The sequence below is a fragment of the Quercus lobata genome, chromosome 3, assembly GCF_001633185.2.
Source record: "Quercus lobata isolate SW786 chromosome 3, ValleyOak3.0 Primary Assembly, whole genome shotgun sequence".
Taxonomy (NCBI): Eukaryota; Viridiplantae; Streptophyta; class Magnoliopsida; order Fagales; family Fagaceae; genus Quercus; species Quercus lobata.
The window spans coordinates 40,693,937-40,766,025 of record NC_044906.1 but is presented as its reverse complement, the minus strand read 5'-3'; the positions used below and the strand labels follow the sequence as shown (position 1 = coordinate 40,766,025).

Below are 72,089 nucleotides of genomic sequence, written 5' to 3'. Positions count from 1 at the left end.
GATTTGATACACCAACATATATAAGATGTTCCTTGCGCAACCTTTCCATGAATGTTTTCATTAAAGATGAGAAAACCTTAAGAAGCCTTCTTGTGTTTGTACTTTCTGGCAAAAACAACATAAACCAACAGATTTAATAAGCTGAGACCAGCCAAAAGCCAGAAGAAATAATCAAGATGGCCCTCATTCAAGTTATCTGGAATCCATCCGACACTCCCACCTTCTGTTGTGATGTAAGTTACAATGGTCAGAATCAAAGAGCTCAAGTAATTCCCCAGTGAATTTGTGAGAAGTGATAATGCACTGCATAAACTACGCATGGCATCTGGTGCTTGCTCATAGAAGAACTCATGCTGTCCAATGAATGTAAATACCTCTGCAGCACCCAGCAAAAAGTATTGAGGAACTTGCCAGAATATGCATAGTGGTACAGCAACATCTTCATCGACTAAACCCATCTCTTTTGCAATCTGCAATCGCTCAATCTCTACCACAGCAGCCGCTGACATGCAAAGGACTGATATAAAGAGGCCGATTCCCATCCTTTGCAACTCTGAGAAGCCCCTCTCATTGCCTGTAAATTTCCTTGCAATTGGAACAATTATCCTGTCATAGATAGGGACCCAAATAATAACACTGATGAGGTCAAAACTTGAGAGAGAGGCTGCAGGAACAGTGAAAGAACCTACAGTTCTGTCCATCATTTTCCCTTGTTCCACAAACAATGATGACATTTGAGCATACACAGCAGAAAATACAATTCCAGATGCCCAGATTGGAAACATGCGGACCAAAATCTTCAATTCCTCCACCTGTGTCACAGTGCAAAGCCTCCATGAATTGGAGAAGTTTTCACTTTTGTTCTCAGCATCTGAGACCACAGCAGCTTTATCAAGGCACCTGCAAGAAAAGATATAGTGAAAACTTTTACAAAGCAGATTTTGTTGTTTTGTTTCAGAATTGCATAAAAACACAATATATTAAACTTCCATGAAAGTGCTCAAAATATTGGTTCACACATCAATAATCTAAACTTGGAAGATATGATATATAAAATGGCTATAGATCCCTGGAGGACCAATAGATCGTATGGAAAACTATACAGGACAAATAAAAATGTAATCCTATTATCATCTTTTTTTCTGAAAATTCAATCCATCATCTTTTTTTCCCCTGAAAAAATTGAAAATGAGCTAGCATCTTTACATGGTAGTCAAATGCCTAGTGGCTATTCATTTAAATTCTGTCTAGAATTTAATTGTCATTCTTAACAATACTTCAAATAAGGTTACAATACTTCAAATAAGGTTATCTTAAAACCATTTTTTATTTTTCCTTTGAAATCTTATTTAGCTAAAACTCAAAACTTAACTGGCTTCTTCAATCTTAATCTATCCTTATGCCACCTCAGGCAGCGCAGGGGCTGTCATCTTATTAATCATCATTTAAGTCTAAACTACCAACTACTGTTTTTAAAGGCAAAACAAAATGGACTTATCTCACTTTCATGGAATTTCACTGAAAGTCCCTTACATATGTGCCGTGCAAAATCTATTTTTTGTCCAAGTAAACAAGTTTTATGATTATAAAAGAACCAATAAGAATATTGGCTAAGCTCACAATAATGAAGAAGAAGATTACTTCAGCTCATTGCTGTGCTCCAGTTTCCGACTTCCTTTAATGGTGGAGCTTATATCTTTTGTTTCATAAAGGAGACTACTATCCTCTGGGATCTCCAAATTCCGCTTATGAAATGATGCAACAAAAACCTGGCAAATTCTTCTAAGAGGGCTTCCCCCTGGTCTCTGTAATCTATAGAAGGGAGTGCCTAAAAAGAAGATTACAATACCAATGGCCATAACCAATGTAGGAATGCCATATCCAATACCCCACCCAATATCTTCTTGAACCAACACCACTAAACTAATTGATAGAAAAGCACCAATGTTGTTCGAAAAGTAAAACCAGTTGAAGAAGGATCCTTTCTTTCCTTTTTCCCTAGGATCAGTATCATCAAACTGATCTGCACCAAAGGGCCAAATGCACGGTTTGATCCCACCAGTTCCTAGTGCAACCAAATAGAGTCCAATGAAGAATACAGCATACTGAGCTGCAGTAGCTGAAGGGCATACTGAATCCACACATGCAGCAGGCTGTAATGCAGGAATTGATGCGCATAGAGTCAAAGTACACAGCCCCTGTAAAAAATAACAATCAACCAAGATGTCTAGAGTATAGATTAGAAAAACTGGTAAACAGAAGCAATCGATGAAAGATAACAAGAAAAAATTGCAATACAGACAGACGCCATTGTGCTCAATAGAGCTTTCCCATAGTTTCTTCATCACTGAAATTTCCCAAACCTTGCCAACCTGCACTGACCTAATCTTCATCATCCTGTCATGCCAACCATCAAGGTGGATAAAGCAGACCTCACTCAAAACTCTATTATGGATGCATTTTTGTAATGCGTATGACACAACAAGAAACATAAAACTTAACCTCCTTAACAATAAATATAGGATTCTTGCATACATTTCTGCTGACCTTTGTGCCTAATAACTGAAATGAAACATATCAGAGTCAAGTGTTGAAATTATATTATTACAGGATGCCATCAAAACATTCTTTATTTCTGAATTATTTGGTTTCACATTCATCAATTAACTACATGATAAGGAATTGATGGCATAAGGTTCAAGCTCTGCTGACTCAAGAGACTTGAGGACGTGTGAGAGGCAATGTGCTCCAGCGTTTTAAATGAAATAATTCTCTGCTAACAGAACAATACAAAATGAAAAATTTCAGCTTATGCTTACAATAAGGTAAACTGCAAAGAAAACTGCCATTGTCCGATATCTTCCCCAGTAAGCATCGGCCAAGACACCTCCAATTAGGGGTATAAAATAACAAGTGCCTTGCCATGTGGTAACATTTCTTGCAGCAGAGACATTTCCTTCACGTAGTTTGCCTTCAAGATAAGTAACAAGATTAGAGGAAATCCCATAGAAGGACAAACGTTCACAACCTCCACCACCTGCATTATATGTTACAACTGTTAAACATCACAAAACAAAATAAATAAAGTTATATATTTTGCTACATTTGAGCAATATAAGGAAAAACAATTACCGAGAATGAAGGGGCATGCTTTCCACTTTCCAGTACTATTCTTCAAAACAGGATTCCCTTTAATGTTAACTGAGCCATCTCCAGTGTACGGTCCACTACTGTCATTCTGAAGAGGCAGAATAATACGCATTTAAATGGAGAAGAGAGTGTTTTTTTTTTTTTTTTTTTTTTTTTAAATAACAAACACATTAGATGTCATTTTCATAGGCAGTAGCGTAACTGGTATAATCTTGTTCAAAGAGGAGCATGGTTCTTAGGCCCAAAACATACAAAAACCCACATTACCTATTTGATGATTAAAGATGAATTTACTGCAACCACAAATTAATACCAAACACTCAGGTAGTAGTTTTAGTAGTGTTTAAGGTTGTGATATCTAATGATGAAGGTCGATTTTGTACAGCATCTAACCAAAAGATAGACGTTTAATTAAATTCTAGAACTGCTAAGGTATAATTAATTTTGGTTCTAGTAGTTAAACAGAGAATTAGCTTTGAGAGATCGAAGCTATCAGTTGCAAATCTTGAAACATGTTTGAAATTTAAAAAGTCACTGTAAAGTCTGTAGTTTGTGCTGCCGGACATCTAATTGAATCAATTTTCTGCATACGTCTTCATCCTCAAGCCCCTCCACTTCAATGAACCTTTGTTAAGTCCTTTCCCTCTCGATTAATAACTTCTTAACTTTACATATTAAAGATTCCAGGCTTTTGGAGTTAATTATATTCAAATATGGCATTTCTTTATAGTTATACCATTGTTATGACTTCCCAGTGTTCAATCTTATACAACTATGAACATGTACTAGAGTGCTGGTGTTTGATTTAAAAACAGATTTAATGGAATCATGAAAAGCAATAAAAAAAATCCATGAGCTTTGAAATTAACTGGTAGACTGCTGATTCGCAATTGGATGGAAATACAGGACAAGGTGCCATCCATTTGTCTTGATTTCTTAATACCCTTTCCACCTGTGTTGTCACACTTTTAGTTGCACATCTTATCCAAGATGACTCACTTGTAGCTACCAATTTATTAAAGAAAAAGCGTGCACCATTTGAGTTACCAACGGGTAAGGTAAGGAGGTGTGTGTATATATATATATACATATATATATATATATATATATTAGTTAGGAGCAAAGTAGCAAAATAATTGGTGAAAATCAACATCCTACCTACTTAAAGACACATCTTGCAATTATCTACATCATGCCAATAAAGCTAAATACCATTTGACACGAGAAAGCAAGTAAAAAAGGAGTATTTCTCTTGTAGAAATTCTGCTTTTAGGGCCAAGTTTTCTGAGATGGCTGCTGTGTGTGTGCGAGCGTGCATGTTTGTGTGTCCCCCCAACCCAAGCCATAGACAGAAAACAATACGAGCAAAAGGGATAAAAACTAAAATCCTAAAGAAGAAAGAAGCAATATGTAAAAAGGACACGAGTAGATATAACAAGCTACCAGTCAACCCAACATGTCCTTCATAACTGTCTTGTGCTACATGACCAGTACAAGTTAAGAGTTAGACCCCCTGCAAAACCATTAAAAAAAAAAAGTTTTCTACACCAATAGGAAAATGGAAAATCCATCATAGAAAACAAACCCCTTAAGGAAAATTAACTTGGTTCATTCTTTGGAAGATCTTAAGCCACAAAATGAAAATTATATGGTCAAGCATAATCCTATTCTCACAGTAAACTAAAGAATAAAGAAGCTAAAAAGATAGGGAGAAAGGACTATAGAGTCCATTGACTTCCAAATAATAGACTGCAAATAATCCACCTTGTAAATATGAAAAAGACAAAAAAAAAAAAAAAAAAAAAAAAAAAAAAAAAAAAAAAAAAAGGAAAAAGGAAAATAGAAAACCAATAAAGATAAAACAGCTCTGATTTCAGAAGGTACACTTCTGAGTTCTGATATACTCAAAACAGATTAAGAGGAGAGTTTAGAACTTAGAACCTGTAGAAGAGCATCATCTTCCAACACAGAACTCTCTTCGTCCACAGAAGCCATGTCTCTCTCACTCTCACTCTCACAGACAATCTCTCTTTCTCTCTCTCTCTTTGAAAATCAAAGACTTATAATAATAATAATCTAAAGAGGTGGAGATACTTTACTAATGAAGTGTGTAGGCCAAGAATCTACGTGAAATGCATTAAGGGCGTATCAATATTCCCTGTTAATCCTAATTTTTCTTGCGTGGTTGGTCAAAACTCTGGAAGAATGGTAGCTATGCTTATTTAGGCCTAATCAAATGTTCACGAGAGATGAAGAGACGTTAGATAATATTATTCCTCATCAGCAGTGATTTTGAAAGGACAATTGACTCAAATTCAAAACATAACAATCAAACAGGAATTAGACAGCCTAGCTCTGATAGTGATGCCCAAATCTCTGGCTCTCTTGTTCATTATTGAATAGCTAGGGAGAAACCAGAAAAACCCAGATGCAGAAAGGTTCGCAGTTGAGCTTGATGTTCAGATTCAGTAAAAAGTCAGTGTTACTGAGAGTAGGGAAACAGAAGAGACGGGTCAGAGTATGACCGTGAATACCTAGTACAAGCTGTGCCTACAGAGAGTCATGCTATTAGGGAGCTCTGACGCATGCTTATGAAAATGATGCAACTTTTTTGTGCAATATGCTATATGTGCCAGCGTTTATATCAACCAAAAAGTCCATGAGAAACTGCAATAATCCCATGACTCGGACAAAAACTCTTTATTTAGTCAAGATGTTCTATTTTTGGCCAATCTGTCCTCTTAAAGGGTATGTCAAGAGTAATGCTAGAACATAACATTTTTAACTAACTATTGACGTACTTCGTTGTGAATGAACCAAAAACGCTTTCATCTGTTTCTACCACAAATATCACTTGTATCATGCACGGATCACTGTGACCCATATAAAGAGTTGTGAAAAACAGTCCCCCCTAGACTTATCGTTGTGGGAATCTAAACCAGAACCCTGACTCTCTAGGAGATATTTTTTATGTCAATCACCACGTACCTACATACTATGAAAGGCTGAGAGTTAAGACCACGAATCTACTCCTACAATCTGATGAGCAGAAATATCTGAAGAATTCACCACATAAGGACTTAAGTAGAATGAGAGAATCACGTTGGATGAATACAGTCAATATCTGCCAGAAACAAATTTAACGCAATGTAAAACAATCAATATCCTTGAAACCTGGAAAGAGATATATGAATGCAGATAGCGTAAAGTTATATACAGACCATTTTTTACAGAGCCCTTTCAAGAAATGACTATCACGCCATCTTCTACAGACACTTTGTGTAAATAATGTTTAGAACTGAGACCTTCTCAGAGAATCCTTAAGAAGCCTTCTTCTTCTTGTACCTCTTAGCACAGACAACATATACCAACATATTTAAGAAGCTAAGTCCGGCCAAAAGCCAGAAAAAGTAATCAAGATGACCCTCGTTCAAATTATCCGGGATCCATCCAGTGCTCCCACCCTGTGTTGTGAGGTAAGTTACTACTGTCAAAATCAAAGTGCTGAGGTAGTTCCCCAATGAATTTGTCAAAAGTGACAACGCACTGCACAAACTCCGCATGGCGTCTGGAGATTGGTCATAGAAGAACTCAAGCTGCCCTATAAATGTAAATACCTCTGCAGCACCCAGCAAGGCATACTGTGGTATTTGCCAGAAGATACTGAGTGGTACAGCAACGTCTTCATCGACCAACCCAAGCTCTCTTGCAAGCTGCAACCGCTTAATCTCTACCAAAGCGGCAGCCGACATGCAGAGGACAGAAATAAAGAGGCCAACTCCCATTCGCTGCAGCTCTGAGAAGCCTCGCTCCTTGCCAGTAAATTTCCTTGCAATTGGGACAATTACCCTATCATACATGGGGACCCAAAAAATAACACTGATGACATCAAAGGATGAGAGAGAGGCTGCGGGAATGGTGAAAGAACCAATGCTTGTGTCCATCACCATTCCTTGCTCCACAAACATTGTAGACATCTGGGCATAAACAGCAGAAAAGACAATTCCAGTAGCCCAGATTGGAAACATGCGGATCAAAATCTTCAATTCTTCCACCTGTGTTACGGTGCAAAGCCTCCATGGATTGGAGAATTCCTCACTTTTGCTCTGAGCATCTGACACTACAGCGGCTTTATCAAGGCACCTGTGCAGCAAAAATAAATTAACAGTGAATTATTTTCCTGGGGCAGAATTTGTTATGCAGTTGACGAAGTTGGGAAAAATGTCAAACTTCCATGCAGGTACATACAGTGAAATGATCTCATGTCATCAGTACAATTCTACACGAGATTAATATTAGACTAGGGAAATATAAATCTAAAGGAAGTGAAAATTTTAAGATATGAAAAGGCAGCAAGCTTTCTACCCATTACATTTTTTTTTTTTTTTTTTGCAAAACAGATTTAATTATACATTCCATATTATTGCAGATTCTCTTGACCACGCATAAGTTTCCCAGTCTTCCCACTAAAACTGTATGGTACAAAAGTAACAGGATATTATCCCAAGCTCTACATAAATCATAAATCTAAGAGAAAATATCATTTTCATTTTTTTTGTTTGTTTAATTTCTAGCTGAAGATGCCAGGGATCAATATATCTGCCACAGGGGTGGAGGTGCCAATTGGCCTAAGGACCATTGGCAAAGAAGAATTAAATTAACAATACATCTACTTACATCTTATTAAAATATAATTATACTTTTCCTCCCTAACAGGAGAATATATATAGGTCTTCCACTTGAAAATACGCATGCTATAGATGAGGACATGTTTTCCTGCAGTTTACTCTTTGATTAAATGAGATAAAATCTTTAATGAAATTTTTTTATTTGATTCAAAGAACAAAATACAATCAGGGTTGGTAATTAGCAGTATAAAAAATTCTAACAAGAAGAATGGATTGAGCCAAACATAGCAGCACTTTAAAAAAAAAAAGTGTGCTTCCACATCATTTGACTACTCAACTATGAGTGAAAAAGTATAACAAACAGGGCACTTAATCTCCCACGAAATGAATAACATTCTGTTGTGCTTCTTAGTATGCCTTAAAAGAATCCACATTTTTCAATAATCTGAGAGCAAAACCATACAAAGATAAGTAATTTGTGTTGAACAAAGCATTAATTATAAAGAACAAGTTCTTTCAAATAATATGCTTACTCCATCATAAAAGAATTAGTAAAGATAAAGAAGGCACATAACCTCCCATGAATGAATAATATTCCGTTGTATTTTGCAATGCATCTAAATAAGCACATCATATTTTCATAGAACTCAATCAAGTACCACCATTTTAGAATGAAGTAGATAATGTCATTTGTTTTCTTATTTCCCCCCTTCTTTCTTTTTCCCAATAAAGTAAGGTTCTAACCTAATAAATAACCAGCAAACCAAACCCCACCCACCCCCTTTACCACTTGAGCAAAGGCCCATGGGCCTTTGTCCCTATTTAATATTTTCATTTCAGTTATACCAATTTTTCATAACTAACTTCTGTGTTTAAATGGAAAACAAAGAGGAAAGGTCTCAATTGATCCACTAAGTATGTGTGCTGTGTATATCTACTTATAGTTTAGTGAAATAGCTCCCTCAATGACAAAAGAAAACTAATAATGGCTAGGAATACATGTTGCAGAACTGAAAACTACTTATGTCAGGACAATGTGAAAAAGAGAAATTACTTCAATTCATCAGTGTGCTCCAGTTTCCGACTTCCTTCAATGGCAGAATTTTTGTCTTGTGTTTCATACAAAAGAGCATAGTCTTCAGGGACCACCACATCCCTTTTATGGAATGATGCAACCAAAACCTGGCACATTCGTGTAAGAGGACTTCCACCTGGTCTCTGAAATCTATAAAGGGAAGTGCCAGAAAAGAAACTTGCAATGGCAATTCCCATAAACACAGCAGGAATGCCAAATCCTAGACCCCACCCAGCATTGTCTTGAATCCAAACCAGAAAACTACTAGATATAAGAGCACCAATGTTGATGGAAAAATAAAACCAGTTGAAGAAGGATCCCTTCTTTACCCTTTCCTTAGGATCAGTATCATCAAACTGATCTGCACCAAATGATGAAACACAAGGTTTGATCCCACCAGTCCCCAAAGCAATCAGATAGAGCCCTAAGAAGAAGACTACGTACTGAGCTGGAGTAGCTGACGGGCATACAGAACCCACACATTCAGAAGGTCTCAATCCAGGAACAGTCGCTGATAGTGTCAATGTACACATTCCCTGTGCAAAAATTAACGATTTTAGTTGTTATACCCTTTCAAGTTCTTAGAATAAATGACATGGGGATAGAACCAATTAATGCACATAACAAGAAGGAATAAAAATTGTACAGTAGACTGGCATCCTCATTAAAACCTCATTACCAAGCATTGACATGCATCGGAAAGGCATGGTTTCTGATGACATTGTGGTTTAATGATGTTGCTAAAAAATGTGGCCTGTTAGCACAGAGCAATTTTTCCGTTCTGGATACAACTTATGCTCTTGCCTCTTGCAGTCAAAGAAGTGTAATGGAGGGAGGGATTCAGGTTGGTGAGCACCAAAGTGGTGTTCCACTCTTTTATGCCCTTCACCATCTTCAAAAAAAGGTCATGCCTAGTGCACAAGGGTCCGAATTTTGTGGAGTGTTAGAGAAGCGGTTGGTAGGTAGCCTTACCTCCAATTTTGAAGAGGCTGATTTCTAGATTTAAACCTGCAACACATCACTTGGGTGGAGGGCACTTGCCATCACACCAAGGTCCAACACCTTCTTTCAATTACTAATATTCATTAAATAAGGCCACTTCTATCATATAGTGTTAAGTGGCACATCTCATAATACTTATCAGAAAAAAAAAGAGGCACTCAAAATCTAAATTATTATTTATTCAACCCTAATACCAGTCTGATGACTCTGATCATTTATTCAAGTGAGAAAGAGCCAGATCAAACTTTCTTTTAACATTTCACAATACCCAGGGACCATACTTACAAAGTCATTTAAGTTACAACTTATGTGCTAGGATCATGATTATCTTCAAAAATATTGTTAGATCACTCACTGTGAATGGATTAGGTCTTTTTTTTTTTGATAAGTAATATATTTTATTAAGAGAGTAGATTACTTCATGGTCATGATGATCAATGCACGGTAACCTAAAAGATTTACAAAAGTTCATTTTCAAAACTTTAGTGAATCCGTGAACTCTACAATGGAACTAATGTGTGAAAGACCCCATGCACGAGACCAATCAAACAGAGCTCAAATCAACAATGATTCCAATTGAGCATTTGATCTCTTAATATCTTTTAAAGTGCAACTCTTTCATTCCCTCACAATATCCACATCAGACATAACAAAACAAGGTTCCAAATAGCCTATGAGTGCTTCCCAAACCAATTCTTCCACCCAAAAAAGAGATTAGTTACTCTCCTATAACATTGAACAAAATACATTCATCAGTATGGCAAAGGTGATACTTTGTGACATATTGTTGTTTATAAAATTGCAAAAACCCAGTGAATAGGAAGCCTAAGTTTATGCCATGTAGCTTGCTCTTTGACAAATGACAAGAATTGGAAAGCTCTTTCCTAGGATTTCTTACATCAACTTTCCATAATTTATTTTCTCTTTTGGTGCACTTAATACTTGAAGTTTGAATGCATTAATTATATTTGCACTATATTCAGTGCATCTGAGAGGAGGAAAGGGAAAAGAAAATGTCTTTATCCATAGTGTGCTTGGATGTAAGGAGGAAAAAGAAATAAATAAATAAAAATAGAAGAATATATGTTTCCTTAGTTTGGTTTGCAAAGAGAAAGAAGGGGAAAATATGTGCTTATACCTTTATATATATATATATATATATATTTGACATATGCCTAAACTTTTTAGTTTGGTTGGTTTACAAAAAAGAAAAAAAAAAAGGGAAATATGTATTTTTGTATTCATTAGACCTTGATTCCTTATATAATAAATATGGATAAATTTGACAGTTTAGCTAACAAACGTTACTCCTTTATAATAAACATGAAATATTATATACAAATGGAACCTAACATCTTCATAGATCCTTTATCAATGGTGAATTTAGAAGACTAATATATTCTTCTTTCTCATTTCTCCTTGTTTGCCAAGAACTACAAAGAATTTATAGGAAAATATATTTAAATCAGACTACACTATCCAACTATCCCATTGATGGCAAAGAAAAGATTTAATTGCAATATAACAAACAGAATCAGAATTGGTTCCACTATACGTCTAAGTACAGCACAAGATCCTTTGATAATCACATGTCGTCAACGGGTGTGGTCTAGCCTTATGGTTTAAGAGCATTTCTCATACCTCCATTTCATCAATCTCAGCTCCATAAATTAGGGCTCGTACTATATAAGGAGATTGATTGGTCAAGTCATGGGTTCTAGATTATGCCACTAGATACTGCAAGCCCAAATTGGATGGATAGAGAATTTGTGGAACTCATGACCTCACCCTCCACCATTCTTTTGGGAGGGCTTATGAGCAACTTTTAATTGCTAAGTTTTTTTTGATAATTTGATAGTTTTTTTTTTTTTTTTTTTTTTTTGGATTTTTGGGGGGGGGTTCAACCCTGGACATTTCCATCGGAAACGCTATGAAGTGCTACTTGAGTTACAAGGTTATTGGCTTTAATTGGCAAGTTACGCATACTCAACATAGGTTTTGAACTAACGACCTCACCTCCACCATTCTTATGGGAGTGCCAGTTGATCTGAAGCTCATTGGTTGCGTTATATTTTATAAAAAAACATATAGAAAACTTCTGAACATTGTTTCAAAATGAAACTATATCCATCTGTAACTGCTGAATTCTTATTATTTTTTCTGAACTACCTTATATTTTTCTAATCTCTACAAATTGGAATTGTGAGATCATTCTCAAACAACCAAACTCTGTTCTGCAAAACCAGAAGATGAGAGCTGTACGTCCATTCTAAACAGGATTAAAGCAAGTATGATAGACCTGAGTTGATCATGTAAAATGATTGATGAAACAACAAAATGAAAAAGAAATGAAAATCAAAGGTAGAGCTTTGTTGGTTTGTGGGACATGAAGATGTGTGTGAGCACATGTGATCAATTATTTGTAATGAAGTAATTAAAAGAGGAATGTACATAGGGTATACTTACAATGAAGTAAATTGTGGAGAAAGCAGCAATTGTCCAATATCTTCCCCAATAAGCATCTGCTAAGACAGCCCCAATGAGGGGTGTAAGATAGCAAGTGCCTTGCCATGTAGTAACACTTGTTGCAGCGGAAACATTTCCTTCATGTAGTTTGTTGGTAAGATAAGTAACAAGATTAGTGGCAATCCCATAGTAGGCAAGACGTTCGCAACCCTCAGTACCTATTTATCATATAACACACAAAAATTTAGACATAAAATGAATTCATTGAAATATTAGATTGGAGTAATGTCAAGAACAATGGGTTACCTAAAATGAAGGGGCATGCTCTCCAATTTCCAGTATTCTGCTTCAAAACAGGCTTTCCGTGAAAGTCAACTGAGCCATCTCCTGTGTACTCCTTGCCACTTTCATTCTGAAGATGTAGAATAAAAAACATCAAATGCGGATAGAGCAATATAAGATCCAAATCTTTTAATAGAAGATTAAAAAAAAAAAACTTTGTAAGAGGAAGTGTCAATAAAAGAGACCAGGCATATTATAATGAAAACTAAATTTGACCATTTGATCAAGAGGAAAGCTCCTATAAGTTATCAACTTGGCACTTAAGTGTTGGTCCGTTGCTTTTTAGCAATTCACTACAAGTATTAATTGATCAATCGATAAAAAGTCACCTCTTATCTCATATATACAGATATATGTCTGAAAATTTGGTCAGAACCAAAAGTAGCATGGCTCCAATTTAAATCCTCAATGAGACAGAAAAGTCTTCTTTGAAAAAGAAAGTGAGAAGAAACAATATGTATTAAAGAAACAAACAGAAAGCACATTTGGGAGTGATGGGTAAATATTTTAAAAGATAAGCAAAGGACAATGAAAATTAACTTGGACCTTGCCTGAGGTAAGTAACTAAATAAGTTTGAGTAAAGTTGTACAATTCAGTTAGCATGCAAGGGCATACACATAAATTTCAAATTTAAAAAAAAAAAAAAAAAGAACATGAAAAAAGTTTGAATACATGCTTGCAGCGATTAAAGTTTCAATTAAGTGGTCACTAACATTGGCATCAAAGATAATAACTCTTTTTTTAGTTAGGTAATAGAAGTTTTATTGATTAGAAAAGTACAATTTGTTTACGATAATAACTCTTGGGGGCACATATTTGAAAAAGTACCATCCCACTATTACAATTTGTCAACTACATAAGCCAAATACATGAGTTGCCAACATATTAGGTTGCTTTAACAAGACTATAGGTTGCTTATGCAATAAATGAGTTACCAACATTTTAGGAATATAAGTCAGCAAGAAATTGATGCAAATAATAAAGAGTTGAGGAAAACAAGATTAAATGCCAAAAAATTCAAGATTTGTGATCAAGTTTTGATGTCAGGCTTCTTGGCACCTTTCCTAGGTAACTTTAGTTGTTATTCAGTCTTAGTATCAAGTTCTTAAGGTTAGATAGTTTCTGGTTCAATTTTAATTTACTAGAAAAGACCAATTGGATAAATTCCAGATTTTCTGGAATGGGCTGTTCTTGGCTGTACCAAAGGCCCATGGGTCTTATTTTGTGTTTTGAGTCCTTTTCCTATTTGGTTTAGAGGTTCCTAAGTACTTTTTTCTTTCGTAATTAGTAGCCCTAGTCTTTCTAGGAATAGGTCATTTAGAATCTTAGTCCAGTCACTAACACTCACAGTGAGATTGAATTTAACACAATTCTAGCAGCTTAGTTTAGGCTTTGAGAGTGTGATTGCCTAGTGTTTATCTTTCTTTATTTCTCGTTTTATTTAATTATTATAATACCAACCAGCCATCAGACATATTCAAAATCCCATCTGTTTGTTTCTCACATTTCTACCTATTAATCCCAAAAAGAAGCTAAATAGACTTATAACACAAATAAATATGCCACTCTTCCTCTCAGAAAGAAGAGTTCAAAGAACAAGAAAATAATGAAGATTAATGGGATAACCTACCACCTGTCTTATATTCCAGAACCCCAGTAGTCATCAATCAGCTAAACAATTTGAAAGAGGTTAATGTTTGTATTTCAAACATTAATTTCATTGCACAGCAAACCAAAAAACCAGGAAAACCCCACACACACACACACCCACAACCACAAATACACAATATTCTGCCTATGCTACAGTTAGTCTTAAGTCAACCTACTTTTTCTCTTTAGCATCAGGCTGATGCTTGAGGCAATTTAGATAAGCTTATATATTAACCAAAATTAGTGGGTGCTCAACGAATAATAATAAATTCCATTAGCTTCAACTTTTCCATCCCAAAACTAATGGGTCATGGCTCAACTGAATCCTATAAACCCATATATTTCTAACATAAAAAAGAATAGTGGGTCTACCCAATTAACCACTTAGGATGCAGCAAAAGCAACAAAATCAACCAATACCCAGTTCCAAAAACATGAAACCAAACTACTTTAACAACAAAAGAGATCTACAAAAAAGAAAAAGAAAAAAGAAAAGATATATAGATTCTTCTACAACATGAGGTCCAATATTCCTCCCTGTTCACTCAAAAAAGACCCAGAAATTGTTTCTCTCAAGAAAATAAAAAAGACCCAGAATTGTTATTGGATAGTCAATGAATAATATACATAAACTCGTCTAAGTTCATCAACTTTTGATACAAAGTAGAAGCAATCAGAGAGAGAGAGAGAGAGAGATTAGACCTGCAAAAGACCATCTTCTATGAGCGATCTATCATCCTCGACCGAACCCATCTCTGGTTTCTGTGTGTCTGTATGTGATTGCAAATTTCGATAATATATAAATAGGAAGCAAAAGCAGTTTTATTTGATTCAAGTTTGGAGATTCTTTAGCACACGATACTTTTCAAACAAGGAAGGAATGGGGTTTGGGCTTGGATAACGTATCTCACAACTCAACTCATTGTCATAGTAAGCGTAAATTTAATTTAATATTGCTTATCTTTTAGTTTTACACGTAATAGTGGAAAATAAGGCTGCACATGGTTGGCAGTCAATAACAACTACCAAGAATGGTAGGTTGGGATATTTTTGGGACAAGCAGTTGCATTTGCATTTTTAGTTTTACTTTGCATAATTTCATTTACTTTCTTTTTCTTGGCTTTGCACGGCATACCTACTTAATGAAAATTGTGTGGATTTGTCATTTATTTATCTTCTCATTATCAAAAAAAATGTGTGGATTTAAGATTCTCTTACTATTTATAAACAATCTTTGTTGAGAGTAATCACCTTGACTGAGTCTTCTGAATTTTATTATGTAAAAATGGATTCGGTTAATGGTTACTTTTAAAGTATTTTCACAATAAAAATATTACACTTGTAAGAACATTCGCATTAGGAAATGCCAACTATTTTACCATCCCAAAAAATTACTTTATCAATTATATAATACCATTTTACAATACACCAGTATCTCAACTTTCATTTTCCTATTCTACTCAATAAAATAATATATCCACTAAAATACAAAACCAATCACAACCTAACCTACCACCACCACCTCGACCAACAAAACCTACTACAACCACTACCCACCCCACTACAAAAACCTCATCCAACCCACTACCCACACCACCACCAAATTACCCACCACCCACACCACCACCACCAACCCACCACGGCACCAAGGAAGAAAACCCAACCCCGGCACCAAACAAACCCAGCCACGACACCAAGGAAAAAAACCCAACCACCACCAAGCAAACCCGCCACAACACTGGCTAGCAACCACCACCATAATCATAGTAGCCACCACCAAAACCCACTATCAACAACAACCACAAAAGTTTCTCAAAAAAAAAAAAAAAAAAACCCCACAAAAAGGCAACCACCGCAAGAACCACCAAGAGAAACCCACGCCAACAACCACGAGAGAAACCCACGCCAACAACCACCAAGAAAAACCCACAAAAAAACCACCACCAATCTTGTTGTTGTTGATCTAGAAATCCATCAACCATGGCAGCAAAGCCACCATGCCAATAGACAGAGAAGAGGGAGATGGAGAGAAAATAGAGAAGAGAGAGGATGAGTAAAAAGAGTGAGAGAAGTGAGTTAGACTGAATAAAATATTGTTTTTGGTTTTAGAATTGTGCTACAGTGCAATTTTAAAGGTAGAATTACACTGTAGCAGCACCGCAAATTTTTTTGCAATATTTGCTTTTTAGCAGTACTCTAGATGTGGGGGGTTTTTTGGACCTTTATGCCAAATTTTGCCTACATATGGCATATGGCATTCCCAATATGAATGCTCTAAGAGCACCAAAACATGAAAAGAGACCTTGGGAACATATATGCAATTCCATAATAGTTATTGATCCATGTAATAATGCATATAATGAAGACAAGTGAAGTCGAAACAATTGTAGAAAGTTACAAGCAACATTTAATACTACGACATGTGTTAGCACTACAAAAAACGTGGCTGGGAGCTGTGTTTTGGAGCTACGTTTGAAAAAAACGCAGCTTCAAAGTGATGTTTGAGCTGCGTTTTAATAAAATGCAACTCCACCAGCGCTGTAGCCGCATTTTATGGGGTTAAAATTGCGTTTGTGTATGGCAGGGCTTAAGCCGCATTTTTAAAAAACGCGGCTATAGACCCACTCGGTATATATATATTTTTTTCAATATATCCCAAAGCTACGTTTATTAAAAGCGGCTTAAACGGCTGAACTGAGCTACGTTTTTTGAAACGCAGCTTAAACATAAATTGGAGCTACGTTTATTAAACACAGCTTCAACTTTTACAGAGCTGTGTTTTATTAAACGCGGCTTCAATTCATATAGGGTTCGTTTGGATACAGCTGAAAACTGAAAACTGAAACTGAAAACTGAAAAACACTGTAGCAAAATAATTTTTAAATGTGTAAATAGTACCGTAGGATCCATTTTTAATATTTTTTTCTGAATAAAGTGATTGTGGGTCCCATGAACAGTGCGTGAACAGTGTATGAACAGTAAAATTTGTCTCCCGCACAGTACATGAACAGTACTTTTACTGTTCATTCGCTGGAAAAAAAAAAAAAAAATTCCAGAAACGCAAATGCGTTTTGCGCTTCCCAAACGCACTCTATGGAGCTGCGTTTTATAAAACGCAGCTCTAGGTTTGTTATAAAAAATTAAAAAAAAAAAAAAAACCCTCAATAGGACACAACAACAAAAAAAAACCTTAAATTGAAAAAACTCTCAGCTCATTCTCGCCCTCCCTCGCTCTCTATCACTCTCAACACCACGCTGCCACCGCCGCCTCTCATAGACACCACCGCCACTCCGAGAACCAATTGCCACCACCGCCGTCTTGAACCTCTCTGTCAGCCATCATAGGTCAAAACCTCATTTTCTCTCTCTCTCTCTCACTCTCTTTTCCTCTTGCGATCTCTCTCTCGGTTGTGTCATGTGTGTGCATTTAGCCGTGGGTTTGGGTATTGCTATTGTTGTGGGTATGTGGCCATGTATGTATGCAAATGTGAATGAGTGAAATGTCTGCTCTGTTTGTATGTTTTTGATTTGGGATTTTGGGTTTATTGTTTCGTATTGTGGAGGCTGTGAAAATGGGTTTGCAAGAAATAAGACTTGCCATAGTTACAGTGTTTTTTTTTTTTAGTGTTCTATCTCTTTTCGTCTCATAAATCTCGGTTTTGTGGACTTATTTGTGCTATTTGATTTTTGTACTTTTGGATTGTGGTTTATGTTTTGGGTTTTGATTTCTCTATGTTAATGATTTGTAACTATGAAGCTCTTTGCTTTTCCTCTTCCTCGGCAGATAGAACAACTTTAAAAAGCTTCTGATAAATCATGTAAAAATATTATTAGATCAATTTTCGTTATAAACTATACACGCACACAAAAGTTACAAGTAAAACTCTTTCAAAATTTCAGAATATAATATAGTACTACCTATTATTGACTAGTATTATCTATTATATACAAGCCTTGAAAAATGTCATAGTTAGTTTGTTTTAGGTTAAACCCACTTCTGCACATGCTATGGTCTCATGGTAGTGCAGTACTACCTGTCTTTCTTGATTTGGTTCTTGACCAATCAATAGCATTGACCTACCAACCGAGCTGATACAAATCCGGAATCCCTGAAATATTAAGTGGGTTTTTTAGATTAAGCTTTAATTGCCTTTTAAGTACATTGCTAAAGAAACCCTCCATTATAACAACCAGCATGATTAGATATGTGGAGAGTAGAGGGGCAATGTGGAGAGTCGGAGATGGGAGTTCCATTGCTATTTGGGGTTAAAGATGGCTGCCTGACCAGCCTAATGGTAGAGTTATTTCACCAAAACTTGCTTCCACTGTGACTTGTGTTAAGGATTTATTTTACCCAGGTACAAGGATTTGGGATCCGGGGCTGTTGGAGAGGACCTTTGTGCCTTGGGAAGCTGAATTGATTAAAAATATCCCAGCTAGTGAGGGGGGGACAGAAGACTTGCTACTCTGGCCATTATCTCCAGATGGACACTATAGTGTCCGTAGTGCTTATCATTTGCTGTCTGAGGATGAAAGCAGGCAAGAACCAGGTTCATCCTCCTCTGAAAATTCACAACAGGTCTGGAAGAGCATCTGGAAGATTAGAACTCCGAATAGAATACGTCATTTTATATGGCGTGCTGCAAGGGATTCACTGCCCACTAAACAAAATTTAAGAGCTCGGCATTTACCTGTGGAAGAGACGTGTGAACTGTGTGGTGATCATCAAGAGTCACTCATGCATTGTCTCTGGCTATGCGAGCACGCTCAATCGGTATGGAAGTCTGAACTCTGCTTCGCCCAGTATTACAGAAAAGGTCCTAGAACGTTTTTTGACTTACTAGAGGAGGTGCTGCGGAAAGGGTCAGGATTTCATGTGGCTTGGTTTTCTACAATTGCGTGGAGCTTGTGGCAGAGGCGAAACCGTTTGCGAGAGAATCAATCCGTTTGGCCACTTCATGAGATTGGAGCACGAGCAAAAGAATTGGTGACTGAATTTTTGGATGCCACAAAACAGGATGTCAGGCCGAGGATTAGAGGCACATCTGTTCGCTGGATTCCTCCTCAGGATACGTTCTATAAAGTGAACTTTGATGCGGCTATATTTGAAGATATGGGTTGTGCAGGTCTGGGAGTGGTGATCAGAGATTGTCATGGTCAAGTTATAGCTGCTTTAAGCCAGAAAGTCCGGAAGCCTAACTCTGTTGAAGCTGCTGAAGCGTTAGCTGCCTGCCGAGCTGTTGTGTTTGCAAAAGAATTATGTATTTTTAAGGTGATTGTGGAAGGGGATTGTTTGAGGGTGGTGCAAGCCTTGAAAGCAAAGGAGAGGTGTAACACTCTGTATGGGAATATAATTGAAGATGCGCGTAATCAGAGTTTATCTCTACAATCTTGTCAATTTCAGCATGTTCGCCGGGATGGTAATAAGTTGGCACATGGTCTAGCTAGGAGAGCGGTTTCATCCGCAGACTTTGATGTATGGGTAGAAGATCTACCTAGTGAGTTGGAGGTTGTATTCCAATCTGATTTACCTTAATAATATTGACTTACCGTTTTCTCAAAAAAAAAAAAAAAAAAAGATATGTGGGCCTTAAGTATAAAGATTAGACTACTGAATTTAGAATATGTCCCATACATTTTTGCCAAAACATTTAAGACGATTATGAGCCAAACTTACTAAGATCAGCGAACATATAATTCATGAATTCACGCTTTATAGCAAATACAATTATGAGGCTACTGTATAAAATAAGAAAGGTTTAAAAAAAAAAAAAAAATTAATGGGTCCATTTCTGTTAGTGAAAACGATAAAGAGCAGAGCGAGAGAGAAAGCAGCGATAAAGGAGGGGTAAGCACGACTATAACTGAAAAAACAGCTTTGAGAGGCAATTGCAGGCTTTCATCTGTGTGTTGAACCCATGTGTCAGAATTATTTTAAGAAAAAGTCGCATGGAAGGAACAACTATCAGTAACGGTCGAATGTCTCAAACATAAATAAGATGGTACTCATTCTTTTGTGAGATACCACTCTCCACTTATAAACTTTTTTACACAAATCATTCTCTTGTAATTGTAATCACATCAAACATGCAAAATTCAATTCATATCAAACAAAAAATTTAGCCATGCTCACTCATCACTTCAAAACCACTCTTTTGGTGTGTGGCAGAATACATGGTGACTTTTTAGGGGGAAAAACACCATCTTATCCATTTCATATCCAAAGACTTGTAGGCTCTTCATAACTTTTCAATGTGCATAAAGGGGATGATGAAGAGTTCAACATTTCCATCCGTAATTCAATTCACGTGGCAGAACATGATAGTGAAGTAGGAAGTAGTAATGAGCAAAACACGAGATATTTACAGTGATAATATTGCTAAATCCATTTATAGGTTGTAACTTGTAACTATTATTACTTGTCATTTTTTTTTCTTTTCTTTTAATGTCATTTAGTATAATTTAAATTTGGATTATTGGTATGTCTTTGAATTTTTTTTTTTTTAATATAATCATTTTGGGCTTAATGATTATGCTAATTAAAAGAATAATTACTAATGCTAATCAAAAAGAATAATTACTATTGACAAGATTACATTAATAATAATAAATAATAAGTATTATTATAACATTACATGTGTGTTTGGTATTATTTTTTTTTTTTTCTTCAATTTTTAACTTTTATATACAGTTATTTAAAATCTCAATTATCACACTACTACACTCAGATTAAAATAACAGTATATTTTAACAGATTTTACCAAAAAATTCCAGCCTTTTCAAAAAAAAAAAAATTATAAAAAAATTCCAGCCTTTTTAAACAGACGACTTTTTTATTCTGAAAATTATAAAGACAACCACGTTTTTGTTATTCATAGACGGGCCATTGACCTATCTCCCATCCAACCAAATACAGTAGCAACCGGATATGGATTTCGGCCTTCCGTGATTTCCGCCTTTTACCGATTTGCAGCTTTCTAAATTCTAATGCCGCGCTCCATGCCAATGACAAGAAAGAGAGTGAAGTACTAATGCCACACCACAAACTCCACACAATATTTTTATTGCCTCACTTTGTAACACAGTTTAGATTGACTTTCATTTGCCAAATATCTCATATCTTCTGTACAAATGACCACTTGAAAGATTTATATTTTATAATATATATATATATATATATATATATTTTTTTTTTTTAATGAACATTTTATATATAGATAATATTGTTCTTCAATACAAGATATTATTTGGAACTATCCCAATGGACTAACGTATTATACATGGTACAGATCTAACTGTAACATCCTATATTATAAAATAAAAATTGGGTCTACAGTTATCTTCTCTTTGCAAAAAATGGTTAAATTCTCATTAATTGTGATAGTTCACTTTTAGGTAAAATAGAAACTCTATTAACTAAGTTTTAAGAAATTTAAAATTTTATTTCAAAAAATTTCTAGAACATTAGATTTTATTTTAATTATTTTAATAATTTTATATATATTGTAAAAGAATAAATTGTATACATTACATACAATCATTATTTCAGTTACTTTCTAAATGATGGAAGATATGAGAATGCAATTTGTAGATCTACTATCAAGAAGACATAGATCAGATTGGTGGTGGATAGTGGATTTAATTGTTGTTGAATATTGTGTGAAGTCATCACCATAGAATAGCTCATGCCGGAACATGTTATGTAGAACCAATGATATGAAAGAAAACTAATTTTTTTAAACCATTATATTGAACAAAAAATTATTGTTGAATATTGTGTGAAGTCATCACCATAGAATAGCTCATGCCGGAACATGTTATGTAGAACCAATGATATGAAAGAAAACTAATTTTTTTAAACCATTATATTGAACAAAAAATTATTTATTTTCACTCATTTTCAAGTTATACTTTTTTTTTTTTTAAAGTCATGTCATATACCTTTAAGCAAAATAAATATTTTTAATTTTTATTTAATATCACACGGATTAACAACTAATTTATATCTACCCTTGGACGCCGACCTAAAGCCGGAAACCCATGGCCTAATTGTCCTATAACAATTCGTTTATGTATTTCCGTAAAACACTAGAGAACCCAAGTTGACAAGTAAGAAATTAGGCCTCAAGCCCATATGCAGTTCTTTAAGTCCACGTTAGATTGGCTCTTAGCTCTTACCCATCTTTAATTTTCTTTGTTTTCTTTTTTCCTTTCTTTGCACTTCACGTCTTCAGGTCTAATTTTCTTGTTCTTTCACTCTTTATTCTTTTCTTTTTCCTTTTACTTCATGCCTTCCGGGTATCTTCAAGTTGGCTTAGCAAGTGACATAGCCCCACTTTGCATGTAAAGCCATTATTAGCTATAACACAATTATTAGCTATAACACAAAGATAACATATAATCAATCACAAAATAGCATAAAAGTGAAGCTAAATATGTAGATATGAGAATACTTTATTGTATATACTTCATGCATATCAGTATTGTTAACAATAATAGTAATGATTAAAAAATATGTAAGAAGTGACTTTTGCCTTTGGAAAATTGTTGAATACCTCCTTATACACTATGTTTTTAGTATATCCTTGTTCTTTATTAAAATCTTTAGACAAAACAACCTACAATTGGCCACTTTTAGGAGATAGAACTATTCAAGGAATAGGAACCTTTGTCCTAATTTTAGAACCTATCATAATTTTTGCCATGCAACACATGATTTTATACATAAACTTTTATAATACATAATTTATTTGAGAAACAAAAAATAAATGAATAGTGTTTTCATTTGAATCGTAAGAGAAACATTTCGTGTAAATGAAAAAAATTTGTAAAGTTCTACTTATAGATTACAAACCTTTCTTCAGATGCTTGAAATCCTTTTTGATAAACTTGAAAAAAAAATAATCGAGAAGAAAATTAAATTGAGTTAAAAAAAAGAAAAAGAAAAAGAAGATAGAGCCATATAGATTGCAAAATTGTATGTAAACTTTAGGTTTGTTTGGTAGGAAATTTCAAACAACAGTTTTCAATGTTTAAACATTGAAAATTGTAACACTGAAAATTGTGGGCCCCAAATTTTTTTTAATGTTTGGTAAGAGTGTTTAGTTAAAGGTGTTTGAGTCACAATTTTCAATTTATGTTGTTTAAATACTATATTTTGAAAAAACCTCATAGCAGTTTTCGGTTTTTAAAAATGACGATGCTGAATGACATTGTTGTAAATATATTAAAATTTGTGAGACTCACTAATGGCTGATGTGAATAGCACACAAACAATACTTGAACATTGCTACCAAACAGACTTTTAATAATCTATGATTGGAATTTCCTACGACAAACATTTCTTAGATATGAGTCTATGACAACTTATTACCAAACTTTAAAACAAATAAATAAATAAATAAATTTTAAAAAGCTATCATTTCAACTTTGATTTTACTATTTTAGTCAAATAAGTTCCATAAATATTGCAAGGAAAAAAAAAAAAAAAACCTATTTTATAGTGATGGCTAAAGAGTAAAATTAATCAATGCATAAAAAAATTGGAAGAATGATGGCTTTTTAAAGATTCATAAAATTTGGTAATTAAATTTCTAAAATTTGGCAATTTAAAACCAAAAAATAAAAGATTAGTGAAATTACCAACCCTGACCTTCAAAACTTACTAGTGCCATAGGTCATCTTTTATCTCTTGCAGCATTTCTGTCACTTGCTTAAGGCAAGTTGGAGAAATCATTTTTTCGTTAATCATCTCTATTTGAATTAATGAGAATGTATAAGACATGTTATAAGAATTAAACAAAAAACTGTTAGTAAAAAGTTGATCAGAAGAATTCAATAAAGAAATTGATAAGACTATGTGAGGATAGGAAGTTTGAGCAAGTATGTTGGGTTATGGGCTGTGCCCGAGGACGAACAAAAGCCTGAGGATGGTTAAAGGGATTGTTGAGCCTAAGTCAAGGGGCCAAGGATAAAGGAAGAGAATAACGAGTCAGTTATGATCCCTGAGGAGTTAAGCCACCTCGGGAGGGCTTTAGGGAGGTAACCATTCTGGAAAGTTAAGCTTCAGGGAAGTTAGCAGAGCTCAATCAACAATAATAGAAGAAATATCTGGAAAGAAGGCTGTCACCACCATATTAAATGCATTGAACCAAATAAACTGACCGCATTTATGGAGAAATGACACCTAAATAGTGTCATCTTAGCTCACAGCTACTCACAAAGTTTTAGGAGGTCTTGATGGGACAAGCATCCAAGAGATTTTCTACGAAATCAACAGGTGGAAGGCTGGGATGAAGGGGTGAAGGACTATATAAGGAAATGGCCACAATAAAAAATGAGACATGTAATCTAAGAAGGAAGAAAAAAAGAAGAACACATTGTATTCAGATAAACTTGAGTTAATATAAGAACATCTCATCCTCGGACTTGACCGAGGAGCGTTATTTCCATCAATTTGTGTTTTTAATCTCATTGACATCTATTCCATCAGCTATGGTCCATATTTAATTTGTTGAGGCGTTTTCTTGTTAAACCCATTCTCTAACAAATATATTGTTTTGGGTTTGTTGGGTTATCATCCACTGTTCTTGGTGGGCTGAGGTTCAAACTCTAGTCCTTACAGACTAAATGATCTCATGGGCAAGTAAAAGCAAAACATGTTTATAAGAACAGTTCAATAATAAGAACAAAAGATGTATTTGATTAAACAAAATCCATGAATTGAGTTTAATGTTCTTTTATAATTTAATACAGGTGTGCAGCACAATAATCAGAAAGGATAAATATAAATTAGGTGTACAACACCAATTGGAAATGATGAACATTCAATAGTGAAAGTTCAATTAGTGTGTAAAACACTAATGAATGTTTAGACCCCCAATTTTAACAATATCAACACAAGCTTACACACAAACAATATATGTGCGGAATGATGAATATAAGTTATAACCAAGTAGGTAAAACACTCTAAACCATAATTAATCACAAAACACTGTTGCAATTAAAAGTTAAAGAGTAAGGGAAGAAAGATGCAAATACAAAGATAACACTAGCATGTGTTATCGAAGAAGAAACCAAAGAACTCGGCCAAAAACCTCTCCATCGCTCTCCAAGCGGTCAAATGATCCACTAAAGAATATAGTTGGGATACATGAATAGCAGAAGACCTTCCAAGCCTAATCTACCCAATGTACCTAAGCCCTCCAAGCTTCTTGCTCGAATAGAGTTACACCTAACCTTGTCTTCTTTAACTTCCCGAATCATGCAATAAGTCCATTGCATCAACCAAGTAAATTGGTCAACTCTGAATTGCTTCCCAAGCACCAAAATACCTTATCACTGATATAGATATGGTGAGATAAGGATTTGGCAAAATGTACCTCTCAAAGATATGTTAATGGAGAGGGTGAGAATAGAGGAATTTGGAGAATCAAATGATGAAGATTGTGGATGAGTTAATCTTGTTTTTCTCTAGGGTTTCTCTTTCAAAATTCTCTCTGGAAACTCTCTACATTTCGTGGGTGTAAAGGTATTTATAGTAGTGTATGTGAGGAATGTGAAAAGTTAGGTTTCATCCAAATAGGGCATTCTGGCGACTCAGACTCGCGACTGAAATGAGTCACAAGTTTGAGTCGCTAGCTAACTGCCTGGCCAGACTGTATATTTTTATCTTGTAGTGCTCCAGCTATCGTGACCCTTCAGTTCCCTGCATGCTTCACATGTGTGCCACTTTGGTGACTTGCTAGTCGCAAGATCCAGTCACGAGACTCCTTTAATTTGCACACATCTTGAGTTTACTTCACACTCTCTCACACAAAACTCTTACATGATTACCACCTAAATACAGGATATCTAATTGCTAAACCATAAGCAAATTTGGTACAGAATAAAGCCAATACATGATTGAATAAATTCAACCTTACAAATAGCTAAGGAGTTTGATGTGAAACTCTTACCCTTGTGCCCCAATTTGTTTTGACGAAGATTGAACACATTTAGGATATAATTATATATTGGATAACAAAATAATTAAATTGGATCAAACCATAAACATATAAATAAGATCAAACTTAAGGAAATTAGCTTAAACAACCAAAGGCAACAAATACATAAAACCTATTCAATTTGATTATAATAAAAAATTAGAGAAACTGCATGGTTGTAGGTAGGAGAAAGGAAGACTACACCAAAAAACTGTACAATAGGTTGGAGAAGAAAAAAAAATACACCAACTAACTATGCATGCATATATATATATATATATATACACTCCACCTAAAACGAATCAAAGTTAAAATCAAATACCCTAAACTTCTTAAAGTCTACGTTAATATTCTTAAGAAGTTTATACGGAATATAATTTTTTTTATTCGTTAATTTAGTTTTTACTATTATATCTAACTTTCCAAAAAAAATACTATTTTATTTAATTAATATAGCATATTTTTAGTTTTCTCATTTTGTCCTATCTTCTCTGTCATGCTTACCCATTGTAAAACAAAATTTTCTCATATTTTTCTCTTACGGTTACTTCCTTTTGCTATATTTTTCATCCATCATTAAAGAATCAAGAACATATTACTCCACATAAAAAAAAAGAAAAAGAAAGAAAGAAAAGGAATATATATATTTTGGTCTAGCTAGACGCAATCACTACTTTTAAGCCTAACTTTTACTATGTAGAATAATATATGATGTTTTAGTCAGCCAAAAATCAACTTCATTCTCAAAAGTCAAAAACAAAATAAAACCAATTTGAAGACCTTAAGCCCCTTCTGTGCTAATTGGGCTGGGTTTATTTATTTATTTTTTTGATGAACAGGATGGGTTCAATCTAATTTCAGTTTAACATCTACAAATCAAATTTAGGTTTGTTATTGACTTGACTACTTATTAAAGCCCACTTGTTTGAACGAGCACTTTGAAATCAGTGCAGTATGGGCCTTATCTCATGGGTTAAGACTTCTTTTTTGAGAATCGGTTTAAGCCTTGGAAGTGTACTTTGTATGCGCCTGGTCTTCTAAATACTTAGGTTACGTTTGGTACACTGAATGAAGATTACAATAATAAAATGTGTTGTAATGTAATAATTAAACATATTCATTAGTTTGGTTGTAAGTTATAACATTAGAATGAAACTTAACATTTATTTTAGAAAATTTCTTACTCATACAATTATATTTCCTTAAAAATTGTTATTTTTAAATTTAAGAGAGATATGTGTTATTTTTTATGATTTTTTATTTTTATAATTGTTAGATGTATATGGAAAGTTTGTTTATTTGGAAATATATTAAGTTTTGAAATTATTACTCTTACTAAGGAATAGCTAATACAACCTTTTAAAGATGAATAGTTATTCCTCATTTTGAAGAATAGTTATTCATAAGGAATGATTATTCATTGTAATAAAAACATAACCAAACTAAAGAATAACTAAATTATAGGAATAACTATTACATTACAACGCCTATTACAGTCTACCAAACATGCCCTTAAATTTAATCGGGGTAGGGTGAAAAAATTCAAATCTTGTCCACTTGTCCTTTAAAAAAAATTCCTATGAAGGAAAAAAAAAATTATAGTCGTTTTATTTTTAGGGATAAAACAAGTAAATCATGGTATTAGTGACATTAATTTTATGATTATATTTGAAAAATATTAGACCTAAATCTATTAACCCGACTTGAACCTGAATTAAAATACCTAACCCAAATCCTAAAATTTTTTAATTGGAGTAAAAATGGGTTGACTTGTACCCGACCCTTTCCTTAGGCCAAGTTAGGTCAATCTATTTGACTCGTTACCCATCCCGTTTTTTAAACCTTTTTTTTTTTTTTTTTATCCATTCATATAAGCTAGCAAATCACTCTAAATACTAAATTATATGAAGGCAATATCACGTCAACCATTTAAAGGTAATGAATACGTTATTTCAAATAGCAGCCACCAAAAAGTTTTTTTTTTTTTTTCCTCTCTCTCTCTCTCTCTCTCTCTCTCTCTCTCTCTCTCTCTCTCTCTCTCTCTTGTTTGACCCCAATATTTAAAGAAATTAAGATTAAAATATAAATTTTGAAAGTATCAAGTAGCTTAGATTGAAACATCTCTATATTCTTTGGTGTTATAAAAGGTTCAGAGCATTGGTTTAAACCCCTCAAATTTCTACAATAGAACTTATAAGATCATTATCATTGTTAGTCTCATTTATTGCAAGTGAACTGACATTTCTTTCATTATTATCAAGTCGGACAAGATCTATATCTAAGATGACAAGAGTTTAAGGAATGCATCTCTATTGCTTGAGAATGTCACTAGATCTATGGGCACTTATTGTTCAATTTTAAAAAAAAATTAAAGATCTAATTTTAAAAAAAAAATTTAATGTAATAAATTTAAAAAAAACCAAAATTACATTGTATTTGGGCATTTTATGGCAAATCACCTAAAATTTATGGTGATGAATATCATTGGTGAACTTTGAATTGTGTAAACTTAAGAATTTATGTATTATTTAACTTTTATTTTTGAGTACTTTGTTATTTTGACATTTATTTTTTTATGATATTTTTTGTTAAAAAAAAAGGGTTGACCCAATCCGAACAACCCATTTAGGTTGACTCTTTTTTTTTTTTTTTTTTTTTTTTGAGAACGAACTTGGAATTCCATTAAAACTGAAATTGGCATACAACAGAGCACAAATAAAAGGAAGATACATGCTATCAAATACAATATTAACATTTAGCCCTATCTAACAGCAGAACCTGCTGTATCATTGGTGGCTCCATTCCTTTCCACTGCTGAGTTGTTCCAGTTGTCTTGGCTATCTATGCAAGTTTGTGCGCTGCTTTGTTGTAGTCCCTTTTCAGGTGTCTCACTTTCCGGCACCTAAAATGCTGAAGCAGCTCCAAGGATCCTTGAATGACTGACCTAGTATCTCCATTGCAATTGTTTGCATTAATAGCGTCAACCACCCCATTTGAGTCAGACTCAACATCCGATGAAGCTCCATCTCCTTGGCCAATCGAATTCCTTCATCCACTGCAAAGGATTCCGTGACTGTTGCATCATAATCTCCATTCAACACCTTGCATGCCGTAGTTATAACCATTCTCCCACTGTCTCAGATAACCATGCCCACACTAGACCTACCCCACACCCCTGCCGTAGCACTATCTACATTTATTTTTTAGATTTTCGGCGGAGGTGCTGCCCACCCAACATTTGGGGCTTGTTGTTTAACATGGTTATACACTATAACATTTTTATAATCCTCTTGAGTGTGCAAAGCAAAGTTCCATATTTGAGAAGAGGGAATGCCATTAGAATCATGAACCACTTGATTCCTATTAAATCAAATGGACCACGTAGTGGCAAAGAGAATTTCAAGGTCAAGCGGAGTACCAGCATCCAATATTTTTAGTGCTAAGTCCACGAGGCAAATGTTCTCTGCCAACGGGTTTATTGGGCAATCTTGCCAATTCCACCATACTTCGCAAAGCTTGTTGTAATAAATTAATGCATAACTGGTGATTTCAATTGTTTTCTCACAAAGTGGACATTTGGCCTCAACATTTAGACCTCTCTTTGCCAGATTAAGTCTAGTAGGCAGCCCATAGTGGTAGCTTTTGTAGAGGTGAATTAAAAAATTCAAACCTGCACAATGGGCACACCGCACACATTACATCATTACGCAATATAGTACAATAGAGGTATATTATAATTAGGATTGAAATATATAATTGATCCCTAAACTTTATCAACTGAGCGTTTTAAATCTATAAAATTTCAAGAGGATGCTATTGGTCCCTAAAAGAAAAAAAGAGAATTATTGGTTCACCCATCAACTTTCATTAGTTTTTTTGTCTATGTATATCATATTAAGTGTGCATTTGAATACTGTTTATTTTGCTGAAAACTGAAAACAATAAAAAAATAATTTTCGGTTATTGTTCACACTCACAAAACACTGTTCATTTGCCTTAATGTATTGGTCAAAAAAAGAAAAAAAGAAAAAGAAGCCAGACGTAGACGTGTGAATCCAAAACACAAACCAAACGGACACTAATAGAGCAATGGCCTACCAATTTTCAAATGATGTGTTATCCTTTTTTTTTATTCTTTTAAAATTACATATTGGTCTAAACAGACCCAGAACAACCTATTTCTATTTGTGTCTCTTTTTCCTCAAATCAAAACTAAATTGAAATATACTCCATATTTCTGAATCTTAAAATTTTTCCTGAATCTGGAGTAACAGTTTGTTAGTTATTGTATATTTGCTTGTGTTTGGGCAGAAAAATTTAGCCACTAAAAAGAGGGATTGCATCAAAATCCGGCTTAATGCGTGCAATTTGGATCACATAACTTAAACAGCATAATCTGTTAAAGTCCGGAAAAAAGTTAGAATATAGGCCGGCCCCAGCTTCTTTGCAGCTATAATTTGGGTTCAGACAGAGACCAAATTATGTACAGATTATTCCAGATTCCAACACCATATAATCGGCAAGACTTTAATTTTGTTTGTATCATCTTAAACTTGTAACAATGCTACAGGGTTACTACAAGTTTACTACATGAAACTTATAAAGGAATGTGTTATCAATTACAGAAACACATTTAAATGTTCAACTATTAAGGGCCGTTTGGTAAGAGATTTCTAATAACGGTATTTATATATATTTTTTAAATATATATAAATGAAAAAATATGTAATATTGTTTAAATACTAAAAACTGTTATTTAAACAACAATAACAAATACCCTAAATTGTTAAAATATATCCCAATCACATACTTATCCCATCAATTTGTATTGTAAGTTTTATACAGTAAAACTTACAGTACATTTTTTACTTTTTCAATTCTCCAATTATGATGATTCAGATGGAGTCATGGAATAGGTAGTATACCACCAAAAAAAACCAGTGTGTGAAAAGTGAAAACGCAAAAGCGAAAGGAATTGTTATTTGGTATGCACGTGGGATGTGATGATGTAGTAAAATTCTAGATATATGCACGTATCCTTTGAAAGTTATTTTGTTGTTGTTGGACGGTGGATCAAGAAAGAATCCAATAAGACAGGCTCCACGTTGTTTACCTTTAACCTGTTTTGGTCCAAGTTTTCTTTTTTAAAATTCCCTTGTATATCTCAGCAGTTCAAACTTGAAAGTCCAGTCAGAGATCAGAAAATAGATTCGCCGCGTCCCTCAAGTCACTGGTTTTGTTTTTCAACTACCTCTAGAAAATAAAAATGCTCTTAAACTTTGAAACTGTCGGGTATTTTTTGACATATTACTGTATATGTATCATCATTACCATGGGCTCAGCCTCTTAAGTCTTATTTGCTTTCACTGTTTCAAACCTAGCTTGGATTTCTTTTCCTTTTTTCTAGATTTTTTCTTCTTTTAACAACACCCTTGAATATCAAGTGCTCTTCCTCTTTCGGTTCACAAAATTTTTCAACATAAGTAGGTTTGGAATAATTCGGATTTCCTCTTCGCATGTTTTATTATTTAAATCAAATCCTAGTTTACTTCTTTGTTTATCTGATGATCTTTTATTTTGATTCAATTGAAAAATCGTGATAATATTCTAGTGTCTTTTTTCTTTAAAAAAAAAAAAATAGGAACTAGTGGTTTGCCATGTGATGTAGAAATTAAATACAAATTATATATAAGTTAAAAAAAAGAATTACAAATTTCATTAAAATTGAAGAATAAAATAGATAATAAAAATTATCTTAAATTACATACTAGAATCACAACTTATAAAAATATTATTAAAAAAAAAGTAATCTATATATTCTAAATATATATATATATATATAACCAAAATTTTTGGAACTCCTACAATTTTTTACGTCACCACTATTTTCTTTTTCTTTTTATTTTAAGTTTTTTATCTTATATATTTATTATTTCTCTTCAACGTGTACTTATCTTATCAAGTATTACAATAATTTAGTTTAAGTAAAACTCTATTAGATATATGTTTCAAGAGCTTGAAAATTTTATTTCAACTAAAATTCTATAATAAAAATTTCAACAAATATAAACCCCTGCCAAAGTTGAAACCCTTCATACTCAATTTTTCACCAAAACACACACACACACACACACATACACACACACAGAGCAAATTGAAGATTTTGCAATGATGTAACGTTATATCCTTGGAGTTGCTCAAAGTAAATGCAAAGGTAAGGACATGTTGCCATCTTTCAGTTTATACTCTCTATGATTATTATTTTATAATATTATTATTGTTGTGGCTTGTGAGCAGGGATGGCAATAGGGCAGGGTGGGGTCAAAGGATGGGGATTTTGTCTTTGCCTCGTACGGTTTTGTCTTGCTCCATCCATGGACGGAGCTGTTATTGGACTAGGGGGGCAATGGCCCCCTTAATTTTTTTTTTTTAAAATATTACTATATTAATAGGTACTAATTTTAGCAATTTTGTTCAATAAAATTACACTTTGCCCCCCTTAATAATGTCATCAATTCTTTTGATAGTAATATTATAACCACAAACATTTTTACAATGTTTATACAAACTATTGAGGTAGCAAATTTTTATTAATTCGTACACTTGCATCATTTTTACTTATCAATAACCACTCACCATATTAGCAATTTGTAAAAAAAAAAAAAAAATTGTAATTTTAGCATTTTTCACTTTTTAAAGGACATAAAAAATTAATAGATTAAATCTAAACAAAATATACAAACCTAAAAAAATTAGCCCAACAGCAAAAATTACCAATAATAAAACTAAAAAAATTAAGTCCAATCAATCTATTTTACCCAGAACAAATAACTTGACCATTTAAAAAATTTTAAACAAAAATCTTTTGTAGTAAAGCAGTAAACTCAAAGTCCGAAGCTGCTGCACACAACAAGTAGCAGAATTGCCCTTCTAACTCCAAGTCCTGGCTCCGTCCCTGACCCCATCCCCACCCCGCCCCTCATGACGGGAAAAACTTTCTCACCCCATTCTCACACCTTGGGGCCCCGCAAAGCGCCGACCCATCCCGTAAAACTCTACTTTTTGTTAATTTACCTTACAACTAGTACAATTTTTTTAATATAGGTTTCATTAATAAAAATATATTTGAAATTACAACTAAATTTATCCCATCAAATCAAATCAATTTTTAGAAAAAAATTGAATAATATTTCCAAGTGTTTAATAAGACAATCACAAAAAAAAAAAAAAAAAAAAAAAAAAAAATCTAATAGTATAACACATAACAAAATAAAGGTAGAGAACCACATTAGATAGAATAAAATAAGCTAACATTGATATGTCTATTTAAATAGTAAGGTTTTAGAGTAGGAAAATTTACAATTATAACCCTTAGCAACGCGGGGTGAGGCGGGGACGAGGTTAAAATCTTGCCTCATCCCCACCCCACCACCTTTGTGGGGTAGGGAAAACTCGCGCGGGGCGAAACGGGGAAGGGCGAGACTAAATTGTCATCCCTACTTGTGAGTGAGTTTATTAGTATAAAAATCTACATGTGAAAAATTTAATTGTAAAAATTTGTTTTTATGATTAAGAAATTAGATTTAACCGTAATTTTGATTTAATAATTAACAATTTCATCAATCAAATTTTCTCTAACATTGATGTAATTTGTACTACTAAGTATGATATATATAGAACCCTCATATGATCTTGGAAAAACCACTCTATAAAAAAATTGTCATCAATAACAAGAAGAAGAGCTTATTCCTGACCATCAAAACCACAAATTTCCTATTAGCAATAATCAATTTTATATTAATGTTGTGACATAGTCCATAGGTATTTAAAAAAGAAAAAGAAAAAAAAGAAGTATAGTCCATATGGGAATGGTTTAAATGTTTCCTACTTGATTTTGGAATCTCAAATTAATTAGTAGAATAATATGGAGTGAGGAGGTGCATTATTCATAATAAAAGTGACAATTCACACTGATAAGAAACTAAATAAGGGCATGTAATAACTTTTATACATATGGTGGTGGTATAGCATTAGTGCGTGTGAGAATTAGAAGACAAAGTTTTGTCTTTATTTATTTATTTATTTAAAATATGCATCTTATTTTGTTGATATCTATATAATACCTATGGGAAACTATTCAAATTTTACTACAATTTATTTGTTTTATTCATATCCTATCAAATTCCTTTTTTTTGGATAAATAATAATATAAAAGCAGCCACCGCCCACCATTATGGTCTTTTTCTTTTTTCTTTTTTTTCTTTTTTTTTTAATTTAAAATATGCATCCTACTTGGTTGATACTTATACAATACCTATGAGAAACTATTTTAAATTATAAAATAATTTTCTATTAACTTTTAATTAATAATTTTTTTCATACAGGACTCTTCATTTGTTTTTTTTAAATATATGTGATTTTAAATTTAATTATTTCGTGCATCACACGGGTTAGCGACTAGTTTATAAAATAATTCCTTAAATTTCTTACAATTTCTGATAGTAGAACTTTAATTAAAGCTGTAGCTTGAAATGTTTTGAAATTTTGTATTTATGTTTCACTTAAAATAAACAGTCTTACTAATTAATGAATCACATAGCAAGTGCAAGTTATCATTTGTGTAACATTTATATTGAGTCAGATGGCGTAAGCACTACTTATAAGACCCAATGAAGAATTTTAATATGAAAATTAAAATATAAAGTATACATTCTCTAAATTTGGGTTAATTTTTTTAAGCCGCATGATGTAAACACATCCCATTATGGATTTTTTAGTCCTGTAAACACATCCCATTATGGATTTTTTAGTCCTTAATGTTTGAATATGCTTTTAAAGTTATACTTCCATAACTGGGCCAAAATTGGGTTTTACCCATTTCAACGAAATGAGATTTATTTAAAAAAAAAAAAAAAAAAAAAATCCTAGAACTCAAGTTCCACAATTTTTATTTTTTTATTTTATTTTATTTTTTTTAAAGTTTTAGTTTGATATAACTCGATTGTCCAAAAATTGAGTTTTACATTGAAACTTGATTTTTAGACAATCAAGTTTCAAAACAAGGGTATTTTCCTAAATAATTTTAGACAAAGGGTATTTTGCTGGAAAGTTTTGACGAATGGGCAAATGCCCATTTTGGCCTCCATAACTGACTTGGTTGCTAATGCCATCTAAGTTCAAGATGATGTAGTATTACTATGTGTTATAAACATTCCATAAAATATTGATTTGCACTTTTTTTTCTCTTTTTCTCCTATTTTTGTTCAATTTCTTGCTCAACACATAGTCATAGTAGCCAATCCAAACATACCCCATTTTTGAGGGACTAAAAATATAATTTACTCAAAAGTGAATTTGTGTCCAAAGTCCAGACATAAAAATTTCAGATAAATTGTAAGGTTGAATTTAATCAACCATTTTGTTGGCTTTATTCCGTGCCAAATTTGCTTGTACTTCAGCAATTAATAACCCTGTATTTAGGTGGATTTGCTATAAGGGTAGTGAGTGAGATAGAGTGTTGAATGCTCAAGAGTGTGCAAGAAAATAGAGTCTCGGGTTGGATCTCGTGGGTGACTCGTGGCTGCAAGCCGCCAGAACATCACACGTGCCAAGCATGCCAGAAATTGAAGCGTCATGCTAGCTGGAGCACTACAGGACAAAATAGGACAACTAGCTGTTCTGTTATCTCGTGGTTGGATCTTGCAACTTAGTCAAGTCACGAGCCAGCCCTGTTTTGAAAAACTTGACGTTTCACATTCCTTCCTCACCCTAGTATAAATACTCCTTATACCCACAAAAGAATGAGAGTTTCCAGAGAGAATTTTGAGAGAAAAACCCTAGAGTAAAATAAGATTGATTCATCCATAATCTTTACATAAGAGACTCTTCAAATTCCTCAACTCTCTTCCTCTCCATTGTTAAATCCTTGAGAGACATTTTACCAAAACCCTTTTCTCACCATATCCATTACTGTGAGAGGGCTGTTTAGTGTTCTGGTAAGCAGTTAGGAACCAATTTACATTGGTTGATGTTATGGACAAGTAGCGAAATCCGAGAAGTTAGAAAAGAAATAGGTTTGGCGTAATCTCATTGGAGCAAGAAGCTTGGAGGGCTTAGGTACACTATGTAGATTAGGCTCGGAGGGTTTATTGCTGTTCATGTATCCCAACTACATTTTCTAGTGGATTGTTTACCACTTGGAGGGCAACGGAGAGGTTTTACGCCGAGGGCTTCGGTTTCCTCTTTGATAACACATCGTGTGTTGTCCTTGTGTTTGCATTTCTCTTCCCTTTATCTTTACTCTTTATTTTCTGCTGTGGATGTGATTTTAATTGGCATAGATTGTTTACCAATTCTGTATTAAGTTTTTGTTCATGTTCCGCACATTAATTGTTTGATAAAAAGCTTGAATTGAAAATTTGTAAATTGGGGGTCTAAACGTTTAAGGGTGTTTTTACACTATTTGAACTTTCATAAATTATAATATATCCCTTTGTGGTTTAGCCACAATGTTCTTCTTTTTCCTGGTGATTTTCATTTTTGCAGCTTTTTTCTTGTAAAATGTATAAGTAATTCAGTTGCTTTTTTTTTTTTTTTAACTAGAAGATCTAAGTTTGGTAGTGAGTTGTTTCTCAATGAAGGAAAAAAAAAAACCCTATTAAACAAGTACATGAAAAACACAATCTAAAGAGGGGAAAAAAAAAAATCCTTTTTGAATTATGATTAACCTCAACTAAATTCTTTAGAATTTCATTAAAGAAAATTAATATAAAAAATTGCATCACATCCGATGTTGAGAATGTTCCATAGTACTGCCACGCCTAAGGCCATAATCGGGCCCACCCACATAAAACCAAATTTTTTTTTTTTTTTTTTTTTTTTGAGAAGAACATAAAACCAAATAGGGATGTAAATGAACTAAGCAAATCATGAACAACTTGGGCTTGACTTGATAAAAAACTTTTTCATATTTGTTTGTTTATAAATAAGCCAAGCTTGAGCCTTAGTTTTAGGCTCATTTAATAAACAAGCCAAGCCCAAGCAAAAAAAATTGTTTACAAACAAACTCGTGAGCTATTAGGCTTGATATACAACAATTCAAGCATAGACTCATTTATAAGTTTATATGTGTTAGCTAAATATACTCATTATACATATCTTAATAATGACATTGTCAACATGAGACCACTACCTGTATCACCTTAATTTTTTTCCTTCCTTTAAACTGATCAAGAACCACTTTAGATTATAGTTACATTTAAAAATAAATAAATAATTAAGTACGCCACATATGATCCTTCTCTATCAATCATCTAGGGTAAAGTCATGAAACATTTAGTATTTTCTCATTCATAATAGTTACAAACATGTATTTTTCTAGTCTTTTACCATCTAACGTGAATGTAAAAATTGTATTTTGAAAAATTGCTGAAGCGATAGACAAGGAATGATGAATGAATGAATTTAATTATGTAAATTATTAATTTGAATAATGGCTAATCATAAGTAGGACTAGATGCATGATAAAATGAGTATACTATTTTTTCCCCTTAATTTTAGAGATTTAAGCATTTAATAATGTAATTTTTTTAGATCTCAAGCTCAAAAACTTGACATGAGCTCGAGTTTAAGCTTGATATTAAGCTTCAGTTTGGCTTGACTAATTAATAAAGCCAAGTTCAAGCTTTTTGACTTTCCCATGAGCTCAAGTTCAAATACTATTTTTAGGCTTGTCATAAGTTTAAGCCAAGTTTAAGTTTTTGATTTTTCCTGATGAGTCAAGCTTGAACATGCACTACTCGATAAAGATCGGCTCATTTACGGCCCTAAAACCAAAACTAAATATCATAGACAAACCCATGGACAACTAATCAAACTCAACCAAAGCATATTTGACTTTTTTAAGCTCAATGTTGTAACCCCAAGTACCCGCCAGCCAGGGCCAGTTGTGAAAACTATGGCTCCACAAGTTGAGTGGACTAGCTAATTTATCATCAAAAGTAAATCGTAATTTACCCTAAAATTATTCATTGAAACAAACCAGAGATTAATTAACTAACTATGTTTTGTGTTTATTTATTTATTTTTTATATTTCAATGACCAAAGTACTCGTATAAAATCTTTTAAATTTACCAAATATTCCTTAAACTTAAAAAAAGACCAAATATGCCAAAAAAAAAAACCACTAAAAATGAACAAAATACCCCTCAAAACCTAAAAAATGACCAAAAATATCTCCAAAACTTAAAAATTGACCAAAATATCCCCTAAACCTAAAAATTGACTGAAATATCTCTGAAACCTAAAAAATGACCAAAATACCTCCGAAATGTAAAAATTAACCAAAATACCCATGATGAGAATGCAAATTGTCATATTTTTCTCTCTTAATATTTAGTCTTTTATACTTATTTGGTGCCTAAATGTACTCATTATTCTTATATTTTGATTTAGGATGCAAACGGAGGCATTAAGTGCAAAATGTAGCTAATTGGGCGATTTTGGATAGTTTCGATATTGCTTCGTAATCTGGGCATAACTCTCTCATCAGAGCTCCGATTGAGATGATTCAAGAAGCTATGGAACGCCAAGAAAAAGCTCTACAACTTTAAGATACTGGCTGCGTAAAGGTCGAAATTGGGCTTGAATTTGCTGCACTTGCACTATTCATGTTCTGGAATGTTCCTTTGCTTGAAATTCTAATACTTGATGCAATTTATTTTTAGGAACTTCCAGATTTGCTGCACGAAAATTCCAACTGAAAAAAACCACTTTCCTAGATATATTAGGACTTTGTTTTATTTTCAATGTTTTCCTTAATTGGTCAGATTTAGATATTATTATTTAGAATATTTTTAGGAGATTTTGTAGGCTTGGGAAAGAGGGAATTAACGTGTAAAAGAGGGGAGGAGAAATTAGATTGGACACACACGCTTTTCTCTCCCCTCTTCTCTAACTTCTCTTTTGAGTTTTCATCATGACCCTGCCTGCCTAAACTTTTATACTTGGTTGAAGGAAATGAAGCCTCGGAATCAATAAAACTATGAGATATAATTTGCTTTTATTGTTCAATTTATGCTTTGAATAAAGGATGTTCTTCTGTGCCTATTTTTATGATTGTCTCATTTAATTACTAGAAGGCCTACTAGTTTTTTATTCATTGCAATCTATTGCTAGGTTAGATATCAAATCCATAATTATTTGATCTCTCTAATTTGTGAAGCAACTATTATTCGTTGTAATCTATTGCTAGGTTAGATATCAAATCCATAATTGTTTGATCTCTCTAATTTGTGAAGCAACCAAGATTTAATGATTTGCTGCATCAGAAATTATTAGATCTTAGGAAGAATGCTTGACTAAATTAAATGCAACCGCTTGTGCTTGTGTTGTTTAGCTTCATCGATCTCTCTAATTCTTAAGGCTATTACTAGATTGAACCTTTAGCACTTGTCTTGGGTTATTTAGTAGTTAGGGTTAATTAGATTGCTTGTTTTCTAATTAATTGTGACTAAGGAGAAATAGGAAAATAGTTCAAATGGTGAATATTCAAAGTGTGAATTGACATATGCTTGCATCGATGATCAATTATAATATTCCGATGGTAGATATTGACTTAAACCAAGGTTTGTTATCTTGATTGAGTTTGATACTTTGATTTAAATTGTTCCTTAGTTGTTTTTCTTAAAATTCTTTGCCTTATACTCAAACCCCCCCCTCCCAATCTTTGTTCACGTAGCACAAAATTAGGCTAGATACTCTTTGTGGGAATGATCCATACTCACACCATTACATGTATTTTTAGGAGTATAGGTTTTGTTTTTGGTTGTCTGCGACAGCACACCAACCCACTAAACTTAAAAATTGAACGAAATATTCCTGAAACCTAAAAATGACTAAAAATACTCTCGAAACCTAAAAAATGACCGAAATACCCCTAAAACCTAAAAAACTTATCAAAATACTCTTGAAATATAAAATTACCAAAATATCCCATAAACCTAAAGAAAATAACTGAAACACCCCCGAAATCAAAAAAAATGACTAAAATACCCCCAAAACCTAAAAATAAACTAAAATGCCACCTAAACCTAAAAAATCACTGAAATATCCCCGAAACCTAAAAAATGACCAAAATAACCTCAAAGCCTAAAATTGACCAAAATATCCCCAAAATCTAAAAAATGACCAAAATACCCCCTAAACCCAAAAAATGACCAAAATACCCCTGAAACCTAAAAAATGACCAAAATACCCTTAAACCTAGAAATTGTCAAAAATACCACTAAACCTTTAAAATGACCTAAATAAACTCAAAACCTCTAAAATGACTAGAATAACTCGAAACCTCTAAAATTACCAAAAATACCACCGAAATTTAAAAAATGACCAAAATAGCCCAAAAAGTTTAGTCAAAACCATAACCGCACTGCTTCTTATTTTTGTGATCACATGTACGATATGGTGTATAAGATGTGGTTTGAAGTCGGTATATTTTTCAAATTTTGGACCTTTCCCGCCCAACCAAAAACTAATTTTTCCTTTTGTTGTGGTCCAAGTTTTAAACTATTGGGCTAGTTTTTCTTTATTTTGGGTTGGGTTTCCTAATTAACACTTGCTATGGTTATTAATTTTTTTTTTTTTGAAAACTAGGGTTATTAAACTATTAATATATATATATATATATACATATGTGTGTATATATATATATATGTATAGATATATATATGAAAATTCTGATAGTAGACTATCAGTAGGAATATAATTTAAATTTCTAAAACTTTGATGATAAAGTTTTATCTAAATTAAATTATTGTTAAATCTTATCTCTTAGTCAAGTGTCTTGTAGTTTAATCTATACTATCTATATGAGGATTCTCCTATTTGGACTGGATTTTTATGTGGTTCAGAAATACTCTTAAATGTTATGTTTAACAGGGAAAATCTTGAGGATGATGTGGAAAAATTATATTTTCGACTCCACTTAAAATACCTAAAAAATAAGACACTTTCTTACTAATCTATATGTAAAAAAAAAAAAAAAAAAAAAAAAAAAAAAAAACCTTATCCAAAATGTTTTTTTTTTAAGGAAAAGAAAAATATGACATTAGACAAAAAAAAAAAAAAAAAAAAAGCCTCATGGCACGCTCAAAATGCATGTGATGAGACTAGTATCTTAATAAAATATTAATTTAATAAGATACAACTTGAGGAAAAAAACAAAAACAAAAATGTAAGGTGTGTGAGATTTAAGTTAAAAATTTTTTGGTGATAGACTTTTAGTTTAATTTAAATTAAACAGTTATTAAATGTTATCTCTTAATTTGAGAAAATATATCATAACAAATAAGGGAAGTGCTACTGCAATGTTTTCACAACAAAGCATAGATGGTAAGTTGTTATTGGTTCTATTTTAAACCTATCATTGAAATTATTTTTTTGGCTAACAATAACAACCCATAATAACTTGCCATGTGTGATTTGTTATGAAAGTGTTGTGAAATTGTTATGGACATAACATTTCTTTAACAAATAATATAAAATTAATTTACAAATTAGTTTTTTTTTTTAAATGTTGATAATGGACTTTGTTGAAGGCCAATTTTTTGTCATTAATCAAGCCCATGCTCTAGTTTTAAGACTTGGGCTCTACAAGGCCATAATAGAGTTATGGGTGAGTTGGGTTTGGTTCCACCGCCGAAGATAAATCCAATTCACAGAATCAACCTATGCGCAAACACAAATCCAAAAATCCAAGAGGGAAAAATACATATATGTATATCAAGGAACTAAAAGAATTAGAGAGAAAAACGAATAGTTTAATGGATTTATTATTTATTTGTGAATCTAAAAATATTGGTTCCTAGAACCACAAGACCTTTGAATCCCAAGTTCCATAGACTTCAATAGACCCTTTAGAATCGACAAGACTTGTGAGACATAGAAGCCTAGATCAAAGTTGTTTTCAAAAATACAAGTTCTATAAGTATAGATTTTACTTTCTGCAATGCTTCTTTTTCTTAGGGAGTCTAGGGAAAAACTCCACAAAGCCTATAAATCCCAAACTTCATAGACTTAAGTAGGTCCTTGAGACTTTACAAGACTTATGAGATCTGGAACCTTAGATCAGTGTGGAGCTCCCAAGTATTTTTGCAAGTTGAAATTTCTATTCACACAATATTTCTTTCCAAGGTCCTTGACCTGGGCTTGTGTTTCTTACTTATTTTTCTTGATACAATGCAGATATTAGACGCTCAGTGTTTTTCCTCCCTCCTTTCTCTTCTCCTTTAATGTTCCTTTATAGTGGGTATGATTTGGTTCGTTAAAACGATGTAGTCTTTAGTTCGTCGGATCAACCATGGCTTCCTACCATGAATATGAAGGAGCTTGGTGGGCCTTTTTTCCTCTTTTCACTCTTGTTTTGTTTTTCTGGTAACCCACATCCGAAAGTATTTTAATTATTTTCTCTTTATAGAAAGTTATAGATCAGATGCCATTTGAGTTCAAAGAGGAAATAACCCATTCTTCAAGGTTGAGAAAGAGACATTTCGAAGGTTTCTTAGGCTGATAGCAACTTCTCTTGTTGGCTCTTTTTCTTGAAAGTAGTATAAATGTTTTTTTTTTTTTTTGGTGAACTCCAAAAGTCTTCCAAGCATCTTTCTCCTTTTGTTTTCCCCCCTCTAACCGAGGTCTCTCGAATCTTTTCCTATAGATTAGTTAATTTCAATTCCAAAGTTTCAATACCTTTTGGAGTATAGTGCATCTCCTTCATTCTTCTCTCACCAAGAAACTCGATTTTGGTGATTGGTTCCTTGGTGGGCTTCTTGCACAATTTCTTGTTGATTTTGGTGGACTCATGAATAGTAGCAAAGCTAAATAGTAAAACAAGCTAGTTCTAAACACACACTTAAGTTTAGAATTTTATCATTTAAATGATAAAATTTTACCTAAATTAAACCGTTATTAAATATTATCCTTTAATTTGAGGAAATATATCATAAAAAAATGATATAAAATTAATTTACTAATTAGTAAGAGTAACCACTTGGTGCAATTATGGCTTCTAAGTCTAACTTTTATTAATTCTCGTAATAGAATTGGACCTTTTAGTATTAGAATTTTGATTAGACTTTTTTCTGTAAAAGGTCTTTAGATAAAAGGTTGTAGATATCATATACTATATAGTGAAAGTTGGGCTTAAAAATCGTAACTGTGCTAATTAAGTGGTTGCACCAAATTACAAAAATTCATTAAATTTCATTTTAAAAAATTAATTTAGTTGGTTAGTGTCACTAATCATTGTAAATTATCTTAATCGGTATCAAACTTTTTGTTTTCTCCAAACGTATATATCCCCCAAAAAAAAACATTGTTGGTGAGGATAAAAATTTGACACGTAGAAGAAAAGTTTGATACATATGATATAAAATTAGTTTTTTTTTTCTTATAAAAATTTTAAACCTCCCATAAAAAAAATTTTAAGCGAAAGGATTAGTGTCCCAAATTAATTAATGAGTTTGAATAGCACGCAAAATGGTATGTAGGATATATATCCCCCAAAAGAAACATTGTTGGTGAAGATAAAAATTTGACATGTAGAAGAAAAGTTTGATACATATGATATAAAATTAGGTTTTTTTTTTTTTTTTTTTTTTTCTTATAAAAATTTTAAACCTCCCATAAAAAAAAAAAAAAAATAAGCGATAGGATTAGTGTCCCAAATTAATTAATGAGTTTGAATACACAAAATGGAATGTAGAATATGGTGATACATCGAGTGTAATATTTAATTTTTTGTTGTTATCTAATTTTTTTTTTGCAATTTAGTTTCTTTAAAACTCTATATTAACGTAGACTTCAAGAAGTTTAGGGTATTTGATTTTTACTTGGTTTCCTTTTAGGTGAAGTGCTTATATATACACAGTTTTTTTTTTTTTTTTTTTTTTCAATTCTCTAACCTAATGTATGGTTTTTTGGTTTAGTCTTCCATCCTTCTATCTACAGCACCTACAAAGGTATGTATTTGTATACTATGATCTTTTATTTTTATTTTTATTTTTTTATTATTATAGTAAAATTGAATAGGTTTTTGTTTAATTATTATAGCATATTTTACTTCTCAATTCTCATCATATCTTAAAGTTATTTTCAATTATCAATGCAAATTTATATTTGCCAAGGTTTTAACTTTTAGTTTTTTTTTTTTATTAAAAAAATCTTGAAGTTTTTGTGTGTATATATAAACCTTCTTTTTTCTTTTGTAGGGTGAAACTCGTCCAAGTTTTGGTGTCTCCTCCCCCATCTTTCGAAGAAAGAAAAAAATTCTCATGTGACTTTCTCAACTTTTATTTTTTAAAGTTTAGTAATTCGGATTGTTCTTGACTATATTTAATTATGGTTACCACCTAAATATGCTTTCAACTATTATTTTTTTGGATTGTTTATAATTATTGAATTCAAGGTTTTTGTATTCATATATGCGATGGTGATTACTTGAGTTTTAAAGCTTAATATATATTATGCAAACTCACGTAATACCTTTTTTTCTCAAAAAAAAGAAAAAAAAAAGAAAAGAAAAAGAGTTATATAGTTATCTTTCATCTTCCATTACTAGACTTATATTTAATTTTTTTTATTATTATTATATAAAATCCTCAGTCTTACGCAATATGCATTCATTAAGTAAAGAAAACAAAAAGAGTTATATAGTTATCTATAATCTTCCATTACTAGACTTATATTTGATTTTTTTATTATATAAAATCCTTTTTTTTTTAATGAGAATTATATTTAATCCTTAGTTTTACACAATATGCATTCATTATATAACTCAATGTAAAAGATTACTTTATTTTTATTATTCAATATTAATTTAATTAATAAAAATTTCTTTAGTTTACACATTATCCTTGATTAAGCCGTGCATTATAAGGGCATAATTCTAGTGAAAAATAAAAGAGTAAAATGATTGTGCACGTGGCATAAGGAGAGAATAAAAAAAATATAAAAGAAATAGAATATTGGAATATTTATTACTTAGTATATGAAATGTTTTAAGAAGAAATAAAATTTTAATAAAGGTATAATACAATCAGACCTCTCCAACTTTGAGTAATGAACCACGTACGTTTCATCTAGGTCGTTTTAGGATTAATTGGCTGAATTTGCTTATTCTTTCCTTATGCTTCTCACTTTCGGCTCCTCTTCTCCTTTATCTTTCTTATCCATCACTCTCTCTTTCTTTAAAAGTGAGAATGCGACTGTATTGTTCATATTGGGAACTATCCAAAAGGTAACTGTGTTGATGGTATGAAAAGGTACTCAAAAGAAGAAGGGGGCCAAAAAGCATTATAAGGTGGCACAGAACTTTTGAATGCATGCAACTTCCCTCTCATGTGAAGGTGACTTCTACACTTATGACCCTGTTTATTTTATTTTTTGTGGGTGTGATTATAACCTTCATATTTATTAAAATTGGAGAAAAAACACAATCAATCTCACAAGCGGTTCTAAGAATCTTGAAAGATTGAGATTATTGAAACAAAAAGACTTAACAGACTTAAGAAAGAGTATGAACTTATTTATCCCATGTAAACGGAATATTATATATAATTTTTACACAATAATTAATTATATTGGAAAAGTTTTTACAAGTCGCATGTCATGAGAGAGGAAAAAGGATAACATGCGCATCAGCATATGTAACTCCTCTTTCACATATATATGGACCCAACATGTAAGGAGTTTACGTCTTACCCCTATGTGATGGGTACAAAATATACTTTCTTGTAAGAGAGATCTTATGATACTATTTCATAAGATATGTACTTTTTTTTCCTATTAGAAGGTAACCGGCCACTATTTGATATCTTTTGTTAAAGTAGAAACAACCTAATTAAAGGTCTTCAATTGAATGCAAATAAAATACAAACTAATTCCTTAATGTATAGAGATATAATTATGTATGTTTTCTTTTACCCACATTTGTTTGTTAGTTATGTGATTTGTATAAATGATTTAATTGCTTAAATAATTAGTGTACACATAAATAATTATTAAAATGATCACACAATGGGTTGGAGATGATTTTTTTTTATCAAATTGATTTAAAGAAAAAATTAATACATCTCTATCAGCTTGGCAAATCACAATTTTATGTGAACTTTTGTGGTTGGATGCCTCATTGCCTTTTAATTTTTTATATTGATGGTTGTAGTAATACATGACAAGATACAAGAGAGTCAAAAGCGGGGTAATTTTTGAACTCTTGAACTAATTAGTAATTATGGCCATAAAAAAATGTTTCTATTTATCAATATTAAATATAAAACAGTGGAGTTAATTTTTTTAATATTTTAATAATAAATTTTAGATATAAAGTTTTTACTAGTTTAATTTGAATTCACTACTGAAATTCTTCTTTTGTTAACACATAACAACTAGTAACAATATGCCGTTTAAGATTTGTTATGAAAATGTTACGGTTATAACATTTCACTAATTTTATTGTTATTTTAAAGTATCATGGAATTATCATTTTTATTTTATATATACATACATACACACACATACATACATATATATATATATATATTTATATATATATATAATTTTTTTTTTATGCCCACGTGAAGAGTGTACATACACACACATATATATTTTATGCCCACGTGAAGAGTGAGTCTTGCATGTGATGCTTCATTCGTTACATTTGCCATGGAAACTTTATCGAAATTTAGTAAGAGGGAAGCTAGATAATGACGAATCACAAAGTTGAGGAAAGGAACCTAATGAAAGTGTACCACTAATGGTATGGAAGAGAGAGGAAGGCATTTCATAAAAATAATGGCGTTGCTGAAGGTGATCTTTGACTTACCGCATCTTGGAATTTTGCTTAAAATATTATTTTCTTCATCTAGAACGACATAAAACAATCTGAACGATCTCAATTTTTCACACCGAAAGGAATAAAACAATCTGAACCTTTCACACCGAAAGGAATAAAACAACAAAATAAATGAACAAAAATCTAGAACGAGGTAAAATGGTGCACGTAAACGGGTAAAATGAAATTCTGTCTTTGTAAAAGCTAAGTTATAGTTCAAGAATCAAGATTCTTTTTTGTGTTCATGCATGTTTTATATTTACTCGAATCAATTCCTAAGGGAGATTTTAGATTACCACGCACTAACGTATACATACACTTTGGGAATTCGAAATAGCTAGGTTTGTCGAAGTTTTTGAAATCGAAATATTCGTAAGTTTGAAAAACACTTCCGTACGTGGCTCTCTAATAAGCGCAAGCCATGACACACACAGACAGCCAAGGAACGTAAAAAACGAAAAAAGCATTTGCTTACACTCAATAATAAACTATCTAGAAAAAAAACACACACACACACACGTACACACAAAATAATAAACTGAGATTCACGTGTTCCAAGAATACAATTTAAAACCAACATAGCCTAACATTCCCGGAGGTAAGAGTTATCAATAAATCTTGATACGACTATTTTCACAAAATATTAAAATACTATGAGTAAAGATGTCAATGGTATGTTGGGAATATGTATGTTATACAATAAAAAAAACAACAAAATAAATGAATTACAAATAGTTTAGAGGTTTGATCACTTCGTTGTCCTTAGACATATTACTCTCACACAATTGATACAAAAGGGCTGATGCAAATTTGTTCCTAGGATACTAATAAGCCAAAAAAATTTCAAGTAATATTCTTGAGAAAATCCTTGTGAATTTCTATGAAATTGATGATTAAGTACTCAAAAAAATGAATATGAATCACTATTTATAGCTAAGAGGGTTATAATCTTTCAAAAGGTATTATTGGCGACTCACTTTGATTGATTTTAACGTTCACAAAACATTCTAACTGTTTGAGACACTCATAACCATTATTAAATTTTTTTGCAAAATATAGGTTTTTAAAGACTTTAATTCATCATCTGGGAATCTAGAGAACAAAGAGGTCAGAAAATAACCCACTATCGCTTTGACTAGTTGACAACCTATCAATCAAGAGTTGTGACTCTTTCAACTAGGATTGTAAATGAGCTGAGTTGAGCCGAATTGGGTATTAAAAGTTCAAATTTGTTCGTTTCTTTGGTGTAAAAAGAAACTATCAAGTTCTAACTTCCTACTAAGACACGATTTTCCCCCCTTTTTTTTTTATTGAAAATCTAAAATTTAGGACCAAATTAAAAAAATATAAAAAAAGAAAAGAAAAGGAAAATTGTGTCTTTGTAGGAAGTTAGAGTCTGATAGTTTTTTTATTTCTTTTTTTGAAAATCTAAAATTTAGAAGTAAAACTATGGTGAGGTGTAAAACATGGATTTAGGGACGAAGTCTGGACTTGGAGTTAGTAGGGTGGCTCTACTGCTCACTATGTGTGGTAGTTTTGGCCATTGACTTTATTGTTTAATTGCAATAGATTTTTGTTTAAAACTTTTTGAAGGGCCAAATTATTTATTTTTGATAAAATAGGTTGATTGGGCTTAATTTTTTTAAGCTTATTATTGGTAATTTTTGTTGCTAGGTTAATTTTTTTAAAGCTTGTATATATATATATTTTTTTTTTATTTAATCTATTAATTTTTTATGACCTTTAAAAGGTGAAAAATGCTAAACCTACAAAAATTTTACAAATTGCTAATGTGGTAAGTGGTTATTGGTAAGTAAAAAGTGATGCAAGTGCGCAAACCAACAAGAATTTGTTACCTCAATAGTTTGTAAAGACGTTGTAAAAAAGTTTGTACATACAACATTACTTTTAAAAGAATTGATGGCATTGTTAAGGGGGGTAATGTGTAATTTTATTAAACAAAATTGCTAAAATTAGTACCTACCTATTAATATACTAATATTTTTATATAAAAATAGTTGGGGGGGGGGGGTGGGGGGCATTACTCCCCCAAGTCCATTTGTAGCTCCATCCATGTGTGGATCACAAAAACATTGTTTTTTGAAATTTAGCTAAAATTTAGGAGTTTATAAATTGTTAATTTTACATATCTAATCTTATCATTCAAGTTATTTAAATATGTGAATTTGATGGCATTTTGGGTATTTAATTAAAATGAGGATCCCAAATAGGGAAATCCCCTTAAGTAGTAGTACAGACATCGTTAAATGATTTAAAAGCTTGTTTATGAATATATTATTATGTTTAAGCATTGTTCATTTAATAATCAAACCTAAATTTAAGGATTGAACTTCACTTATTTTCTAAACGAATGAACATGAACAAGGTTTTTTCTTGAGCCAAGCTCAAACTATTCATTACAGCTCTACTTTCAACTAGGTATCGATCAGGAGTCGATCTCCTTAAAATTATCTTCCTTTCAGAAGATATATATTACAAGATATATTCTAAATTTCTATATATACAACATGGTAAATGGAAAGTGATGTTTGTACAGGTAAAAACTTGCAAATTTAATTACAATGAAAAATATTTCAAAAATGTTTTATATGTAGTAGCATTATTCTAAATTTATTTTGTTATCTCTCTCGTATATATATTCCCATTAAACATATAGAGTATTTTATTTATATATTTATAGTGAAACTCATATAGAGTCATAGTTGTGTAATGGAAATTAAGTAGCAGTCAAACTGAAACTTATTTAGTTAAAAAAAACAAGTGCTTTAGTGCTTTGAGAGGCTCCATCTGTTGTTAGCTTCATAAATTAATTATATTTATTTTATCTGATTAAAAATGGAAAATAATTTTCATCAAAAGAAAAATATTTATTAAACTAATGAGGTGTTAATTAGCAATAACGCAAGATTAAGGAAGGTTAACTGAGTGGTAAAGGAATAAATTCCGAGCATCCAAACAAATCCTTGAAGCTTGCTTGATACCCTTCCCTAGCTAAATCATTATTAGTGATTTCTATTGTCTTAGAAATTCTTAAACCACCCTAGCTAACATTATTGAGGGCGGTGGCCCTTCTTCCCATAATTTCATTCCAAATTCATTCCATTCCTGTGGGTGCCCAAAGACAGTCCTTAAAAACTAGGCATGGCAAAACAGACAAAACCAGAACTTCTCAAGAGTATGGCCCACAAAAGGTGTTTGGTACCCGCTTGATGGATTTCACGTTCCCTGATTAAAGGTTGACCGGTTACACATTTACGCGGTCAATTTGAGTAATTCAATGTCTTGATTTGTTTGCACTTTTTTGTAAAAAAAGAAAGAAAAAGAAATAAGAAAAGAAAAGAATAATTAATTCAACTTCCTGACTTTTGATAAAGTGCATGTTTTTTAATAGACTTGTAAATTTTTAGTTTAATATTATATCGTGGTTTATAAAAAAAAAAAAAAACTTCCTGACTTTTTTTTTTTTGAGAATCTTCAGCTTCCTGACTTTGTTTTCTCTTCTAAGTAATTATTAATAAAAAGGGCATGTTTCCAAGCAACCCGAAACCTCTCCCCGGCCCCTATATAAACAATGTCCCTTGGTGCTCTCAAAACACAAAACCACCAAGTACTAAGTTTCTTCTCTCTTTTGCTTTTGTCTTGTATTCTGTTGATCTTCAACCATGGTGCTCTCAAAACCAGCTTCTGATTCTGATCTCTCGATGCTTGCAACTTCTGCCTCTCGCTATGTCCGGGATTCACTCCCTAGGTACATATATACAACCCCATCATCAATCAATTATTTTTTCTTCTTCTTCTTCTATATTGTTATTGTTATTTGCTTATTTATTTTAGTTATGATGGCAATATGAACTCAGAAGATTCGTTTTAATGGAACTTTATGTAGGTATGACATGCCAGAGAATTCAATACCAAAGGAGGCAGCTTACCAAGTCATACACGATGAGTTGCTGCTTGATTTCAAGCCAAAGTTGAACTTGGCTTCCTTCGTCACCACGTTGATGGAGCCTGAGTGTGACAAGCTGATCATGGAGTCCATCAGCAAGAATTATGTTGACATGGATGAGTACCCTGTTACCACTGAGCTTCATGTATAACTCTCTCTCTCTCTCTCTGTGTATTACACAAACACACACGTGTGCTGTGTGCACATGCACTGTTGAAAGTTGGGTTGACGGAGTTTCGAGTAGGACGGCGTGAAATGTTATCAACTAGGAAACGTTGAACCTGAAGTCAAAAGTCAATTTTCATCATGTTTTTTTAATTGTGAAATTATAAGTTTTGCCAAGCCAAATTGTTCTTTTGTTATTGTGATAGGCTTATTTTCTATATGGTTTAATTGTAGTGGTAGGCAATTGTTGTCCAAAAGGGACATGAGAGCAGGGAGACTCGTGAAAATAAAGTGATGTAACGGAAAAATTATTTCATAATTACTTAAAATTTTAAGTTTTGATTGGTTTACATAATATTAGTTAACTATTTTTATTATGTATATTGTACCACGTAAGTGTTTATTCAATAATTATTTAAAAATTTATGAATTATTATTATTATTATTATTAGCTCTTTAAACTTCTTGAAATTCAAATAATGAAACAGTGGATTCGGGTTTTGGCATTGGGTTGAAGCTTCTTTTCATAGTCCCTTTAATGCAGTTGATCAGGTTTTAGGTTTTGGGGATTGGGTTGAATCATTCTCATAGTCTTTGGTAAAAGAATATTGAGTAGAAGAAAGAGCAAAAGAAACGTCAAAGATCGATTTTTCAACTAAATGTCAAAAGTTTTTGTCAAATTGTCAACAACAAGTTGTTGTGGTATGTTAGCTTTATTCTAACTCTACCTTTAGGCTTTACTTTTACTTTACGCCATTATATTAATTTAGTTTTGGCCCATCCTTCATCCGTAGTCTATAATTTATATAAAATTGAACATGTTTTACTTTTCGTTGACCTCTTAAAATTTGGCTTCATTATATATATATATATATTGATAAATTTTTTGATCTATTATATATTTTATTCTATATTTAGACTCTTCCTTAAAACCTTCTTATCTAATAAATAGTTATATAAACAAAAAAATCATGATAGTTATATAACCTTTCCCTTCCTATGGAGTGATAGGAAATATTGTACATGATTAATAAATAGACCTAAGTGTCCACTAAAGATTGATTGCATCTTAAGCATTGGTTGATGATACTTCATATATATTTTAATGGAGTTTTATATATGATTTGTTTGTACAGAATCGGTGTGTGAACATGATAGCACGTTTATTTCATACTCCATTAGGAGAGTCTGAGGATGCAATTGGAGTGGGAACTGTAGGATCATCCGAAGCTATAATGCTAGCTGGCCTTGCATTCAAGAGGAAATGGCAAAATAAGAGGAAGGCCGAAGGAAAACCCTTTGACAAGCCCAACATTGTCACTGGTGCCAATGTTCAGGTATATATAATGTTATATGTATCATTCCCCTCAAGAATTTAGGTGTATCAATAAATTTAATAGTATTAGAAACTAGTAAAGTTTAGAGTTATCGATTATATATATAATAAATTCTTTATTTGGATTGGTTTTGGACCTTTGGTAGGTATGCTGGGAGAAATTTGCCAGGTACTTTGAGGTGGAGCTGAAGGAAGTGAATGTGAGGGAAGGATACTATGTAATGGACCCTGCCAAAGCTGTTGAAATGGTGGATGAAAACACCATATGCGTTGCTGCTATCTTGGGCTCTACTTACAATGGGGAATTTGAAGATGTCAAGCTCTTAAATGATCTCTTGCTAGAAAAGAACAAGCAAACTGGGTATATACCACTTAACTCCTTAATAATTAGTTCAACATATTCATCATTGGTTAAAATCTAATAAGCTAATTGATTTTATGATTTATTTACTTAATTTTTGGTAGATGGGATACTCCAATTCATGTTGATGCTGCAAGTGGTGGATTTATTGCACCATTCATTTATCCAGAACTCGAATGGGATTTCCGACTTCCACTAGTGAAGAGCATCAATGTTAGTGGCCATAAGTATGGGCTTGTTTATGCTGGAATTGGGTGGAATATTTGGAGAAGCAAAGATGACCTCCCTGAAGAACTCATCTTCCACATCAAGTACCTTGGAGCTGAACAATCCACCTTTACCCTCAATTTCTCTAAAGGTGACCAGTCTGATTACTTCTTCATTTTTAATGTAGATGCCATCCTAGTTTTTAGTCATCAACAAAATATAAAATATTTCTTACTTGCTTTATATATGCAGGTTCAAGTCAAATTATTGCTCAGTATTATCAACTAATCCGCTTGGGCCAGGAGGTGAGACTAAGAAATTACAAAAGCTTAATTGATATTACTTCAACAACATCATAAATAAATTTCTCAATTATTTTTTGGTTTTGTGTTTAAAAATTTACATCTTAATTTAAAAAAAGTTCTAGGCCTATTATCATTCAATTACAATAACATAATATTGAGTATGAACTTCAAATTAACTTTATAACATATATACCTAATGCAAAAAAACTTGTACATCTTTAATAGGGGTACAAGAATATCATGGAAAATTGTCACGAAAATGCCATGGTGCTGAAGGAAGGCTTAGAGAAGACTGGTTGCTTTGAGATTTTGTCCAAGGATGATGGAGTTCCAGTGGTGGCCTTTTCTCTTAAGAACAAGAAAGGCGGTCACGATGAGTTTGAGGTCTCTGAAATGTTGCGTAGGTATGGTTGGATTGTGCCTGCATATCCAATGCCAGCAGATGCTCAACATGTGATTGTGCTTCGCGTTGTGATAAGGGCAGAGTTCTCACGCACCCTTGCTGAGCGTCTTGTGCATGACATCACTACGGTTCTCCATGAGCTTGAAAAGTTGCCCCCAAAAGTTAACAGTGAAGGGAAAGAAGTTCATGTCAATGTTGAAGAGAATTGGAGCAATGGTGTTGTGTCCAAGAGAAAGAGTGACTTGGAAACACAGAGGGAAATCACTACTTATTGGAAGAACTATGTTAGTGCTCAGAAAGAAATCAAGAGGCAAAAGGTCATGGCCTCCTAAGAGTATTATGAAGATGGTAGCTAACTCTGCTTAAGTCGATAAAAAAAAAAAAAAGTGAGAACTTTTTAACACCATTTGAAAATTTTGTTTTTGTATTTTTTTTTCCAGTAGCTTTGCGGAGCTCTAATTAGTTTATGTGTGTTGGTTCTCCCCCATTTTGGCTACCAAGCTCATATAATGACAATTAAAGATTGACTATTAATAAATTATTTTATTTTTCTTCTAGTAGTTGTTAGTATTATTAATGCTCTATTGTTTTCCACATTTTTTAGTATTTGGTAACAACAACAACAACAACAAAAAATGGTCAACAGAAAATTATCTTTAGTCAATAGAAAACACTAATAAAAATAAAGCTCATTTTCTATAGATTGTTTTCCATTTTTTTTTTTTTTTTGGAAAACAATCTCTCTCACTTTTTTTCTCTCCCCTTTACTTTTTCTCTCCTCATACCCTCACTATCACTAACTTTGGTCTCTCCTCTTCCATAGATCTCTCTCTCTCTCTCTCTCTCTCTCTCTCTCTCTCTCTCTCCTTGTTTCTCTTTCCCTTTATAACATAGTTCTCTGATTAGATTCCCCCCCCCCTCTCACTGATCGGTCAATAGTTTTGACTTGCAAAGGAGAACAAATTTGCAGCGGTAATTTTTTAATTCCTCTCTACCAAAATCGCAATTCTTTACTTTGAATTTCAAGCGCTTGATTTTCTTTTTTCTCTAAGAAATTTTCAATTTAATGGACTCCAAATAGAAGTTATTTTTTTTTTTCACACATAAAAGTGCAAAAAAAGAAAAAAGAAAAGAATGAATGAATGAAGTAAAAAGACGAAAATTTTAAACATATTGCCATATGGCTCTAAATTGTTTTTACATAGGACAATCTTTGTGGTAAATTAAAAATGTTGTTATATAATGAATAATAATTGTTTAGGGGAATTACATTTGTTAGCAGATACATTATGTAGATACTATGCAGTGATGATATATTATGCATATACATCATGTAAATACATAATTTAGAGTAATATTGAAAACTTGTGGTCAACCATAGTAGACAATTAGTGTACCAACAAAAAGAGCAGAAAATTAAAAGTTATTGTTATTTGTACTTACTGAAGATGTATTTCCCTATCAATTTTATATATATGTATGTATGTATGTATGTGCACACGTACATTACAATCCATATATATGAGCAAAATAAATGGTAGAGATTATAAATATTTGACAACTAATTTTGATTTTATCTATTGTCAAAATTTTAGTATAAAAACCAGATTCATTCTTGCTTTTTTTATTTATATTAATTACATTAGTTGGTTTGCATAATATACATGTTTTAAATTATACAATAAATATTATAAAAAAATTGCATACCAAACACTAGAAAATATTCTCATTCTCATTTTCAAGATTGTTACCAAACACCGGAAAATGAGATAGTTTTCTGAAAAATTCTTTTTGAAAAATAAATAATTTTCCAAAAGACATTAATGTTGAAATAAACAGGGCGTAAAGTAGCTTTGAATTATCCCGGAGTGAATCAGTGATTGGCTTTTTTGATGTTCTTTATTTTATTATAGAATGTTTTTGGAACTTCAATAATAGAATCATAGAATACAACCAAATCAAAACTTCAAAACAAAAGCCCCATTGGTAGGTGAATTAGGATGCAGTCTGTGGTGCCATTTTACCTTGATAGGCCAAGGCCCGTTCTGCTTTGTTCAGGTCCGTTGAATCGTGGGTCAAGAATTGGTGCTGGCCTAATTCCTTAGCAAGACCATGCTACATGCCAGTTTGTGTGCAAGCCTAGCACTCCAAGGATGCAAACAACGAAACACATAAGGCAAAACGTTGGGCTGTGGTCGGGTAGGCTAGCTACAGCAGAAGAATTTTGGAGTATAACTGACCTTTTTGCGCAGATTTTGCCGATAACAATGGTACGGACAAAGACAATCAAATTTAAATAATAATAAATATAAAAAAATCATTTTGGTATATTGATAATATGGTTATGTGAAGTAGAATAAGTGACTTTTTAAGGGAATACAAGCGGCAGGAATTGGTGTAATTGCTAGAGACTCGGCAGGCAGGGTCATTGGTTTTATTGTTGTTTGAGAGAGAGAGAGGATGGGGCTGGCTAAAGCAAAGAAACAATATATGAAAAAAATGTTTTGCATAAGCTACAGTGCTTGTGCGGTTCATGATTTGATGTATATGATTTTTAGGCACATTGGCTATATTTTGTGATTTATGCTATTTCCAACCTAGTGTAACATTTTTGGAGGTATGAAAAACTACTATCTTAAAGCTATGGCAAAGATGCAAAAAAGACTCCAAGGGTTTGGGTCAATTGTTAACTGACCCTTATCTTACCAATTTTGTTTTGTGACTCTTGGGATTTAAGAATTGTCAAACTTGACCCATTTTTCTTAACTCCATTAACTATAAATTATAATTGACATAAAATGGTCAAGTGGTCTAAACGGGACCATTTTACTACCCAAAAAAAAAAAAAATCATTCCAAAAGTAATATATACACAAATCATGACAATTTTCTGTCATTAATAGTGAACTGAATTGAGATCTAAGCGTAATTTGGCCAATTCTCAAAATTCAAGAATTTTTTTTGAGGGAGTTAGTTTGCAATTGACCCAAGCCCCATTTTATTTTATTTTAATTTTTCATTTTACTATAAAGTTATTTTGTTCACCTTTTTTTCATTAAATTTATAATGTGTATTTTTTTTTTGATAAACCATAATGTAGATTCCAAGTAGCTCAATTAGTAAAGTTTTTTATTGTTGAATAAGAAATCTGAAATTTAATCCCCCGATCGATATCTTGGATTGATAATAAAGAGTAAAAAATAGTGAATACCAAAGGTTAAAACTCTATAAAAAAAAAAAACAAATTAAAAAAAAAAAACTCATAATGTGTAAATAAAAATAAGTAGTAGTCAAACGGAAACTTGTTCAATTAAAAATAAATAAAAGTGCTATAGTGCTTTGAATTAGCGAGGTGCTCCATCTTTTTTTTTTTAGAGAGTTTCAATCTATAGCGTGTCCGCTCATAATGTAGCTCTTTATCATCAAATCAAGACATCAAACAGTTTTTGGTGTAGTTGAGAATTGAACTTCAGATTTCTTATTCAATCATCGTTGAACTAACTAAAACCCACAGAGAGGCTCTATCTTTGATTTAAGCCCAGTAATATTTATGCTGATTAAAAGTGGAAAATATTAATTTGATTAATGAGGGTTTAACAATAAATTAAAATTCAGTAAATTCCCTGCAGCCAAACCAATCCTTGATGCTTGCTCGATACCCTTACCCTTATTAGATATTCGTCTTTTCCAAGAAATACTTAAAACCTTATTATTATTAATTAACGGCAGTGTCCCTTCTTTCCGTAATTGTATTCTCGTTCTTTTCTGTGGGTGCCCAAAGACAGACCTAAATAACTATGTAAGGCAAAAACAAAACAAGAACTTGTCAAGAGTATGGTCCACAAAAGGAATTTGGGACCCACTTGCATGAATGATTGGTTGACCTCTTTTAACATATTTTCGTGGTCAATTTCTGAAATTCAATTTCTTTTGTTTACATATTTCTTTCTGAATTTGTTTTCTCTTCTAAGTAATTAAAAAAGGACATGTTTTGCAATGAATGGTGAGTATAAATATAAATATATATTTACCTTGAAGGGTCTTCACCTCTTCTCCAAGAAAAACCGAAACCCTACAAATTTTGCCACTATAAATACAAATTGTCCGAACAAAGTACCAACTTTCTTCTCTCTTGTTTTTTGTCTTGCGTTTGTGCATCATCAACCATGGTGCTCTCAAGGCCAGCTTCTGAGTCTGATCTCTCAGTGCTTTCAACCTCTGCCTCTCGCTATGTCCGGGATTCACTCCCTAGGTATATAACTATTTATATTCAATACCATCATCATATTCTTCTCTATTGTTGTTGTAGTTTGTTTGTTTTATTTAGTTATGATAATCTTTCATGGGCACTATGAACTAAAAAAAACAAATTGTTTGAATGGAATGTATGTACAGGTATAAGATGCCTGAGAGCTCGATACCGAAGGAGGCTGCTTACCAAATCATACACGATGAGTTACTGCTTGATTGTAAGCCGAAGTTGAACTTGGCTTCCTTTGTCACCACATTGATGGAGCCCGAGTGTGACAAACTTGTCATGGAGTCCATCAACAAGAATTATGTCGACATGGATGAGTACCCTGTTACCACTGAGCTTCATGTATAAATCTCTCTCTCTCTCTCATATGCATACACACACGACGGTTTCTCCTAAGTTAGCGTGAACTATTATCAAGTAGAGAAAAAAAAAAAGAGTACTCAGTCTTCTCTCTTCAACATCTGAAGTCAAAAGTCAATATCCCAAAACTTTAGTACAAAGTTGTATTAGTCTTACTAAGTCAAAAATTGTGCTTGCTTTTCTTATTATGTTAGGTTTATTTTCTATATGGTTTAATTTCCTTTTAGTGTTCTCAGCAAAAAAATTTCTTTTTAGTGTTTTTCTGTCACGTGAAGTGTTGTCCAAAAGGGGTACGGCTTGTTTAGGACAACTTATTTTTATAATTATTTAATATTTTAAATTTTGATTGGTTTATATAAATTTACAGTTAACACTATTTTTTATTATGTGCAAATAATTGCCACTAGTTTATTCAAATTGGTGATATAGTATGCATAAATTTAACATAATTTGATTTATTTATTTTTTTTATTTTTAAAATATACATTTTGATAATTATGGTAGTAATTAATAGGTATTTACTGTGATTGTATTTGTAAATGGAACAATATATTCTTGCATTAAAGAAATAAAATATAATCTTCAAATATACTAATGAAATTTAAATAGAGAAATTCAATATAAAAAAAAAAAAAAATATATATATATATATATATATTAAAATAATGCCATATAAAATTGTGAAACATTAAAAACTAATGTGGCACAAACCATTGGGTTAGCACTTTCTCATAGTGCCTCTAAAGTATAAACTTTTTGAAATTAAGAAATAAAAACACAGTGGACCGGGGTTTCATGTTTAGGGATTGGGTTGAAGGCTTGAAGCTTTCTCACGGTCCTGGTAAAAGAATGTTGAGTAGAAGAAGAAGAAAAAAGAAAAGGAAAAACAAAAGGTGGAATTTTGAACGGAAAGTCAAAAGTTGTCCTCAAATTCTCAACAACATATAGTTCTCTTCAAAGGTGTATTTATAGATTTTTAGATTTTTTTTAAATAATTTTTTCAATTTCAATTTGTGTTTTAAAAATTTAAAACTAAATGTCTTTTGTTACTGAGACCATCCATGACAATGATTGTATATATGATTTTTATTTTAATGGAGATTGTATATATGATTTGTTTGTACAGAATCGATGCGTGAACATGATAGCACGTTTATTTCATACTCCATTAAGAGAGTCTGAGGATGCAATTGGAGTGGGAACAGTAGGATCATCCGAAGCTATAATGTTAGCTGGCCTTGCATTCAAGAGGAAATGGCAAAATAAGAGGAAGGCTGAAGGAAAACCCTATGACAAGCCCAACATTGTCACTGGTGCCAATGTTCAGGTATATATAATGCTATATGTATCATGCCCAACATTTAATAATATAATTAATTTGACAAGAATTTAGGTGTAAAAATAAATCTAATAGTATTGATTATATATATAAAATAAATTCGTTATTTGGATTGGTTTTGGTAGGTATGCTGGGAGAAATTTGCTAGGTACTTTGAGGTGGAGCTGAAGGAAGTGAATGTGAGGGAAGGATACTATGTAATGGACCCTGCCAAAGCTGTTGAAATGGTGGATGAAAACACCATATGCGTTGCTGCTATCTTGGGCTCTACTTACAATGGAGAATTTGAAGATGTCAAGCTCTTAAATGATCTCTTGCTAGAAAAGAACAAGCAAACTGGGTATATACCACTTAACTCCTTAATTAGTTCAACATATTCATCATTGGTTGAAATCTAATAAGCTAATTGATTTTATGATTTATTTGCTTAATTTTTGGTAGATGGGATACTCCAATTCATGTTGATGCGGCCAGTGGTGGATTTATTGCACCATTCATTTATCCAGAACTCGAATGGGATTTCCGACTTCCACTAGTGAAGAGCATCAATGTTAGTGGCCATAAGTATGGGCTTGTTTATGCTGGAATTGGGTGGAATATTTGGAGAAGCAAAGATGACCTCCCTGAAGAACTCATCTTCCACATCAAGTACCTTGGAGCTGAACAATCCACCTTTACCCTCAATTTCTCTAAAGGTGACCAGTCTGATTATTCTTTTTATTTTTAATATAGATGTCATCCTAGTTTTATTCATCAACAAAATAAAAATTATTTCTTACTTGCTTTATATATGCAGGTTCAAGTCAAATTATTGCACAGTATTATCAACTAATCCGCTTAGGCCAGGAGGTGAGCCTAATAAATTCCAATAACTATGTAGATGAACTTCAAATTAAATTTATAGCCTTCCTAATGCAAAAAACTTGTACATATTTAATAGGGGTACAAAAATATCATGGAAAATTGTCACGAAAATGCAATGGTGCTAAAGGAAGGATTAGAGAAGACTGGTCGCTTTGAGATTTTGTCCAAGGATGATGGAGTTCCAGTGGTGGCATTTTCTCTCAAGAACAAGAAAGGAGGTCACGATGAGTTTGTGGTGTCCGAAATGTTACGAAGGTTTGGTTGGATTGTGCCTGCATATCCCATGCCCGCAGGTGCTCAGCATGTGATTGTGCTCCGTGTTGTGATTAGAGCCGAGTTCTCACGCACCCTTGCTGAGCGTCTTGTGCATGACATCACTACGGTTCTCCATGAGCTTGACAAATTGCCCCCAAAAGTTACTAGTGAAGTTGAAGAGAATGGAAACAATGGTGTTGTGTCCAAGAGGAAGAGTGACTTGGAAACACAAAGAGAAGTCACTACTCTTTGGAAGAACTATGTTACTGCTCAGAAAGAAATCAAGAGGCCAAAGGTCATGGCCTCCTAAGAGTACTAGCTACTACCAACTACCAAGATGGTATAGCAAAATCTGCTTACGTCGATTAAAAAAAAAAACAGAAGCCAGTAGAACTTTTTAACATCATTAGAAGTTTTTCGTATTTTTATTTTTATTTTATTTTTATAGTTTTGATTTTCCAATAGTTTTATGGAGGTCTAATTAGTTTATTAATGATGGTCCTGGCAGAGCATTAATAATTTAATTTATTTTTCTTTTGATAATTACTTAATTGAATAAAGGTGGATTAGTGATGATTCACTTTTTTCTTGTTCTATTTTATTATTTTAATTGTTTTGGAACTCCAAATAACAAAAGCTCATATAATGTATTAAAGTTGGGTGAAAAGAATCAATTTGGCCATGTCCAGTATTCACTATTCTAGGTACATATATACAATCCCATCATCAACTTAGCTATTATATTATATATCCAAAAGAGTTTTGTTGGAGCATTCGCATCTGGTTTCTTCAAAAAATTCTATTTTATTATCTTAAAACCTACTTTATTAATTATACCATACTATTTTACAACACATCCAAAAAGTAGGAGAGAGAAATTTTGTTGAAATTATCAATAAAAAGTAGAAGAGACAATTAAAAAGTGATTTTTAAGAATACCATTATGCTACAGTAGCATCATATAAACGAGATGTTATTGTAGCACAATTGTAAATTTTTATACAATTACAATATTGGATAATGCACACTTTTGCACACTTTTATAGTTTTGATGCTAAAACCCTCTAACATATACCATTTACAAGCTCCAATACTAAAGGAGAGGTAATATCTATTCTTAACTATTAATTCATATTGCCCATGAATCTCAATGACCAAAAATTGGAATGCTCCTAGTATTTGGCAAAATGTTAGTGGTAACTAGATAATGAATGTAGGTCTTCTTACTAGCCTTTTGATATTAACTCAAATCATGAGCTTCTAGATCTCTTCTAGCTACATCATGCGCTATTCTATTGCCTAACATTTTACATGAATAAAGTTGTGCCAAAAAAAATATTGTGCTACTGTTTGTGCTTTTGAATGTATTACCAAAACTTGAACAGTTAGTGTACGGCACCTAACGTCCAAGTTCATTTGGGCCTTGGGCCATGAATTAATGATATAGGCCGGGGGTCTAACCTTCTCACTAACAAAAGCCCCAGCCCAAGCCCACAATAACTACAAGTCTAAACTGGGTGTTGTCCAGATACTTAGAAAGCGGACTGCAGACGCCTCGCTCGCATGCTGCTCGGGAAATCATTTCCGGGCTCTATACACGTGCCCAGTCACATCGCCATTTAAGTGCTCGGCAGAACCTTAGGAAACTCCGCTATCGAACACATTTGCTGCAGTGGTAATCGTTCCCAAAACCACTCGTACCTAAAAATCCACTTAAGTTTATTGACATTGGACCTTTTTTTGTACTAAGGGAGAAGATAATGATGATTACCCCATTAACAAGGGCTATAAATAGGAGAAACGAATGAATGAGAAGGGGATGCAATTTTGGGAAAAGAAGGGAGAGAGAAAGAGAGGATTTGAGAAGAAGAAAACGTAGAGGAAGAAAGGGAAGTGCCCCTATTGGGTCCCTAAGCCTAGAACAACCCAAGGTAGGATACCCAGACCCACCACACAAATAGATTGTGAGCCCAAATAGCGGTTTGGCCCAACAAGCCCATCTTTGGAGCTTACAGTTAGGAATTAGAGCATCTCTAGCAACTTAGCCAATTTTTCACATTGTTTGGAGAGCAAACAGTTTTACCTACTTATTTTTTTTTAAATACATTTTCCAACAGACTCTCTAACCATTCTCTATTACATTTAAATATTATTTTTTCATCATTTCTTTAATATTATTTTTATTCTTTATTCTTAATGTGCACGGAAAAAGAGAGAGAGGTTGAATATTTTAGTTATAAAAATTCATTTGAAAAACAATAGTAACTCTTTATGTGTGGAGAGTACTGTAGCTTATCTATTCTATTTTTTACAATTTGGAGAGGTTGTTGGAGCAATTTTTGTGGGTTTGCTCTCCAAACATAGGTTTAGAAAGGCTATTGGAGATGCCCTAAAGGTGCATATGGTTCTGGTTGATTGTTTATTTTTTTAATTCAACCCACCTTGGTCTGGTTGAAAAAAATCTAACTCAATCCAATCTATCATGAGAGTCAAACCAATTCTCCTTGATTTGGTTGAACCCATAGGTAAGATAGTTTCTCCCCCCCCCCCCCCCCCCCACATAAATTTATAACCTAAGCATAGCACCAATTCAACACAAATTATTTTATTTGTGCTTCAAAATTTAAACCAATACAAATAACAATGTATTTATATTGGTCTTATACAAATAACTCCTATAATAACAATAGATATCAAATAACTCCTATAATGTACTTTTAAAAATTTCTGATAACACAATCAAATAACTCCTATAATATTCATTTTATGCTTTTGGCATGAACCCCAAAAATGAAAAAGGAATTATGCCCACAATTTCTAATAGATCTTCCCAAGACGTGCATAGATATAATAAGACCTTTAAAAAAACTGCATAGACAACGTACAGAAGTATTTTTCAAAAATATATATGAAATTTCCACAAATTGTCATTTTTGCCAATAACATAACATATATTGGAATATATTCTGTAAAAAGAAAGACTTTTCAAAGCAGAAGTTGAAGAGAAACAAATGGTCCCAACTCCCAAATAATGACCGTAATAATATAAAAGCACTTATTCCTTGACCTTTTGTCGTAATACTCCAGAATTAACGCCAACTCACTTCCAAGTACCACCTAACCCAAAATCACCATTAGGAAACAATTCCCAGAAATCTTGATTTGAGCTAGAGCCAACTCAAGCTGATTTCTTTTCCAACTTTCCTGACCTCTAGATTGGTAAGAACTTCCTTGAAAGGTTCCCATAACTTGGCCCTCTCTTCATCATCACATATCACAAGCTTCAATTGCTTAAGTTTCTCGGTTGATTGTGGCAACCCATTACGCAAGTTCAAGTTCAATAAGTACCCTTTCATGTGGAGCTCTTCTAAATTACGCAATTCGCCAATATCTTTTGGCAAATTCCTAATGCCAAGGCAGTCAGATATGTCAAGAAATCTTAACTTTTGGAGGCTTTTAATTGAATCTGGCAACTCTGACAACTCAGTACAGGCTCTAAGCCTAAGCACTTCTAAATTTTCCAGCATTTCAATTCCTTTGGGCAATGCAGACAGATGATGACAATTGGTGATGCTAAGTTTTTCTAGGAGGTTAGAGCACTAGCATTGAAAAATGCTAATGCTATATTTATGTCCTTTTTAGCATTTTATGGTTCAAAATGTGCTGCATCAAAGGATGCTAAACACAAGAATTGTAAAAAATTATACAATTGTGCTACAGTACAATTCTATCTTTAGAATTGTACTGTAGCACAATTGTAAAAAATATATATATATTTTAATCAACCCATAATTTCTCTCTCCTCCCATAAATTCTGTAATTTTCTCTCTCTTCAGTCTCTCTTTCTCATCTGCTCTCTCCGTTCTCTTCATTCTCATCGGCTCATCTGCTCTTCAAGCACCGATCACCGCTCCGTTCTCACCGCTCCGTTCTCTTCATTCTCTCTTTCTCATCGGCTCACCGCGGCGGCGTGAACATCTTACCTAATGAGACATAGATTTGTTTCAAACTTTAGTTCAATTTCACTTCCAGGAATTTGAATCTGCATGTCTGAATTCAATCTCATTCATTCCAATTATAGCTTAAAACATATATAATATTCAAGCAATAGTTCATATTAGGATACAACAATGAACTCTCTGTATTTTGTTTTTGTTACTACCTAACTACTATTTACTTCCACTATAAATAACTTGTTTCCTAAACTGAAGTTTCTATTCTGACCCCAATACCACTTAATTAAAAGCTATCAAGTTTTTTTTATCAGTTTAATCACAAGTGTAGAGTTAGTCTTAATTACCAAATCACGCACAATATCAGTAGAGCCAAAAAGTAAAGAATGCAACAATTGAGTAACAAAGGGAAACATATCCCAAAAAGGCAATTTACTATAAAAGGATTTTACAAACTCAAAACTTGTATGATTAGATTCTACTGAGCAAACAACTCATTGATGTCACCACAACTCCATAACTTCTGGACTTTTATATCAACCCTCCCTCTGGGATCATGCAAGTTTGCAACCTCAGCGGTTTCAGCAGTATATTGGTTTTTCAATGTTCTTGATCAAGGATAAGTCATAAAGGTACAAAAACCAAGAACTAGAAGGAACAACGTGGTTTATGGATTTGAAACAGAGGAAAGGCTCTCATGTTATTCTGTGATACAGCTACTACTCTACTCTCAAAATTCATAGCATTAAGTGTGTGTGTGTGTGTGTATAAGGTTAATAAAAAGCTATGCAAACATTTTCACAACAGATATTGGAAAACAGAATCTGCGACTCTCACCCGAACGAGGGACAGGCGAGCTTAATTAGTGTCTCATTGATCAGTGATCAGAGCAAATAATCCCCAGTTTCCACTTCTTTGTGTGGCTTCAACCGTGACATGCTCTTCAACAATTTATCATTACATTACAAACCTTTTTTCATATTACAGTGTCAACAGAGATATTTCCAATCTAAATCCTAACATTAACCTCTTGCGTGTTAGAAAGAACTAAACACACACAAAAGACAGAATTTGAGATATTGAAGTACCTTCTATATCCTTATCCTGAGAAAGCTTTATGACCAGTGTTGTCTTCCCACATCCTCCTGGAGCAGTGACTAGAAGCAGAGACTCTTCCTTTCCCTCCTTCAACAACATTGTCTTCAACTCCTTCAATGGCTGATCCAACCCAACGATAAATTTCGGAGGTGGAGGAACCGAACACAACACCCCAGCCCCAATTGCTTTCTTCTCAAAGCAGATTTTCTTAAGCTCTAACAAATCCCTCCTGATGTGTACTTGCATATCAACCTTACAGAAACTCTCAATTGCTTCGTTTAACTTAGTAAGTTCACCCCCGTATTTAGTTTTGAAAGCGCGCTGCCACCGTTTGATCTTCAAGCATTCGCGAATGCACTCATTGGCCTTCTTCATTTGATCGATCAAACGCTCTATTTCATCTTTTCGGCCATCAAGTTCTTCACTTAATTGTTTTATCACTTCCACCACTGGTTCTAGATTTTCTAGATTGGATTCGAGTTTTTCAAGAGTGGAGTTGAACTTACGACCTTTGTTTCTAAAATACTTAACACTGTCACGCAACACCGCAAATACTTCTCCAAACACTGCACCCAGAAGAGCCCCTCCAACAAATTCTACTGCCATAACTCTGTGTCCAATATCTTTGGAAACCCAGATAAGAAATACTACGATTTTCCTTGAATGAATTAGACTTTCATACAAAAGAAATTAAAAAACTGCACGAGTAGAAGCAAGCTAGCAGTGAAAACTGGAGACCAAAATTATATAGCTAAATCAAAACAAAAGCAATATCAAGGAGACAGGGAATGAAACATGATCCTGCAAAAAATATGAAATTGGAAACTAGATCTCAAAACTCTTCTATTTCTTCTCAGTTTCCTTTGCAAATAAGGAAATAGAGAAGAGAATCCAGACTCCAGAGGAATGTAATTATTTGAAAAAAAAGAACTTAGTCGTTAAGGAATAGGCGAGTACTTGGAAGTTTCCGAGAAAGAATTCAGTATTGACTTCGCATTACAAACGTCTCTCGGATGCTAAGGCCTTGTTTGGTTTATTTCTTTTGGTCACTTAATTTCCGCCACTCATCACTTATTATTCATCACTCTAAAATACAATTTTTTTTTTTTAAATAGAAGCATATCATTTATTTACTCAATAAAATTAGCATGTTGGTACAAAACTTTTCTAGCTATTGGAGGAACATCTTCCATCCAATACATATCCTCAGTAATATTCCTAGCAAATTGGGCTAATACATGAGCAACCCGATTTCCCCCTCTTCTAACACAGTCAATCCTTACCCATTGCAAATTACGAATCAAATGTTGAATATCCTCAACCACATTCCCTAACAAGGACTGATCAATCTTCAGTATTGAAATAACTATCATGGCTGAACTATTATCTCCCTCAATAACTAATTCTGAGAAATCCGCATCCACTGCAAACTCAATCGCTTTCCTACAGGCAAGCAGTTCAGCTTCCGCACTGCAAAACCCTTCCGAACCCTTAGCTGCCATGGCTGCCATAACCTTTCCTTTCTCATTGCGTATAATAACACCAAAACCAGAACTATTGAGGCCTGAAAACACAACTGCATCAAAGTTAAGCTTGAAGACCGACTGTGGAGGAGGTTGCTAGGTATCACGAGCTGGCTGCCTAGCTGATTCGGTTCTCATTTGATCTTGGGCAGTCCAAAAGTCCTCTAACAGCTCCCTAGCTCGAGTGATCAACCATCCCGGGTCATGGAATTTCCCTCCATATACAACATGGTTTCTTTGATTCCAAATCTGCCAAGCTTTCACCAGAAACTCCTCCATGTCATGTAGCTCAATCCGATCTAGCAAGTACTCTATTAGGTGAGTAAAATCAGTCAAACCCGATACCCCCTTCTGTAGAATTTTCAAGCTATCAGCCCACACATCCTTGGCCGCTTCACACTCCCACAAAGCATGGATTGTTGACTCTAGAAATCTCATACATATAGGACACATCTCATCCTCAATTATTTTTTGCTTTGACAGATTTTGTTTTGTTGGCAATATATCATTGCAAGCTCTCTACCCAAACACTTTAATCTTGTTTGGAATCCAAAGTTTCCATAGTGTAGCCCACACTTCTTTCCCCACACAACCCCTTGAGCTTTCAGCTAAATTTCCACCATGCAATACTTCCCTCGCTACCTTATATGCAGACTTGACAGTAAACAACCCCTTTTATGGTGCATGCAGATTAAAGTATCTTCCACATCTCGTCAGCTTAGTTGGATTTTACAAATGGCTTCTGAATCCACCTGCTCAAACATGTCCAAAATAAATTCAGATCTCCAAGCATGCAATTCTAGATCAATTAATTCAGCCACAGCCACCTCTCAGACCTCCTCCCTAAGTGGAAACAAAGGCACATTTGTTGGATAATTCGGTATCCATTTATCCCCTGAAACCCGAATAGAAAGACCATTCCCAACTCTGCAACAACACCCAACTTCAAAATAGGTAAAGCAGCTACAATACTCCTCCACACAAAAGAACAATTTAGGGATTCTTTAACATCAAATAAGTGAGTTCTAGGGAAATATCTAGCTTTAAGGCATTGATATACTAAAGAACTATCATCATGCAGCAACTTCCACCCTTGTTTAGCTAACATAGCTAAATTAAATGCCCTTAAATCCCTAAAACCCATTCCTCCATCCTTCTTTGATCTTGTTAACTTCTCCCACCTTTGCCAATGAATTTTCCGTTCATCCCCCACTTGCCCGCACCAAAATTTAGCATACATTGCATCTAGTTCATCACACAGTTTTAAAGGAAGTTGAAACACACTCATGGTATATGTAGGAATCGACTGAGCAACAGCTTTTATAAGTATCTCCTTACTAGCCCTAGACAACAGCTTCCCTTTCCAACCTTGCAACTTCTTCCAAATTCTATCCTTCAAATATGAGAATGTATGATATTTAGATCTCCCTACTAAGGTAGGCAGCCCCAAATATGAGTCAAAACGGTGTACCTCCTGCACTCCTAAAACCCTCAAAATATCATGCTTCTGGCTAACTGAAGTGTTACTGCTGAAAAGACTGAGGACTTCTCCAAGTTGACGCATTGACCCAAAGCATTAGCATATGTTTGAAGCACCTCAAATATTGCTTCCACTTCATTTTGTGTTTCCCTGCAGAATAAAAGGGAATCATCTACAAACAACAAGTTAGAAACTTTTGGTGCCCCTCTACAAAAAGAAGCTCCATGGATTTTACCATTATTCTCTACTTTTTCCAATAAAGATGTGAAACCCTCTGCACACAATAGAAACACGTATGGAGAAAAAGGGTCTCCTTGTCGGATTCCTCTAGATGGAAGCACATTCCCATAAGGTTTTTCATTGAGTAGAATAGAGAATGATGTGGTAGTAACACAAGTCATCACTCTCTCAATCCACTTTTCTGGTAAACCCAACTTCTGCATTACTCCCTGTAAAAACAACCATTCGACTCGATCATAAGCTTTGCTGACATCTAGCTTCAAGGCCAATGAACTTGTCTTGCCTTTCTTCCTAACATGCATAGAATGCAAAGCCTCATATGCCACAATAACATTATCTGTAATAAGTCTACCTAGCACAAAAGCACTCTGGGTTGGGGAAAAAATATCAGGAAACACTTGTTTCAGCCTATTAGCTATAACTTTAGAAATAATTTTATAGACAACATTATACCATGTTTGTTTGGCACCATCACTCCCCATCACTCAATATTTTTCACACTATTTGTGGGTCCCATACCTGTCACCGGTGCAGCTTTTTTTTTTCTTCAGTACCCAAACTTACCGAACCTAGTGAAAAAAAATAAATAAATAAATAAATAAGTCAAAGGTCAAAAGTTGCGGCTGAGTACTGTTTGTGGGTCCCCTATGTGTGTTTAATTACAATATTGCCATTGAGTTATGAGTTATGGAAACTAAAAACAGCCAAAATGTGTTTTTAATTTCCACAACTCATAACTCAAAAATCAGAGAATTGAGTGATGAAAACAGAGTTATGGACTTCCCAAACAACCTTTTTGGTATGGGTTCCATTATTTTTGAGTTATGAGTTATAAAAACTGAGATATGAGTTATGAAAATTGCTAAACCAAACACCCTTTAATGCTCTAAAAGTAGGATTTTTTTAAGTAAAATTATAATATTTTGATGTTAATAATATTTCGATGTCAATAATAGTATAATTTATTTATGAGCTTTTTTTCATTCTTTTAAAAAAAAAAAGTATTTGTAGAAAAACATTTGTAATGTTCTCCCTGCTCAGCCGCATAAACTGATGTTGAAATGCAAGATGAAAATAAACAAATAAAAACTCCTTGTTACACCTCAACCTTCTCCTGATTTAAGGCCTACTCTCATCTACTAACGTGAAACCTCACCAAGGGATGAGGACCGTACGTCCCATCGTCCGCCAAGCGTGATCGGGGAGATAAAGACGATTATAGGCAGGCCATCCACAAGAGGGTCATTCAAATCCCTCAACAAGTCACATTAGAGGTAGGTGAACAGCGTCCACAGGATGCCCCCGATGAAACAGAGACGAACAGACAGGGACATGTTTTTCTCTGAAGATGTCAGAGGGGTGAAGCAACCTCATGATAACCCCTTGGTCATAATGTTAACGATAGAAGGGTTCAACACCAGGAGAATCCTCGTGGATAACGGCAGCTCCGCAGACATCATCTACCTCTCCACTTTTCAGCAGTTGAAGCTAGATCCAGGAAGGCTGCACCTATTTGACTCCCCCCTCGTCAACTTCAGTGGAGACAGAGTGTATCCTAAAGGCATAATGACACTGACGGTCACAGTGGGAACTTACCCGAGGCAATTGACTCGGCAATTGGACTTTTCAGTGGTAAACTGTCCCTCATCTTATAATGTGATTATTAGGAGGTCCACACTCAATCGTTGGAAGGCAGCTACATCCACCTACTGCTTGAAGGTGAAATTCCCAACAGAAAACGATGTAAGCGAGGTAAAAGGAGATCAAGTACTGAGGAATGTTACCAGGCCGTGTTAGCTGCAAAAGAAAATCATACATGGATGATCTAGGAGAAGGAAGAAGATAAAGTGGAAGTTCTGGAGATAGTGGAGTTGGTCGAAGGAGAAACAGCAAAGACGACCAAAATAGGGACGACTTTGAGTCCCGAGATGAGGACGAGACTCATCTAGTTCCTTAAAGAGAACACAAACGTCTTCGTATAGAGTCACGAGGACATGCCAAGCATATTCCCAAAGGTCATCCAGCATAGGTTAAATGTAGACCCCAAGAAGAAGCCCGTCCGACAAAGACGCCGGGTCTTCGCTCCAGAACAAAACCAAGTAATTACAGACGAGGTTAATAAGTTGTTATCAGCAGGCTTCATTCGAGAGGTCTACTACCCAAATTGGCTCGCCAATATCGTCCTAGTGAAGAAAGCAAATGGAAAATGGAGAACGTGCGTGGACTTCACGGACCTAAACAAAGCTTGTACAAAAGACAGTTTTCCTCTACCAAGGATAGATCAGCTGGTGGATTCCACAGCAGGACATAAACTATTGATGCTCATGGATGCATTCTCGGGGTACAATCAGATCAAGATAGCTAAAGAAGACCAGGAGAAAACTACTTTCATCACGAGCCAAGGGCTCTATTGCTATAGGGTAATACCCTTCGGGCTAAAAAATGCAGGAGCAACCTACCAGAGATTAGTGAATAAAATGTTCAGCAAGCAAATCGGGAGGAACATGGAAGTATATGTGAATAACATGCTCGTCAAAAGTAAAAAAGAGCTTGCACATCTGGACGATCTCAGAGAGATGTTTGCCACACTTAGGCAATACCAGATGAAGTTGAACCCCAGTAAGTGTGCCATTGGAGTAGCCTCGGGGAAGTTCTTGGGATTCATGGTATCCTAAAGAGGGATAGAAGCAAACCCAGAAAAGGTGCGAGCCATACTTGACATGACCTCACCCAAGACCGTCAAGGAAGTCTAGAAGCTAACAGGAAGGATAGTGGCACTCAACAGGTTCGTTT

General features: G+C 33.4%; 5 protein-coding genes across 8 annotated transcripts in view; 2 read left to right on the top strand and 3 right to left on the bottom strand.

Moving 5' to 3' along the window:
• LOC115981740 (protein NRT1/ PTR FAMILY 8.3-like) overlaps window positions 1-6,223 on the bottom strand; it is a 6,488-nt gene extending 265 nt beyond the window's left edge. The window contains exons 1-5 of one of the 4 annotated variants that reach the window (XM_031104075.1): window positions 5,092-6,117; window positions 3,133-3,238; window positions 2,820-3,037; window positions 1,642-2,198; window positions 1-900 (exon numbers count right to left, since the gene is read on the bottom strand). The exon at window positions 1-900 is cut by the window's left edge and continues 265 nt beyond it. In XM_031104075.1, the coding sequence (XP_030959935.1) occupies window positions 78-900; window positions 1,642-2,198; window positions 2,820-3,037; window positions 3,133-3,238; window positions 5,092-5,145 (1,758 nt within the window). In that variant the 5' untranslated portion in view covers window positions 5,146-6,117 and the 3' untranslated portion in view covers window positions 1-77. Of the gene's footprint in view, window positions 901-1,641; window positions 3,038-3,132; window positions 3,239-4,593; window positions 4,893-5,091; window positions 6,118-6,138 lie in introns of those variants that run through there. The other 3 variants (XM_031104076.1, XM_031104077.1, XM_031104078.1) reach the window with 3 other exon arrangements.
• A 7-nt stretch (window positions 6,224-6,230) lies between these two features.
• On the bottom strand, window positions 6,231-15,274 carry LOC115981741 (protein NRT1/ PTR FAMILY 8.3-like). Its single transcript, XM_031104079.1, has 5 exons — window positions 15,017-15,274; window positions 12,628-12,733; window positions 12,322-12,539; window positions 8,833-9,389; window positions 6,231-7,293 (listed from the first exon to the last, which is right to left on the bottom strand). The coding sequence occupies exons 1-5, from the start codon at window positions 15,065-15,067 to the stop codon at window positions 6,471-6,473; spliced, it is 1,755 nt and encodes a 584-aa protein (XP_030959939.1). The 5' UTR covers window positions 15,068-15,274; the 3' UTR covers window positions 6,231-6,470.
• Window positions 15,275-50,794: 35,520 nt separating this feature from the next.
• Window positions 50,795-54,455, top strand: LOC115981637 (glutamate decarboxylase 4-like). The gene is made up of 7 exons (XM_031103919.1): window positions 50,795-50,952; window positions 51,091-51,295; window positions 52,452-52,652; window positions 52,798-53,012; window positions 53,117-53,370; window positions 53,472-53,524; window positions 53,750-54,455. The coding sequence occupies exons 1-7, from the start codon at window positions 50,867-50,869 to the stop codon at window positions 54,257-54,259; spliced, it is 1,524 nt and encodes a 507-aa protein (XP_030959779.1). The 5' UTR covers window positions 50,795-50,866; the 3' UTR covers window positions 54,260-54,455.
• Window positions 54,456-58,092: 3,637 nt separating this feature from the next.
• Window positions 58,093-61,312, top strand: LOC115979288 (glutamate decarboxylase 4-like). Its single transcript, XM_031101288.1, has 7 exons — window positions 58,093-58,178; window positions 58,322-58,526; window positions 59,671-59,871; window positions 60,009-60,223; window positions 60,325-60,578; window positions 60,680-60,732; window positions 60,824-61,312. Exons 1-7 carry the CDS (start codon window positions 58,093-58,095, stop codon window positions 61,310-61,312), a joined length of 1,503 nt encoding a protein of 500 aa, XP_030957148.1.
• A 3,611-nt stretch (window positions 61,313-64,923) lies between these two features.
• Window positions 64,924-66,986, bottom strand: LOC115979289 (probable disease resistance protein At5g66900). Its single transcript, XM_031101289.1, has 2 exons — window positions 66,044-66,986; window positions 64,924-64,985 (listed from the first exon to the last, which is right to left on the bottom strand). Exons 1-2 carry the CDS (start codon window positions 66,657-66,659, stop codon window positions 64,960-64,962), a joined length of 642 nt encoding a protein of 213 aa, XP_030957149.1. The 5' UTR covers window positions 66,660-66,986; the 3' UTR covers window positions 64,924-64,959.
• Window positions 66,987-72,089: the final 5,103 nt, after the last annotated feature.

Bases quoted from the DNA above. Each gene is read 5' to 3' on its own strand.
- LOC115981741 (XM_031104079.1), bottom strand. From the start codon at position 15,067: ATGGGTTCGGTCGAGGATGATAGATCGCTCATAGAAGATGGTCTTTTG. The intron at 12,734-15,016 runs GTCTAATCTCTC...CTACATCTTCAG, and splicing joins TAGAAGATGGTCTTTTGCAG to AATGAAAGTGGCAAGGAGTA. The intron at 7,294-8,832 runs GTAATTTCTCTT...TTTGCTGCACAG, and splicing joins GAGCACACTGATGAATTGAA to GTGCCTTGATAAAGCCGCTG.
- LOC115981637 (XM_031103919.1), top strand. From the start codon at position 50,867: ATGGTGCTCTCAAAACCAGCTTCTGATTCTGATCTCTCGATGCTTGCA. The intron at 52,653-52,797 runs GTATATATAATG...GACCTTTGGTAG, and splicing joins TCACTGGTGCCAATGTTCAG to GTATGCTGGGAGAAATTTGC. The intron at 53,013-53,116 runs GTATATACCACT...AATTTTTGGTAG, and splicing joins GAAAAGAACAAGCAAACTGG to ATGGGATACTCCAATTCATG.
- LOC115979288 (XM_031101288.1), top strand. From the start codon at position 58,093: ATGGTGCTCTCAAGGCCAGCTTCTGAGTCTGATCTCTCAGTGCTTTCA. The intron at 58,179-58,321 runs GTATATAACTAT...ATGTATGTACAG, and splicing joins GTCCGGGATTCACTCCCTAG to GTATAAGATGCCTGAGAGCT. The intron at 60,579-60,679 runs GTGACCAGTCTG...TTATATATGCAG, and splicing joins TACCCTCAATTTCTCTAAAG to GTTCAAGTCAAATTATTGCA.
- LOC115979289 (XM_031101289.1), bottom strand. From the start codon at position 66,659: ATGGCAGTAGAATTTGTTGGAGGGGCTCTTCTGGGTGCAGTGTTTGGA. The intron at 64,986-66,043 runs GTACTTCAATAT...ATGTCTCATTAG, and splicing joins TCAGGATAAGGATATAGAAG to GTAAGATGTTCACGCCGCCG.